This window comes from Bubalus kerabau, chromosome 10 (assembly GCF_029407905.1).
Source record: "Bubalus kerabau isolate K-KA32 ecotype Philippines breed swamp buffalo chromosome 10, PCC_UOA_SB_1v2, whole genome shotgun sequence".
Classification (NCBI taxonomy): Eukaryota; Metazoa; Chordata; class Mammalia; order Artiodactyla; family Bovidae; genus Bubalus; species Bubalus kerabau.
Genome location: NC_073633.1, coordinates 50,213,119 through 50,274,066, shown reverse-complemented (window position 1 = coordinate 50,274,066; position 60,948 = coordinate 50,213,119). Strand labels below are relative to the sequence as shown.

Sequence of the window (60,948 nt, the reverse complement as noted above, 5' to 3'; positions counted from 1 at the left end):
TTATGCCAAAATCACCTTTGAAAGTCGCAGAAGGTTATAGACAGACATTGCTCTTTGTGGCTCCGTTTCTCACCTAACACACAAGGGAGCATACTCTTGAAGGCTTTTGCCTGCACTCCAGAATTTTTAGGTTTCCAAGTGACCACGTGTAGCTGGGTGAGCAATGAAGGGGCGAGAGATCACTTACAGGGTGAAACCAGAGGTCGAGAGAAAGCCGCTGGGACTCAGGGCCCATCTCAGCGTGTTCTGGAACCACACTGGGTGTGTTGGGAGATCAGCCTAGTCACCTATGCAGTAACTGCTTCTATCCACTCCCAGAATCAGGACCCAGGGAAGAGAGGGCAGGCTGGCTTTCAGACGCAGCCAGAGATTTGTGAGAAACCCTGCCCCTTGGCTCTCAGGCCAGGAAATGCCTGGCGGAAGGCGAGGCAGTTGAAAGCTCTCGGACGAGGGCCAGCTAGCAAGGGGCAGGGCAGCCCAGGGTGTGGGGTTCCGGGCCCAGGGAGAACATTATTTTAGACCCACAGGAAAAATAAAAGTCGTGGTTCCCACCAACTGCCCGGCCCCTGGAATTGGGAATCACTAGCCACCCCCAGGCCTGTGAACACTTCCACCTCTCCCGCCCCACAGAGATGGCTCTATCCAGAGAGGAAGATGAGCCTGCAGCATGCACTGTTCCAGCACAGTCTCCATTTACAGGGCTTGCTTTTGCTTCTGGAGAAAAACTTTAGGAAAAAAAAAATGTCTTTTCAGTAAGTTTCCTGGTGACCCAGTGGTTAAGAATCTGCCTTGCAATGCAGAGGACACAGGTTTGATCCCTGATAAAGGAACTAAGCCTGCATGCCATATGCCAAAACCAAGATCCTGCGTGCCACAACTAAGACCCACTGCAGCCAAATAAATAAATAAACATATTCCTTCAAACGACCTTGTCTTCCCACCCACCCCACGAGCCACAATCTCTCTCCGAGCTCGGCTTCAGCCCCTCATGCTAGGAATTATACCCCAGTGGGAGCATGGACACCAGCGGCCACCACGCCGTAGGAGAGAGGAAGGGCGGAGAGAGTCGTCAGCTATCTGGAGTTCCACAAGGATGGGGAGAGAGGTCTGTGGAAGGCCAGCCTTCAGGGAAACCAGCTGAGGGGGTGGGTGTGAGGTGGAGAAGGGCAGCCAGGGTGGGAGCCCAGGCCCGCCAAGGACCGGCCCTGGGTCCTGGGCCCGGTGCCCATTCTCTGATCCTCCACATTGTTCAGCTACTTCCTCCCTGGAAGTAGTAAGCAAGCAGAGGGGGCCACGGGGTGTGTATGGTGGGGAGTGAATGGAGCAGGATGGAGCGTCCACTGGGGGAGGGGACCTCTGGTCCATTCCCACGACCAGCTGCCCTTCCGGCTGCCCTGGGGCTTTGTGGGAAAAGGTCTTGGAAGTGCTGGGACAGTGTGTGTGTGTGTGTGTGTGTGTGTGTGTGTGTGTTTTCATTTTTGTCTGATTGCCTTGCTTGGCTTCAGTCACAGGACAAAGCCCTTTGAGAAACAGTCACCAGTCTACATTCCCACTGGGCTGTGTCCAGGGAGAGGTGTAGGAGCCTGCCTCAGCGCCTGAGAGAAGAACCCTGGATGCCTGAGGTCCAACTCCCTGGGGAGTCTTGGCCTCTCATGAGTCCACATTGGCTGACTTCCTGGGTTTATGAGGATGCTTCTGGAACCTTCTACTAAGTTCCTAGCATCCTGGTAGAGCTCTGTTACTAGCTGGATGTTGGAAAGGAAGTGGGAACTGGACATGAAGAGTGAAGTCAACCATTTCCACAGCATCTCCGTAAGAAGCCCAGAATCCTTCATAACCACTTAGATCTTAGTGCCAAGTGGCTTGCCAAGAGATTATGTGACAGGCCAGTGCTCTGCCTTCAGGCAAGACTCCGTAAAGCACAGACTAGCAATCCACAGGCCAGGTCCAGCCTGCAGACACATTCCTTGTTTGGTAAACACAGCGCTTAAAAAGATTTCGAGACAGTGTTGGGAGATTTCACACCAAAACCTCCATTTTTGAAAAGGCCGCAGGTGTGACTAACTTTGTTGCCACATCCTCCCAAGATGGCCGTTCCTCCTGATCCCGTGACAAAACCGAAAGCCCTTAGCCTAGGTGCTGTATCAGGAAGAGACCTGCAGCACGGGCGCACGCATCCACGGGAACACATCTGAGAGATCCAGCCCCACACTGAAAACCAAGGTCACCTCTGGAGAGGTAGGAAGGGGACCAGAAATGGAGGAGATGGAACCAAGTTTATCCGTAAAGTTTTACTCTTGTACCAGGAGATTAAAACCTTGCAAGACTTGAGTGTAATTAAAATTAACAAGAAACCAAAATGCCTCAGCTATGAACTGCCAGTCTGACTTCAACTTACCTTCCCAGTTCATCTCCGATTACTCTCTTCCACTCAGTCTCCTGAGCACACCCTCTTCCTGCTTGTGTATCACTTCTCTCTTCTTCATACCCACAATGCCTTTCTCCTCCCCCACCCCTCTTCCTCAAAGCCAGCTCCAGTCCACCTTTCAAGGCGGTAGTCTTTCAATAATTTAACTTATGCACACTCTAAACAAAATTTTAAAGTATATACTCCACAATAAAGCTGGTTTGGGGGACTTTCCTGGTGGTCCATTGGCTAGGATTCCAGCTTCTCAAGGCAGTGGGCCTGGCTTTGATCCCTGGCCACAGAACTAGATCCCACATGCTGCAACTAAAGATTCCACATGCCGCAACCAAGACCTGGTGCCAAATAAATAACTAAATATTAAAAATAAAGCTGGTTGGGACTTACCTGGGGGCACAGTGGATGAGAATCTGCTTGTCAATGCAGGGGGGACACGGGTTCGATTCCTGGTCCAGGCAGATTCCACATGCTGCAGAACAACTAAGCCCATATGCCACAACTACTGAACCCACGTGCTCAAGAGTCTGTGTACCACAACTCTTGAGCCTGTGTTTTAGAGACTGGGAGCAGCAACTGCTGAAGCCTGAGTGCCCTAGAACCCACGCTTCTCACCAAGAGAAGCTCCAGCAATGAGAAGCCCACACACTGCAACTAGAGAGTAACTCCCTGGCTTGCTGCACTTAGAGAAAGCCCAAGTGCAGCAACAAAGACCCAGCACGGTCAAAGAGAAATAAAGACATACCCCCCTAAAAATAAATAAAGCTGTTTTTTAAAAATCAGGTATTCTCTTAAAATTTTTAAATAAGAAAAAAATGTTTGCCAACCAGCTTTAAATAGTTGCAAAGGTTTCTGGTATGTTGGAAATATTGACATTTAAAAATAAAACTTAAATGTATCCAGTAGAATCACAGTGATTTTATATCCATCATCAATCATTTGCAAAATACATAAGCAAACTCTTCTTTAACAGAGGAAAATTTATATCACTGCTTTTTCTCTTTGAACACATATTTTCTTTCCTCTTCCCCCTATATAATGCTGTCCTAATAGAATATATAGTTTATGCTTGAAAATCTCTTATTGATCATCAAACCATACTTCTCTACATAAATATATATATATATAAATTAAAACAATAATGAATAAACAAATTGCAGTATATACATCCAAGGGTATATTTTTTAGTCATAAAAAGAGTTCACTCTTTTTCTCACTCATGTACTGATACATGCTGCAAGCATTATGCTAACTGGATGAATCTCAAAAACATTAAGTGTAAGAAGCCAAGCACGAAGGGTCACATTATTATACAATTCAATCCATAGGAAATGTTCAGGAGAGATAAATGCATAGAGACAGAGCACAGATTATTGCCAGCAGCTGAGCAGAAGGAACGGGGTGGCTGTTTAGTGGGTATGAGGTTTTTCTTTGGAGTGAGGGAAACACTTTGGAACAAGACAGAGGTAGTGATTGCATAATATTGTGGATATACTAAATGCCATTGAATTGTTCATTTTAAAATGATTACTTTCAAGGACTTCCCTGGCAGTCCAGTGGCGAAGACTCCACCTTCCAATGCAGCAGGCCTGGGTTCCATCCCTGCTCAAACTAGGGTCCTACCTGTTGTGGGGTGCAGCCAAAAATTAAAAATATATAAAATAAAATGGTTACTTTTAGTTACATGAATTTTACTTCAATAAATTATGTTTTAGAAGCTTAAAAAATTAAATTTGTATCCTTTTCCTATTTTTGGTGTCCGTAAGTCTCTAGAGTCCAAAGTCTTCTTCTGGACTGACTTATTATTCACTGTCAAAACAACAAATATATATGCAAATGCTGATGAGGAATTATTAAACATTAGAAGTAAAATTTTATAGGAAATGCATCTCATATTGAGATCGATGTATACAAGCTGGAATGGAGAAGGAACTGGCAACCCACTCCAGTCTTCTTGCCTGGAGAATCCCAGGGACAGGGGAGCCTGGTGGGCTGCCGTCTATGGGGTCACACAGAGTTGGACATGACTGAAGTGACTTAGCAGCAGCAGCAACAACAGCATACAAGCTGGAATGAGACATTGATCCACACCAATTTAATTTCCGCATTTCATTTTTATAGATGCTAATGCCGAGAGTCATATTCACATAGATAAGGGTGCAAGAGTGGGAAGTTCTGCCAGAGCCCCTCAACACCACCTTATCATCCAGCAGGTGACAACTGAATTTGTTTCACCTCCTTCAACTGTTGAAAGCAAAATACTGCAAAATCTTTGATTTGCAAAAGGATTTATTGCCTAGTCATTTTGAGTCATTCACTTTCTCAATACTGAAATCAGTCTTTTGTTTGTTTTTATATTTTTACCCACACTGCGGCACATGAAACTTCCCTGATCAGGGATCAAACTTGCACCCCTCTGCAGTAGAAGCACAGAGTCTTAACCACTGGACCACCAGGGAAGTCCTGAAATCACTCTTTTAAATTGTTTCTTTATTTGGAACCCCAGAGAATTTTACACACCAAGCCAACATACCAAAATAAGATTTAGGATGGGCAGGAGATAAGTCCTTTATATAGTCCAGGCTGAGTTATCCTGTAGGAACAAGTAACCTCAAAATCTCAGTTCCTTAAACCAGCAAAGGTTCTCTTCTCCTCCACCCCAACCCCCAACTCACAATACATGTCCATCGCAGGCCAGTTGGAGGTTCTGATTCGTGCCATCCTCACTCAGGCATCCAGACTCCACCATCTGAAATGTCATCGGTCACCATGGCAGAGAGAAGGTAAGAAGAAGAATCACACACTGACTCTTAAATGTGTCCACCCAGAAAAGACTCACTTTTGCTCCTGTTTCACTGGCCGGAGCAAGTCACACAGCAATACCTAACTTCTAAAAGATGGGGAAGGACCTGGAAGGAGGAGAACTGGAAAGCAGGTGAACGGCACCAGGACCACCAGACCTTCCTTCTGTGAAGTGGGAGTCAAGCATCGTGGAAAGGAAGCGAGGAGAGGCATTCTCAGGTGTGGAACAGTACTTCTTCACAGTGTTTTCTGGAGACGGATCCCCTTCAACACAACCCTGCCGCCTACCCTTAGAAAAGGCTTTCTGTATCTCTAGGGGTACAGATGCCCAAGCTTGAAGACCACTGCTGTCCTGGCAAAGCTCCCCTACCTTTTATGTGCAGGGACCTCTCTCTGAGCTCCTTCTGTTCTGGAATAGCTGTTTGGAAGCTTCTAGGAATGAGTTACCTTTGATTCATGTGTATCATGTTTTCCTAACAAGCTGTAGTCTCTCAGAATGGGAATGATATCTTCAAGTTTTTAAATCCCTTAGGTTACCTCTCAAGGATGCTCAGAAAATATGAGTTCTGCTTGTTGGTTGAATTGGTCACTTTCTCGGTATGCTTCAGTCTCCTCATCTGTGAAACTGGAATTGCAAGGCTTGCCTTTATGATTACAATTAAGGTGACAGGAAATCTGTCCACTCTCCTTTATTTAACAAGGATCAGCATCTTGACACTGCACATCTGAAAAGCTGTATGTGATCATGAGCCACTGAGGGCTCTTGAGAAGCTCTGGGGAAAGCAGGTTTGGGCAGATCAATTTGACATCAGTGATTGATGGGTGGTTGGGGTACATGGGAAACAGTTTGGGTCAAGGGCTAAGGGCAGGAGGTCCAGGTAGAATGTTTCCCCAGTGATACAGAGGTGAGACAATAGCACCCACTGGGAGATGAGGCAGGGAATGGTGAGCTACACTGCATCCTCAGGAACGACCACAGATGCCTTCCTGAACACCTACATCTGGATTCAAGACAGATCGGCAACCTTGGCAGAAATCCTCACTCCCGGCCAAAACCAATTGCTTCCTGCACCCTGCCTCTGCCCCCTGGTGGCCTCTGGAGACATTGCGGATAGAGTGTCAAAACAAAGCTGAATGCTTCTAGTTCCCCACAGGGAGACTCGAGATTGATGTGGTACAGGGAAAGATGACCCAAGTTGCTTCTGTAGTTAAAAAAAAAAAAGAAAGAAAAAATGGAACAAGGGAGGGATAGGAAGGGGCCTCAGATACCTCGGTAACTGAGAACTTGGGGGCAGTTCACAAAGTGAAAACCAGAAGCAACCTTAGATTTGCCAACCGACAGCATATGGACCTTGGTTTAGCCTGCACAACAGTTTTAAATTTTGGATAGTTGCCAACACCCAGAATCGTGGATTTTCACATTAAAATCTTAATGTCCAGTTTCTCTTGAAAAATCAAAACATCAGGTCACATGGGGCCTCCACCCAGCTGACCAGCTGACCGGAGCTGAGGAGAAGCCCGGGCCCCTTTAGTGCAGCGTGAGTTCTCCTGCCGTCCAGTCCCCCGGGCTGCCTCCCCCAGTCCCATCACCCCTGGCTGAGAGCTTACGACTCCTAAGGCGGGCACATCATCAAGGAGAACAAGGTCAAAACATATCAGCACAGAAGCCAACCAGTCATCTAGTGCTTGATTTGCCTTCTGAACATCCCCACCAAGCACTGTCCAGCAAGCATATGCTTGAAGACCTTCAGGCACAAAAAGAGTCATGGCCCTTATGGCAGCTCACAGCACCTTCAGATCGCTCCGACTGCTTTCACAGCGTGGGAACCTCGGTCAAGTGTGCATTCCCATGAGGACACATGTCCAGAGAGAAGAGACTTGCCTGCTGTGTGTCCCAGAAGGGAAGGAACCAGTTAGCAGGCTTGCGTTATGTACCACCAGGTGCCCTAGACTATGCTGGTGAGTGAGGATGGCATGATCTATGCCTTACAGAAACAACCCATCTGGGCAGGGGCCAGCTAAGTCCACATAGATGAGATCAATGCTTGGTAGTGCTGATAAGACTGACATCTGGGTCAGGTGCACTGAAAGTGCTCAGTTGCATCTGACTCTTTGTGACCCCATGGACTATAGTCTGCCAGGTTCTTCTGTCCATGGAAATTTCCAGGCAAGTATACTGGAGTGGGTTGCCATTTACTTCTCCGAATTTTGCTTATATGGCTAATTGCTTACATGGGTCTTGCCAATGACAAAATAACAAAGCTTGATAAGTTCATCCATGCCCTGTGAACTTTGTACACTGAAGGGGAACCATCCAAATAAGAGCTCCCAGGGAGGTCAAGCCTGGCCACTCCAGAGGGTGAAAAGTAAAATATGTAAGCTCTGAAGATATCAACTGTGGTTTTTAAACTCTATGTCATTCCTGGCTTATTACTATGGACATACTGGGATTTCAATCAGTGAGATGAAAAAGGAGGCAGGTAACTGACTGGATTGTCTATGAAACCATGAGTCAGGACACCTGAGTTTTATGTTCGCTCTGCATAACTGAATGCACTTGGGCACATCTCTTTGCCTCTGATGGCTGAGGCTTCTCCATCTGTGAACTAAGTCCGGGTGAATCCAGTTTCTCGGGACCTCATATTCACTTCTAGCTCCAGTGCCAGAGCAGGGACTGGCCACCTATAACATAAACCAGGTTCCAATGGAGTAGGGGCTCCATACACGTCTGCAACTGACTACCAACTCTGCCTCTGAGAGCACTGGGCAGAAAAGAGGCTCCCAGGCCGCCCAGAGCAAATGGACCCTGAATTTTTTTCCCAGGCAGAGTTCCTCCTGAAAGACCAAAAGTAAAAAACATCTGTGAGGCATGTGACCATTTTTGACCACAAGAGGGCACCCCAGACTCACTCCACGCACCCAGCACCTGGAAAGAGACAGGCCAACAGTGTAGTTCTCTTCAGTGAGCTTAAGTCTTACCTTGGGTATGGCCAGGGCCAAGACAAGATGCCTGACATGTAGACACAGGTGGACATAGGACAAGGGAGCAGTGAAGAATGCAGGGGTGGCAGGACCCGCAAGGGGCCAAAGAGAGAGAAAGGGACTTGCTACGGTCATAGAGTGCCTAGACCTGGAGTGATTCTCACCAAGGCCCCCACCCCCTTGAGGATGAATGCAGTACTCAGTTTCATAGGGAAAAACCTCTCCCTGTGAGCATCTCAGAGTCTGCACATGTCTTGACTTGAGGGCACAGTGAAGAAGGGGCCAGAAGTCAGACTGTGTTGAGTCTTGAATGCCTGACTCCGGCCATCTATCTACCTATAGGCTCTAGAAGACCAGGAAAGAAAGCTCTTTGAAATCATGAAAGTGTATTTTGGCATGATTCATCTGGTGGCTGTAAACAGAAAGATAGATAGATAGATATATCTCCATGCAATGTATAAGCAAAACATATTTGGGAGTATGGTCTTTGGGGAAAATCCTAGCAATGACCATTGCTCTTTGTTCCCCTTTTATGGTGCTTCTGCCTCCATCCTTCTAATCTAGTTTCCAGCAGATATACCCTGTTGGTTCCAGGAAGAAGAACCCAGGGCTAGAGAAGCAGGCACATTTGAGACACCTCTACGGTGAGAGCCCACGTTCACCAGAGGACGGAATCTGAGTGTCTTGCTCTGGAAGCCAAGAGGGGTGACCTTGGGGTGGAAAATGGGGCATCTCCCTCCATGCCTACCTCTTAAGTCTCCCATGTAGCTGTTCTGAGAAGCCAAGCACAGAACCACACCACTGCAGGCTCGCAGGAGGGTCTGTACTCATGCAGGGAGGAAGCAATGGGACAGCGTGGGGGCAGGAGAGGGCACCAGCCATTTGAAACCACTGACTCCTAAATCTCCCCCTTCCTGGTTACCCCTCATTTCAGTTCCTCCACAGTTCAGGGCCTCAGACCCCAGGCTGGACCCTGAGAACGGTGACTGTACCTTATCCTCCACCTCAGCCCCAAACACAGGCTCCAGAGAGCAGATGCTCAGTATTTGCCCAAGGGAAGGATGAATGGGTGGAGGCGTGATACTTTCCCAGGGGTGACAAGAATCCCAGAGTTCAGTGCCTCGCCCTGGCACTCACTGCCAAATGTGACTTTAACACCTCTCCAAACTTGAACTTCCTATTCATGAAATGGAGATAGCTGTTCCCTAGACTACGTCCCAAAGACAGGAGTGGTGGCTAAGCCTGTGAACTTTGGTCCCCTTATCCTCATGTGGTTACATTCTTGAAAACAACAAACTCAAGCACTTCATCATTAGTAAGAACTCCTTCAGGCAGCGCTGAGGATACAGTCACTCACAGACCCTAATGAGATACTCAGACACAGGTGGTTGATATTGACACATGAATAATCCTGCTCTGGCCAAACTAGGAAACAAGTCCACTTTAAGAGATTTCTGAGGATGAACTGGGAGATTGGGATTGACACACCCTACCATGTATAAAACATAACTACTGAGAACCAACTATAGAGCATGGGAAACTCTACTCAATGCTCTGTGGTGACCTAAATGGGAATGAAATCCAAAAAAGAGGGGAGATATATATATATATATATATATATATATATATATATATCTGATTCACTTTGCTGTATAGCAGAAACTAAAGCAACACAACACTGTAAAGCAACCACACTCCCATAAATATTAATTAAAAAAGAGCTTTTCTCACCCTTATCCAGTCAACCTTTTTTCCCTCCCACACACCCTAATGGTTGTAGCCTTTGTTTTTCTCTTGTTGGTTGATTTCTTAGCCAAGTTACTAGAGAGGCTTGGGGAATGGCTGGCCCTTCTAACTGCTCAAGTAGGGCTTCTCTGGTCCCCATGACGCCCCTCCAGAGTGCCCCAGGAGTGCTGGCCTTCATGGGATCCCTATGACCCAGAAACCCCAGAATCATTTAACTGTGGATGGTAATACCAGAAAACCAGGGTCTTGAGCCTTCTGCCTGCTGTTGGACCTTCTTAACTTTGGTTTCCATAAGTGCAAAAAATAGGTAATAGTGCCTTTCTTGCTTCGGAGAAGGCAATGGCAGCCCACTCCAGTACTCTTGCCTGGAAAATCCCATGGACGGAGGAGCCTGGTAGGCTGCAGTCCATGGGGTTGAGAAGAGTCGGACACAACTGAGTGACTTCACTTTCACTTTTCACTTTCATGCACTGGAGAAGGAAATGGCAACCCACTCCAGTGTTCTTGCCTGGAGAATCCCAGGGACGGGGGAGCCTGGTGGACTGCCGTCTATGGGGTCGCACAGTCAGACACAACTGAAGCGACTCAGCAGCAGCCTTTCTTGCTTATCTCATAGGGCTTCTGAGAATCACCAGATATAGCATATGCAAACATGTTTTGTAAACTATAAAGTTGTATATAAATGTATTACTATTACTTTCTGCTGCTGCTGCTGCTGTTGTCAGAGCTCTGAAATCCTACATGATTTGATCAAAAGGCTAAAGTCAGATCCAAAAGTGCCTAAGTGCCAACAGCTAGCTCTGGGCGCTTGTAGATGGTTTCCATGGCTCCTGGGTCCCTGCCCTCTCCTTCCTCCACCTCTCCTCCCAGCAGGGGAAGGGTTAAACACCTTTCAAGGATTTAATACACCGTTAGAAAAAGAACCAAGGAGAGTATAAATTAGCATCAACTCAATTTCATTTCTGGTTAAGGATGAAAGAAAGAGGAACCTGTGTTCTTTGAAGATGACTGCAGTGAGTATGTATGGACTACCTCCCCTGGAAGAGGCCCGTTCCTGCACTTTCATGGACTCCCACAGCAGCCCTGTGAGAGAAGGGCACAGATTTGCAAAGAAATAAGACATTTGGAGAGGAAAGATGGGCTCTCACGGAACTATACAGCCATTCTTTAGTTCTTAGACTCCTCCTACTGGGTTGCGTCGCATTTTCTCTACCACGCACAGAGGTACAGTCTTGGTTCTTGCATGCCCAGATGGGTCTTGCAGACCCAATGACTCTGTCCTCCAGGTTAAGAGGCCAGAGAGACTGCATGGGCTAGACTGAAGCTAGTCACTGGGGGCCCTCTTTTTGTCCCCTGATCAGGGAGCAGCACGCAGGAATCTAGGGAGAGGTCAGGCCGGAGTGTAGCTGGTAGGGGACATGAGCTCTAATCCTGATTGAAACTGCAGAGGAGGCCGCCAAGCCCACGGCCATCCTGCACCTGCTGCCCCTCTACCCGGGGGTTAGAGAGCATGTGTGCGGTTCTAGAACAGCCATGCGGGGCAACGGACTGGGAATCAGGAGACATGGGTGGAGGACACCTTGGCCACCGTCTTCCTGACCTTAGACCAAATTTCGTCACCTCTCTGTGCTTCGATTTCCTCATCTGTAAAATGGGAGAGGGGACTGGATCAGAGTCTCCATGCTGAATTCTGATTCTGATGGGGAAGAGCCCTTCTGATGGTCTGCTCTAAGGTCAAGAAGACAAAAATGGCCCAAGGGCACCTGACCTCACTCACTGACTTCCTTCAGACCCCTGCTGGGGCTCCCGCTCACTCACTCGAGAGCCCAACCAGAAGCTAGAGGGTGAGGGGGCCCGTGGATGTTGTCCACGCTGCCCAGAGGGTGTGGGTGGGCTGTGTGACAAGCGAGGAGATCCAGGGCAAACAGGAGCTCAGGCCCCTTTCTGGTCAGCTCTGGGAATGCTGCCAGGGCACTGCCCAGCCTCTTTCCTTACAAGGGTGCACTCTCAGCTCCTATGGCCCCTCTTCTTTCCTGAGGGAGCACTTCAGGGAGGAAGGTCTGCTGTCCCGGAGGCAGCCCACCCCAGTGGAGGCCCTGTGGATGGACAGAAGTGGGAGAGGATGCAGCCAGGTAGAGAGGTTTTTGCTCTCTCCACCTGACACTATGCGGTAAAGTCTTTGCTCGCTTCCAGGGTCCCCTTCTGGCACTCTCCCTAAATCCTGCCCTGAAAGCTTTGCCCTGTTTCTCAGGGATATCTGTGTTTTGCCAGGGAGCTCCTGGAGATCACAAAGCCTGGATTCCGGACCTCTGCAAATGAGGCAACGCAGGCGTGACGGGCGGAACAGAGGGAAGGGATGAGGGTCAGAGCCTGAGCTCCCCGACATTTACCTGCACGGACTCCCCTGGAAGCTCAGTGTCAGGGCTTGGGAACCTGCTTACCTGTGAAGGCTCCAAGAGAAGCAACATCCTTAAAAACACTGGCCAGGTAGCAGCACCCAATGACCCAGCTGGGGTGACGAGCCTTGCCCCCAGCCCAGGAAGTACAGAGCTGGCTTCGGGCCAGGGCCTCAACAAGCATCCACTTGCCGCCAGCCTCGTCCATGTGAAGCAGTATGGAAGGCATTGCGCTTATGAAGGCGGCCTCCTCCGCCATGGGGGAGATTTCAGTGCTGATAGGAAGGGACCTCTGAGTAAAATAGGCCTGGTTATTCCAAAGCCTAAAATCCTTCCAGAAAGGAAAGAAGTATTTCAAGTAACTAGATGAGCTGGAAAGGAAGAAGGTGCTTTCTAAATGAGGAGTCAGGACCTGGCCACTGCTGACCTCAGCTTACTGTGTCCTTGTCTGGAAGCCCTGACACCTCCACGCTAGGTCCAAACGTGACTGTCCACTGAGGCCTCTCGGCAAAGGCCTCACCCTGAAAAAGGCCCCCATCCAGCTGGAGAGCCCCTCCTGGGATGGCCTCAGGGCCTCCCTCCCCCCTCCTGTCAGACGCGGGCCCTGCTCAGTAGGGCCCTGCTCAGTAAAGCGTGAAGGAGGCCCCCCAGGGAAGCCGCAGGAACAGGGGCCTTTAAATTATGAAACAGCTTTCTTAGCCCCTCTCAGAAAGGCCCAGGTGCCCCAGCTAAATAATTCACTACCTCAGGAAGACCCGGTGGCTCCTGCCACAGCTGAAGTAGGTCAGGCATCGGTCTGGCCCCCGATGGGGGCTGTGGGCCTCTGTGCTGCTTCCCCAACCAGCACTAGGAGGGGTGCCAGGCTGGGAAGGCCTTGCTTGCTTGGCAAGTGCGGAGCCGGTCCAAACACTGCAGAGGAGTCCAGGTAAGAGAAGCGTCAAACCCCCTCCTCTTGCTGGCGTGAACACAGCCACCAACCCCCTCTCCTCCCAGAGCCTCCCTCCGGAGCCCAGACAACCCACTCACCCAGCACCCAGCTTCTTAGAGGGCCAGGGCCTGGCCAGGATCCATATCCCTCACAGCACCTGGGGGGCAGCCTCCCTTCACATGCAGGTACCAGCTAGGCCTGCACATGTCACCCGAGAGCCTTTCACAGCAGGCAGACTCATCAGCAGGACACCTTAGATACAGGCAGCTCAGTGCAGGCCTGGGATTCAGGAGAGCAGGTGAGGCAGGAGTGGAGAGGGACACCAGGGGCACCCTGGTGACCAGGTGAGGAGCTGACCAGGGCCAGCCACAGCCACTGCAGCTTCGCTTGAGCAAGGCTGGAAGGAAGCCCAGCAGGAGCGGGGCTCTGGGGCCTCCTCTCCTGCCCTCCCCTTCCAGGCTCAGCCTTCAGTCAGGCTGGGAAGGGTGCGGGGGTGGAGGAAAGGGTCAGGAGATGAGGGCAGGGGATGGAGACGTTAAGGACAAACAGCTATCAGATCAGTGCTCCCACCCTCCAGAAGGAAAGAACTTCAAACCACCATTTCACAGATGAGGAAACTGAGGCCCCGAACTGCAAAAGGGAAGGATCAGGGTTGGCTGCTGGCACCCTGACAGGATCCAGTGCAGCCCGGGGTCTAAGCACCTCACCATTTCCCTGACCTCTGTACCCACACCCAGCAAGAACCCGGCTCAGGAATGGAGCTGCAGCTGGGAGCCTGCAGGGTGGGTGGGCTTAACCCTTCCAGGCCCAACTCCCCGGTTCTCTGCTTCTCTAGCACAGGGACATGACACACACCAAGGACACTCCCGCAGGAGCCCAACCTCTGAAATGAAACCACAGTCCTCTACGCAAGGGCTGAAAAGGCCATGGACTTAGGCCAGCCCGAAGACACCACTGGAAACAACGAAGGTCCCATCTGGGTGCTTAAACTGGGTGCAGGGAGTCTCCGCCCCCATCCTCAGACAAGAAAGCGAAGAATGAATTAAACACAGGCTGGGCTGATAGGCCCCTGCTGCATGACCCCTGGTGGGTCACTTCCTTGGCAGACTCAACTCACACACAAGAGGGCAGGAGGGAAAGGCCGTGTGAACCGAGGCCCAGGCCTGCCTTGCCTCCTCCCCTGAGTCCCCAGCACCTGTCCTCTGGCTGCGCCCAGCGATGGCCGTCTACAACCCAAGGAAGCACAGGTCGGAGAGCAGTTACTTTGGATGATTTCTTTTTATTTTGCGTTTCATATATTATCCAGTTTCACATTCTCACAGGATCAGCAATTACAACAGCCACCTCGTCTCCCAAGTCTGAAAACGGCAAGACGGCCACGGCCGCGGCCAAAGGCAAAGCACTAATGTGCTCACGAAACAAAAAATTGCACAATTTTTCCTTCATTTTTCTTAAACTAATGGCTGACGCTAAGGCTCACTGCTGGAGAACGGAAACCCTTTTCTTCTTCATGCCTCAAACGAAAACGTTAAACTTATCTGACAAGGCGGACAAGGTCTCTTCAATAATTAATTGCACACACACACGAAAAAATCCTTTATGTTGCATAAATATTTTGTTACACAGGGTACAAAAATACTTTCACTTTTTTGGTTGGTTTCAAAGTTTGGAAAGAATGAGGAGCCATGGCAGGGGTGGGGTGTACCAGGGAGAGGTAAGCGAAACGGGTAGAGAAAGGATTTTCTTAATGGTTGTTGGCCCATCTGAGGAGGAGGAAACAGAGGACCCTAATTTGAAATGACCAGGAAAATGCTCTATCTTGGCTGGGTGGTCCTTCCTGTTCAGCCTGGAAGTGAGTGGGGTGGTGGTGGTGGTGGTGGTGGTGGGATGCCAGCCGCCGGGCGGAACTGGCTGCGGGGCTTGGTCCTCACTGAAGCCGGGTGGGTGCAGGGCAGGGGTGTGGGGAGAGGGACCTGGAATGATGAGCTGTTAGTGGCCAGGCCTTGTTGCCATGGTGACACAATGTGAGAACAAACTGTACACTCACATATACACAAGTTTAAGTGTCTTAATTCATGCCAGAAAACATGCAAAATTAAACGCCTCGTGTCTCTGGAGGTGGGGCTACGGAAGCAGATTTGGACTGGAGGTCGGGCCTTGCTCAGTTCCCAGGGAGGCCTCCCCGCTGGGCCTGGGGGTCCCAGCGAGAAGACCCCTGAATCCGGCCGTGAGGCCTTGGAGTGGGGCTGTGGGGCAGGACAGGGCTAAAGAGGAAGAGAGGAAGGAAAACAGTCCACTGAGTCAGGCTTAAAATTCACAGTCTTTGGAGGGCAGCAGCAGCAGCTCTGCAGGGCCACCTGGGGGCGGGGGGGGGGCGCTAAGGGCGGCTTCCTCCCCCGTGGGTGGGGGCCTCGAGCTGTGGTGACAAGACCTGGAGGGAGGGGGGAGAGAGGGGGCTGTGAGCAGAGGTGGGAGATTGGAGCAGGACCCAGGCCCGCCCCCTTGCAAGGAGGCTGCCAGGTGGAGGGTAGAGGGTGGCAGGGTTGGGGGAGTGGGGAAAGCCAGCCAGAGTGCCCCCGGTGCAAGCTCAGGTCGGGTGAGCACCAGCGAGGCCCCAGGAGCCACGGCCCTGCAGGAGGCCGGGCTCTGGGAGGCTCTCTGTCCTGGTCTCAGAGCCCGCACTTACTGAAGAACTAACAGAACTGCCGATATTTCCATCCTGGCTGGGTGGTATCAGAGGAAGGGTACCAGCGCACCTGTAAGAGAAGCCAAGGTTAGGAGCTAGCTGAGCAGTGCCTTCGCTCAACGGGGGAGCCCGAGAAACGGCCTTCCGTGCCCCTGTCTGAGTCCTGGTGCCATCTCTGAGGGCGGAGGCAGGCCAGTTACTCACCGCCGGGTGTCAGTTTCCTCATCCCCAAAATGGGAGAGTGCCTTCTGACCTGCCTCTTCTACAGGCTGGAGGTTCAAAGGAGAGGACGGTTACAAAGGTGTTCACGCTCCTCCACTGAGGCCGGCAGAAGTGGGAGGAGGCCTGGCAGCCGGCAGCGGGTGGTGGGCATGTGGGCCCCAGTCTGCCCATCCCCGTTAACCAGGAAGGAGAGTGTGGGACTGCTAACATCAAGGAAGGGACCTAACACATTTTCTCTCAACTTCTTTGAGCCTCAGTGTCCTCACAGCTCCAGAACAGACATGATTCAGTCACAGGGTGTGACTGAACTTCAGTACAGTCTGGGAAACAGTGGAGGACAGGGAGGCCTGGCGTGTTGCAGTCCATGCGGTTGCGAAGAGTCGGATGCCACTGAGTGACTGAACAACAACGAAGTCACAGGGTGTCCACAAGGATGAGGTAAGACAGAATACAAAAACTCGTTAGAAGCCCAAGTCCATGTGGCCTCCAAGGGGTAGGCCTCCCAGATGTTGGTCCTGGCCTTGTAGGAGTCAAGGAAGCCACAGTCACACTTCCACACCCACCCCCACCCCTCCTGTCCCCTACATTATTATTGTTGCTTAGCCGCTCAGTTGTGTCCAACTCTTGTGACCCCATGGACTACAGCCCACCAGGACCCTCTGTTTATGGGATTTCCCAGGCAAGAATACTGGAGTGGGTTGCCATTTCCTTCTCTAGTGGATATTCCACATCCAGGGACTGAACCCTCATCTCCTGCACCAGCAGGTGAGTTCTTTACCACTGCGCCACCAGGGAAGCCCATGCCCCTCCGTTATAAGACTCCAAACCCACCAGCTGAGCCTCCCAGGAGGGGCCTGGCAGCGACCTCAACCCTGGACTTGCCAGAAGGCCCCACAGAGCAGTGGCCCCAAAGTGGGATTCCCAGAGACAGGCCAGGAAATGACACGCAGTCCCTTTTCCAAGGGCCGGGAGTCTGGATCGTGAGCTGTGATGGGGGCCAAGCCAAGATCGCGGGGAGGCTGCCTGCCCCAGTCACAGACAGCACGTTTGCCCCTGGCTGCCTGGGAGGGTGGGGGCAGGGCATGACAGGGCCCCGAGTCAGGGGTGGGGGGCGGAGAGCTCAGAGAAGGGAGCCAGGCTTCTCTTAGGAAAGAGAGGGAGGGCTCAGGAGAGCCCTCGATGAGGCAACCGAGTGGCAGCTGGGCACAGAGACAACCCTCGCGAAACTGCAGTCGGACCCGGCACCCGCTCGGCTGCCGGGAGTCCCCGCCACTGCAAGCAAAGACATCAAGCGACGCCAGGCTATCTGGCGGCTAAGAACTTGCCCCTGTGCCCCCTCAGAACTCCAGGTGCTGTTCACTACAGCTCAGGACCACTCCGTGCTCAGCAGGAAGTCGGCGCTGTTTCCTCTGAGATGCCAGGTCACTTGGCACTTGGCACATCTGGGTCCCGGGCCACCTGTCCAAGGCCGGAGGACACTCTGGGCTCCCAGGATGGGGCACCACTGTTGTTGACACACGGCCGACCCCGACCTGCCAGGATCAGGATTAGGACCCGCATCACATGGACAGGGTCAAGAGCCTCGTGGAGGCATCCAGCCTCAGAGGCAACCTTATTTTCTCTCCTGTCTTTTAAACATCTGGAAGCACTTCCCTCCCTTCCTGGCTGACAGCTGAGTGGGAGGAAGCCTTTCCTCCCCTTTGCTGAGCTACGGGCTGCCCTCCCAGCTGGAAGCCCAGCTGGACACCAGAGCTAATTCCCCAAGAGAGGGGCGACGAGGAAACCAGCACCGCTGCCACGGGACGAGCCTGCAGCCAGTCCAGCTCGGGGAAGCCCTAGTGGGCCCAGACCACTGCCCTTCACCCAGCCTCAGGCTGGAGCGGCCCCTCATCAAGGAAGTGCAAGGCAGGCTGGGTGCCCTGCAGGGCTGGAGCAGGGAGAGCGTCAGATAAGAGTGGGAGGGACCCTGGAGGCCTCCAACCCAGCCTCCTCCCCCAGCGGCTGCTAAGGGGCCCCTGCAGCAAGCCTGCCTCATCCGGCCCAGCCCTCTTCACTAGGTGCTGCACCCCGCACTGCAGAGCCTGAGACAGCTGCCACCTCCTTGGGGAGGAAGTAGAGGAAAACCCTCATTTCTGAGCTCGGGATGGTCATGCCACTGAAGTGGACAGAATGTCCTTGAAGCACTGTGCTTCCACTTTCCTCAGATGCCTGGGAGAGGCTGGTGGTCCAGGTCCCTCAAGAAGCACGGTCCCTTCTGGCCCCAGCTCAGGCTCAGGGGTCAAGCCAGCTCAGCAGGGAGCGAGCGGCCGGTCCCCTCTCAGGGCCTCCAGTAATTCACAGGGCGGGCTTGGGAGGCCTAAGTGGCCATCCCACAGGGACAGGCCATGGACATCCAGAATGCCTACAGCTCCAAGAAGAGCAGCAACCAAACAAAGGAATTGGGGGTACACACTCAGTCCCCCCTCAAACCTGGGACTGACGGAGAAGATACACAAAAAGGTGGGCAAATGGATGAATCCACATGAGAAGAAATAGGAACAGCCAACAGATACAGGAGCCTCGCTCACCACAAAGTCCAATTTGGGGACTTCCCTGGTGGTCCAGTGGTTAAGACTCCAAGCGCCCACTGCAGGGGGCATGGGTTCGATCCATGGTTGGGGACGTAAGATCCCGCATGCCGTGTGGTGCAGCCAAATTGAACAGTACCCAGTCTTAACCCAGACTGGCAAGTCTACATTTTGACCTTGTGATAGTTTTAGGAAATTTATGATAAGGAAAACAAGCAGGACAGGTGCCCAGAGAGGTGTGAACAAGGGCATCCATGGCAGCACAGCCTATCAGGGCAAAAAAAAAGTGTAAACAGCCTCAGCCTCAGTTACCTGCCATCTACAGGGAGCTAGACACACTTATACGCTGGCAGGACAGCCAGAATGTAGATTAGACTTACTGACATGGAAGCATGCCCCGACACCTTAGTTCTAAAATGATTAAATATGTAATTTGTGTGAAAGGTTCATACCCATGGATTTACTTATACTCCTGTGTCCAACCACCTACGAAGTCTAAGGACTAAAAGTGCTGATATTCTGGGGAGCAGCAAAGGGAAAAGAGAAAAAGCCCTATCTATTTCTCATCATGAATGCAGACCTCTAACAGCTTAATGCTTAGGCACTCGGCACATGCCAGATGCTGTTCGTAGCGGTTTCCACGCACTAAGTTCACTTAATCCTCAGAAAAGCCCTCTGAAGTTGATGCTATTATCATCTCCATTATACAGATAAGAAAAGAAAGGCAGGGGGGTTTGTCTAAGTCATCGGTAAGTGGCTGGGCCAGTGTAAGGGGGGGTGGCGGGAGAAGGGCCACAGTGAAAGATCCATATCCTCAGGTTGAAATGGAAAAAGAGGTCCAGGCTGGGAGGGCCCTGGTACGCATGGAGACATGCAGAACCCTGCTTCTAGGCCAACATCTTCATGTGCCCGACGCTAGCGTGCACCTGCCACCCATACCCTCTGAAAGGAGATGTTTCTATCAAGACGATCAGAAGGTCCAACAAGACAGCCTCATTCATGCCAATACAGATTCAGGCCTGAACCATCTAGCTCATCCCCTTTCTTTCTGCAGGTCTTGTCCTCACAACTACACGAGGACCCCATTCAGTTTCGCTCGGGCTGAGCTACTGGCAAAGGGCATGAGGTCAGGATGTACGTGCTGGGGTACAGAATGGAAGGACCAGTGCTCATCCCCTTTTGTCTAGTGGCTGCTGCTGCCTCTCCAAGTCACCTCCTTACCCCCAGGGACAGAAAAACGCAGGCTACTGATCCTCTGAGTTCAGAGTAACCTCCTTAGTGTCCACTTCCTTCATGCAGGCATTTGCAACCTCCACCTCTGGGGCAGCACTGTCGGGGGGCAGAGAGGGGGCTCTTGGAAGTTAAAGAGGAAGTGCTACTACTTAGAAAATGCTTTTAGGGACTTCCCTGGTGGTCCAGTGGTTAAGAATCTGCCTCCCTATGCAGGGGGAGACGGGTTCAATCCCTGACTGGGGAACTAAGATCTGACATGCTGTGGGGCAACTAAGCCCGCAAGCCACAAACCATGGAGCCAGCCCATGGGCTCTGGAGACCCAATGCAGTGAACGTAGGCCCAGTGCAGCCAGGAAGGGAGGGAGGGAGAGAGGAAGGAGGAAGAAAACACTTTCAGGCCTTTCACTGCATTTGGTCCTAACAGTGTGTTTTACTGTCCAGGACACGGCTGTCCAGAGAACTCAGGTTGCGGGCCTGAACTAGTCACCACCTGATCCAATCACTGATCGTCAGGCTCCTCCTGAAAAAAGCCACCATCCTTTGAGGTGGGCTTCATCCCATTCCCAGGGAGGCCAAGGTGACAGGAGCTCAGGCACAAAGAGTCCTCTGGCCTCAGAGGTGACCTGGGGGGAATTAGACAATACTGATGTTAAATGTGTGCTTAGTTGCTCAGTCATGTCCAGCTCTTTGTCACCCCATGGACTGTGGCCCCCCAGGTTCCTCTCTTCACGGAATTCTCTAGGCAAGAATACTAGAGTGGGTAGCCATTCCCTTCTCCAGGGGATCTTCCTGACCCAGGGATCAAACCAAGGTCTCCTGCTTTGCAGGCAGATTCTTTACCACCTGAGCCACCAGGAATGTTAAATAATAACCATCAGCACTCCCTCTATGCTTATAGGCTACCAACCATCCTATAAAGGAGCTAAGGCTATCATCATTTCACAAAGAAATGAAGACACAGAGAGGTCAAGAAAATTGCACAAGGTCACACAGGTGTTGAAAGAGAGCCAGGGCTTAGACGGAGGCGGCCACAGGGTATGGGGAGGGAGGGAGGAGGCTGGAAAGGCAGACAGGAGGCGGGCACACAGTCCTGCTGTACAGAAACTTAGGAACAGGGAGCAGCACGCTACTCCTATCCAGCTGGGGCACCACCCTGAAAAGGGCAGCCACATCGCTCCTGAATAATCCGACATCCTGACTGTCCTGGCTCCCAGACTCTGCCTCATGTGGTCATGGCCTAGCATCTCATAGCAGATAGGGGCAGAAGCTCTCCACCCAATCTGGTCCTGCCCTCTCGTTTTACAGATGAGGACCATATGGAGGCGCAGAGGTGAAGTCACCTGCCGAAGATCAGGTGGCCAACTAGTGGCAAAGCTGGGATCAGAGGTCTCATGGGGCCCCTGCAGTTAACTGCCCCCCAACCCCACTGCTTGGTGGGGCGCACCATCTACCTTCTGCACTCCACCAGGTCAGAGAGGACTGTGTTCACTCACGGCTCTGTGCCCACCACAGTGCTGGTCTGCGGTCAATCCCCAAACAGTGCCCAGGAGAGGAAGAGCCTTGCCACCTCCCTGCCTAGATCAATTTTCCAGTGTCTGTGGTACACAGCTGGGGAGACTGCCAAGTGCAGCCACGTGTCTGCTCTCATTCAACCCAAGCAGCCGTGGCCAGGGGACTCTTTGAAGGGTAGCATCCAGAGAATCTGAGCCCTCCACCTTGGGGCTGGGTGAATCCTTCAAAGGCCTGGGATGGGACACACACTTGGCCTTCCCGTGAGCAGACCCCCAAATCCTCCCATTTCAGCTTCCAGTTTCTGCAAACCCTTCGTCCTGGCTTCTCATATCCTGAACTGCTCTGTCTCCTTCCACTGCCCTGGTCAAGTGACCTGTGTTCCCCACCTCTCAATAGCCAAGCTGCTCTTCCCGAGCCTCAGCTAGCTCACTTCGCTGATGAGAGGCCCAGGTGTGCTCGCCACTCACCCCAGCCCTCCTGTGCTGCCTGGTGGTGCCCTGTCACTGTGGCACCTAGGCATGGCTGAGAGCTGACCACCTGGGGTGGTAGCCAGCATGGCACTGGGCAAACATAGAGCCCTCCCAGCCCAGCTGTACCCCCCACCCCCAGAAGCGCTGGCTGCGTCTTCTGCCCAGCCTAGAGAGTTTCCAGGCTCAGTGAACACAAGAGCAAACAACCGAAGGGCACCTCGGAGGTTCCAGGTGCAATTCTAGCCCCTCACATGTCTTAACACTTAATTCTCACAGCAACCTGAGGCAGATAATACTATTCTTATTTTTCCAGATGAGTAAGAAAAAACAAAAAAATCCAGACAAATCTTTCAGAGCCTTCTGGAGTTCATGAAGACAGGAGGAGGCAGAGGTAAGCGGTCTGGGCCCAGTCACCACACTCCTCACCACAGGCACAATGGGCACAGCCTGCCCACAGGCGTCTAGTGGACCTACGGCGGCTCTCACACACTCCATGTTAGCAGCGTAGCCTGAACGTGGCCTCACAGCTTATCCTCTCCTCCCCCTGTCACATCCCAAACCCCAAAGGTACTGTCAAGCAAGAAGCAGTGCTGTGCCAGCTCTGAGGAGCTGGGCGGTCCATGGCCAGGTGGGAATGGAGCCTGGCCAGCTCAGAGCCTTCCTTCTCCCCCATCCTGCTTGTCCTATCCAGGCTTACCTGAGCATGCAGGGCGGCGGCGGCAGCGGTGGTGGCTGGGTAGGTGAACGCAGTATGTGAGATGGCTGGGGTGAGCTCTGTAGTGTACAGAGGGTAGGGGGCCCAGGCCTCTGGGGATGCGGGGATCAGAGCGGCCCCCATCAGGTCATCTGCAGCGGAGACAAGATCCCCCATCATCAGAATGCTGGCTCCCCCTCGCACCACCCCATTCCGAGCAGAGAAGGGGACCCAATGCTATCATTGAACATGAGGTCCCTTCTCAGCTCCCCCAAAGGACCCCAAGACTTTAGGAAAGAAACTATAGTAACTTGGCCAGGCTTGGCAAGCATCCTGTCTGCTTCAAGAAGCCCTCGGATGGGCTCGTCTCAACCAAGAGGATCAGCGCGGGCTGCAAGGAAGCTGGGCAGAACCAATAGCTCAGGAGCTCAAGCTAAGGTGCAGCAAAGGCTGTGGGGGTAGAAGGAAGCCTGGGACCCATGGGCATGAGTAATGGTGGGTGCAAGAAGCTCCTGGAAAAAGGGGCGAGCATCCACTCCCGCAGGGGTGCCTTCTGCATGCAGCTTCATCCACAAGGGCCCCCAGCTCTGCCAGGCAGAAAGCAGCAGATGGCCGCTGAGTGCCACTCACAGGGGTCCCGTGCAATGAAGTGTGCTCCAAGGGTGGGGTGAGCATTGGTGGGATTTGGTGTAGCCATTAGCTTGTTCTTGGCCATCTTGGTGTTGGCTTTGGCAAACTCTAGCCTCAGGGTCTGCGGGTTCTCAGGATCAAAGCGAATACCCTGTGAGAAGAGGAGGAAGGGAGAGGCTTTACTCTGTGGGACCCGGACTGTCCACTGCACACCTCATGATCTATCCTGAAAGACTCAGCCACACAGAGGCCAAGACAGAGGACACGCTGGTTGGGCCTTGGAAGGAGTGGCATTTGGCACAGATGGTAAAGCCAGAGATTCTGCCCCAGGATGGCTGGGGAAGGTACGTCTGCAGGCCCTTTCCTTAGGTGTGGAGTGGAGGAAGGTTTGCAGAAGACACAACAGAAACCCCACTGTCTAGAAGTCTGCGGGTTGGAGAAAGGCCTGTTCTCCGTCTACTCACGTTCAATGCGTTCTTGGCTGCTTCTGCTCCTGCCCGGCTGTCAAAGATCACAAAACCAACAGGCTAGTAGGAAAAAGAGAGAACACCCTTGCATCGCTCCCAAGACTCCATCTCCCCCTTAAGCATACAAAACATATATATATATATATATATAAAATTCTTGTCCATATCCTCCTGATGTTCAACAGGAAGAACAGTGAAAGGTTCTTGGGCACCAAAACCCTCCCACCCAGGTACCACTTTCTGGGAAATGATGCCAATAGAGCGCTATCCCACTGCATGAAACATCACCCACTCTTTTGCTGTAGTTGTTTAATGCACGCAGGTAATTAAGTGCTAGTGTTTTGTCCAGCAAGGAAGGGAACACTGATGTATCAAGGGCATGGGAAGGATCCAGGTTCAATCAAGGGGCAACAGGTTCAAAACTTCTCCAACTTCATTCTGCCAAAGTTCAGTCCAGACCACAAACGGCCCCTAAAGACTCTGGACCCCAGAACTCCTGGCACTAGGAGCCAGGGCACAGCCACCGCCTCCATGGTCCTCAGCCTCCAGCCCCACTATAGTTTCTCAAGGGCCAGAGAGTGGGGACCAGGAGCTGACCGGTAAGGAGAGGGAACCTGTCTACTTTTTCATCCTTTTACAAAGGAGGCTACTTTTTCATCAGCCCAGGACAGGACCAGGATGACAGGGGACAGGTCTCAGCTGCTAGATGCTTCATGACCAGCTTAGGTCCAAGCTCAGCAGTTGGTCGGGGCTTGGAAGAAGAAAAATCTTGGAGAGAAATTACCTGTCTTGACGTGAGCTTGATCAGGGACCCTTCATACCCCTGCAGAGAGAGGTGATCAATAACAGGGAAGGTCAGATGCCTCTGTTGTGCTACCCCAGCCACCCTGCAGCCCCACCTTTCCCCAGCTCACTCTCTTCTCCCCCTCAAAGGAGACCCACCCAGATCTCCACCCCCCAACTGAGCGCCCTCAGCCCTCGAGTCCCACATCACATGGCCTAGCACATGGGATGGGCATCACACGGCAGCATTCATCCTTTCGTGCAGGAATTCCCCTTTGCTCCATTAGCCTGTCATCTGGAAGCTCAAACCTCCCCTTTTTAAGTTTTCTTATCCGCAAATGGAAAATGCCATGCTGAATCTCAAAGATTCCTTATATGGCAAAGTCTACTGAGGTTCTACGGTCTCCACTTTACAGATGAGAAAACAGAGGCTCAGAGGGGCTCAGCAATTGACAAAAAGCCACATGTGAGTCAGCCGAACCGGGGCAGAGAGCCAGGTCTGCGGTCACGATTTCTAATAGTTCTGCTGCCCAGCTCGGGTCTGGACTCATTCCTGATGCTTCTCCTCCATCCGAGGCTCTGCCCATGGGTGGCTGGGTCCAGACTCACTTTGAACGGCCTGAAGAGCAGGTAGAGTTCTCTGGGTTTAATATCCACAGGCAGCCCACTGACGAACAGTGTCCGGACCTGGGGAAGAGACCACGGTGGTGAGGACCAGGCTTACAGGAGAAACAAAGATGACGCCTCCTACTTCAGGAAACGAACTGGAATCCTTCCAGGGTTGAAGGAAGAATTCAGGATTTCCTGAGACTCCTTTAGAGGTTGGGGCAAATGAGCACCCAGAGTTTGACAGCACTTAACCTTTCAGAACCCTTTCTGGACCCTCCCCTCTCTCTGGTTTCATCCTGCAGGCGTCACAACAAGCACGAGCCGAGCACCTTTGTGCAGACTGTCCACTGCCAAACAGCCCCAAGGACAGCCCTGTTTAACAAGAGCACAGACCAAGGACCCCTCCGAAGCTTGAAGAAAGCTATAGTCTCTGACCTCCAAGAAAAGCAAAGGTAGAATCATACATATTTTTCAGAAGATGCCATGGAACCCTGGGGGAGAGAGGCTCTGTCTGGTTTGATAGGGAGGCAAAGAAGTAAACTCTATGCCCTGGAGTGATTTCATCAGAGGGCCCAGCACTTTCATATCCATCTCTTCCTGCTTTCTAAGCCAGATGTAGGCTCTTCAGTGGCCGGGCATGTGTTGTGTTCTTGCTTCTCTGCCCAGCTCTCTGTTGGGTGCTGGTACTAAATGTTTACTGAATAAGGAACTTAGGGAAGGAGTCAGAGATGGAACAATGATGCTGGGCTTTGAAGAATGAGTAGGATCTTGCCAGCTTCTAGTGAGGCAGAGGATGGTGTAAGTTTCAAGCCTTGCCTTCAACAAAGTTACAAGCTGTAGGTGAAGCTGGGTCTCGACACCAGGTGCCCATCTCGTGACTCAGGTTTGGCAAACCTGACCTCCTGAATGGTGGGTGAAGTCCAGGAGAGGACTGGTGGGAAAACTTTCTTAATTCACCTCTGCTGGTTCAATGCAGCCAGCAAGACCAGATCAGCCAATTATTATTACAAGGGAGGGAGATCTTCCAGAGTGTAGATTCATTAAAAACATCTTGAAACTGTGCTTTCCTGAGTAATGGAAAATCTGAAAGAGCAGAGCTTCCCAATACACTTGACTCCTGTTTTGTTTTTGGCTGCATAGCTTTCAGGACCTTAGTTCCCTGAGCAGGGATCGAACCCTTGCCCTCAGTAGTGAAATCTCAGAGTTCTAACCGTTGAACAGCCAGGGAATTCCCTCAACTCATGTTCCAAGTTGCATCTCATACCACTAAGCCAAAAGTAAGTCTTCAACTCATCACTGACAACTAAGAACAAGTTCACATGCCTGATGGCTCAGATGGTAAAGAATCCGCCTGCAATGCAGGAGACCCAAGTTTGATCCCTGGGTCAGGAAGATCCTCTGGAGAAGGAAATGGCAACCCACTCCAGTATTCTTGCCTGGGAAATCCCATGGACAGAGAAGCCAGTCGGGCTACAGTCCATGGGGTTGCAAAGAGTAAAACACAGCTGAACAACTAACACTTTCACATGCCTCAACCTACCCGTCACGTGGTTTATTCTTGAAAGCCTTTTAGTGTACCACATCCCCCTCCAGAGGCACCAAAGAACTTCCGTGCTCTGATGATGGCCTGCGAGATGAACCCAGGCAATAGCCTTTCTGGAGACAATGGCGTAAACCAGGAGCCCAGGGCAGTCAGGCAAAGTTACACCCAACACACACATTCTCTCTCTCCAATGACACACATGTCAACAACAGAGTCAGGAATGGCAAAGGAAACCAGCCCCACCACTGCTCAGAACCAGTGGCCCCACCCCCACCCCCACAGGACTGGCTCATGGAACAGGTGAAGGACAGCTTCTTCTCTCACATGAGTTTCTGCCAAGAAGCAAACTGAGCAGAATCCCCTGCTAGTTAGGACACCCCGTCCCCTTCAGTGATGCTTTCCCTCGCCACACACACTTCTGCTTCTGGGTTGGGGGTGAGGCTTCCCTATGTCTCACAGCCCTTGGCCGCTGTGTCCCTGCACACACAGCTCCTGAGCACCGCCCTGTTCCAGAAACATCTGGGAGAGACCAGACAGCCCAGGCTCCAGGAGGGTCCGATCAAGCTCCTGGACTCCAGAGGGTAGCTGTCCCGACACCCCTCTGCCCTGTGATGAAAGGCCTCTCATTCACATGTAAACCCCCAAACAGAAGTGTCTCTCTCAGGTCATGCAGCTTGTTTTTTTAAAGGCAGAAGGACTCAAAACCCAGGTCTCCCTCCCAACTGCCCACCCAGGCTGGTAGAGACGATGCTTGTTTTGGGGTGCCACGCTGGAAAGCCCAGCCTACACCCCAGAGAATGGACAGTGCACAAGCCCGTCAGGGCCCTGTTCCCTCCTCTCAGGATGATGGGACGTACTTTGGGTCAAAGACACAGAACCAGAACTGCCTCGCAGCAGAAACCTCTGCCTCAGTTCTCCCCAGGGGCCACCCATCTCACCCCGGCTAATTTTAAATCCTTCTTCCAATGGCTCCTTTCTGGCCAGATTTCCCCAGAGGCCCCCTAAAATAGAAAGTTCTCAGCACAAAGTTTCCTGCTTGAGGAAGCAGATGGGAGTGAGTACGGGGGATCTTTCCCTCGTTCCCAGCTCAGACCCTGGTTTCCATCCTTCTCTGGGCTACACGACTCTTTTCTTCTGCTTCTCATCTTTTAGGTTCTAGAGGCTACAACACAGGTCCCATCCTATCCTGGGCCATCATCCCTTAGGAAGCAAGCCCAGGTCGAAGCCTCTATGGGTTATGTGGTGGGCCCCCATCTGCCAGTTCACAGACCCTTCGCTGGGAGGCTAACCTGAATGCTCTCCTTGGTTCTTACTTGACCCTGGACACCCCAGCAAATAACGTGCCCTCTGTCTGTCCCCTTTTGCAGACATGGAAACTGAGGCCCCAGAAAGGGCTCATGAAAGCTTGGAGCAGAGCTGGGTAAGAGCCAGGAAACCCCGATTCAGCCATCCGTGCCTTTCATCTGGCTGTGGGGAAGAGGGAGCCATGGCTGGGCAGCCTCGTTAGCCCCAAGGATGGGTCAGGTGCTGCCATGCATCCTTTCAGTAGCCAGGCCCTTCCCTGGGTGCCTGTTTAGGATGACGGTAAAGTTTCAGTGACAAGAAGCATGAGCTTAGCAGGCTAGCCAGTCACATGTTGAGACAACAGAGTTTCCAGAGCCCACCTACCCGCTGTGCTGCTTCAACTGCATCAGGTCCTGCCCCAGCCCACTGACCCCAGGTCCCAACAAAGACCCACATAGACCCACTGCTCGGCAGCTGCTCACGCTGCCCCACAGCCCACCCCTTCCTCATTCCTTAACTAAAGGGCATCCACCCTTCAGGTCCCTCTATTTCCTCACTCCATTTTCCTTCAAGTCTTATGAAGGCTCTTAAAGACCCCCTGGGTCTTTTACTGGTCCTACCAGTCTGCACTCACCTGGATTCCAAAACCCATAGGCAGGAGACAAGTCTCAAAACTTTCCTATCCTCCAAGATGTCTAGAGCCAGGTTCAACACCGGAGACCTCCCTCATCTCTACACCCCTCGGTCCCTCCAAAGAAGGGACTCAGAGCCACAGACAAACGTGGCCGAGCATAGCAGACTGCTGCCGTAAATGGGAAAGGCTTTAGTTAGTGAGACCAGGGTTTGCATCCCAGCTTTATGCTTGGCTTGGTGAACCTGCTCCATCTCTCTGAATCTCAGTTTCCTTATCTGTGCAACACAGATATCATCTACCTTCCATGATGACGAGCACACTTTACTCTATGCCCAGCATACAGGAGAGGCTGAACAACATCCATGTTCACTTAGGGCTCCTGTAATCTCAGCATTTACCTGCACAAAAACCTCACCTATCAGGTACCGCAGGCCATTTAGTTATAAGCCTAAGGAGGCTGGGGGGCTTCCCTGGTGGCTCAGTGATAAAGAATCCACCTACCAATGCCGGAGACGTGGGTACAATGCCTAGGTCCAGAAGATCCCCTGGAGAAGGAAATGGCAACCCACTCCAATATTCTTGCCTGGAGAATCCCATGGACAGAGGAGCCTGGCAAGCTACAGTCCATAGAGTTGCAAAAGAGAAGGAAACGACTTAGCAACTCAACAACAGTGAGGCTGGCTCAGGCCCAGATCAGACTGGGGCTAGGAATGTACAGGAGACGACCTTAGGCAGTCGCCGGATTCTTTAGTGCTCCTCTTCCCCAGGGAGCTCATGTCCCAGGTGGGAGGCACCGTGGAGATCAGCTAGTTCAACCTCATTTTATAGATGAAGAAACTGAGGCTCAGAACAGGAAGCTGACAAGGCAATCTAATGACACAGTCAGGATCCTTAGGTTTCGCAGGGACAGACGCATGCGGTTACTTCTGTAAGGTCTGGTCAACAGTCCTGCGTCTCAGGCCAGCGCTGGTGACCACTGCTCCATGCCAATCACTAGCACCAGCCTCACAACAATAGGACACAACACTCAGCAAAGAGTCAAGCACAGACAAGGAGTCAGGGACCAACTGCCATTGATACAAGATGGACAGATTAACCAAAGAACCCATGGCCTATTCCACAAGGCTTTCCAGGTGGCTCAGATGGTGCAAGAATCCGCCTGCAATGCGGGAGGCCTGGGTTCAATTGGGAAGATCCCCTGGAGGAGAGCGAGTCAACCCACTCCAGTATTCCTGCCTGGAGAATCCCATGAACAGAGCAGTCTGGTGGGCCACAGTCCATGGGGTCACAAAGAGTCTGACACGACTAAGTGACCAACACTTTCAACACAAAAATGTTTTAGGGTAATTGGAGGAAGTGTAAGGGGTTGCTCACACAATCCCAGGCTGCTGGAAGGCACCAGTCTTGTTTACCTGGGCCCTTCTCCTTCCATACACTCACCCTCTCCAAAAGCATTCACACAAGCCAAGAGAATACCTCTCTTGCCACGAAACATGGAAAGCAACCATGGTCCTGTTGAAATGGTCACTTTCATGGCAAGTACCAGCAGATCATGCTGGACCACAGCCTCATCCTTGGCACAGTTAGAAGGCAAGTTTGGAACAGGGTGGAGAAGGTAGTGTCTGGGAAGGGGTAGAGAAAAGATAGGAAATCCTTTGCAATCCCCTGGTAGCCTAGTGGTTACAACTTGGTGCCTTTACGGCTGTGGGCCAGGATTAGAACCCTGGTAAGGAACTAAAGATCCCACAACCTTCATGGCTCAGCCAAAAAAAGAAAAGATGAGGAATCTTTAGAGGCCAGTGAAAGAACACACATGTTGAGGAACCTGCTGGAAGCATAAAATTCAACCCAGACAAGGAATTTGGCCAGAGAGGTGTCCCCACACAGGACCATCACAGACACAGTGTACGGCTTTCATGATGGTCAGCAGCAGACTCACTGGAGGCCCCAGCCAGCACCAGGCCTGTCTAAAGCAACAGGCTGCCCTTCGGCACAACGGTGTCCCCAGCCAGCATGGCACGGGGGCTCCTGAGGCTGCTCACTCAAGCAAGCCCTACTGCCTATCTTGCCCTCAGGCTGCCGGGAGCCAGGGAGTCCAGCCCACAGGTTATCGCTGGTGGGCAGACTTCCTGGGCTCGGCTCGGTCTTCACTGTGGTCCTGGGCCCTTTTCCTCCAGCTAGAGCCAGACCTCGGGTGCATGGAGCTCCCAACGACCTCTGGCCTGCTCCTCCCTCCTCCCATGCTCTGGGGAGGGGCGGAGGAAGGCACAGGAAGTGGTGGCCTCCACCCTCAGCCTTACTTTTTTTTAAAAAAATATTTATCCTTATCTTGGCTGCACTGGGTCTTAGTTTGCGGCGTGCAGGATCTTCATTTCCTCATGCAGGATTTTTTTGTGGGGGGCACAGACTCTCCAGTTGTGGTGGGTGGCCTCCAGAGTGCCCAGGCTCAATAGCTGTGACATGCAGGCTTAGATCCTCTGAAGCCTGTGGGATCTTAGTCCCCCAGCCAGGGATTGAACCCACATCCTCTATATTCCAAGGTGGATTCTTAACCATTTGACCACCAGGGAATTCCCCCTCAGCCTTTTTTTTCTTTGTTTAGACTGTGCTGGGTCTCTGTTACCATGCATGGGCTTTCTCTAGTTGCAGCAAGTGGTGTCTACTCTCTAGTCGCAGTGCACAGGCTTCCCCGGTGGTGGCTTCCGTTGTGGAGCACCAGCTCCAGGGCGCACAGGCCGCAGTGGTTGTGGTACATGACTCAGGTGCTCTGTGGCATGTGTAATCTTCCTGGACCAGGGATCAAACCTGCGTCCCCTGCCTTGGCAGGTGGATTCTTATCCCCTGGACTACCAGGGAGCCATATCAGACTTATTTTAAGGCACATACAGGGCCCAGACCGCATGCAGGGGCCTTGCAGGAGGAAAACCAGAGGAAAGCCCCCATGTGGGATAGGATGGGGGTGTGGGGTCCGCAAGGCTACTCCCCAAAGTACTCCCTCCCTAGTGGGGGGGAGCCCACACGCAGTCAGCCCAGGCTGGGGCCTGGCTGCTCCACCTTCACTCACAGCATAAACACTCAACTTCCCAGGTAAGGGCAGCAGCAGGATGCTGTGGCTGAGAGGATGGGCTCTGTATGCACCAGTTTCTTTCGTTGGGTCTCAGCTGTAGCATGTGGGTTCCTCTCTAGTTTCGGTCTGCAGGCTTAGTTGCCCCACAGCTTGTGGGATTTTAGTTCCCTGACCAGGGATCAAACTCGTATCCCCTGCTTTGGAAGGCAGATTCTTAACCCCTGGACCACCAGGGAAATCCCCACCGGCTTTTACAAGAGATGAAAGGGGTAAACATTGCTGTCAAAACAGTCGTTCATCCTTGGATATTAAACCCCCTTATCCTTCAACTCCAAAAGACAACACAGCCTCCTTCTAAACCCCAGCCTTATATTGTCCAAGACAGCACCCTGGGCTCCGGGGACCCCGTTTGGGGTCCAGATCTTAGTCCACAAAGGATGCTGAGGTAGAAAATACTAGGGCCACCCCCATCCTTCCCCCACCCAATAAATCCCAGTGGTCCACCAGGAACACTACTCACTGAAGAGACCTCATGAACTCGTGCCTTCTAGGCAAATCTCTGCCTCACAAGGCTACGAAACTTGACTCTGGGCAATAGAAACATCACACCAAAGAGATAAAAGATGTTCTTTGAAAACTGATTCCTTGTAGCAATCCTTTAGCAACTCTGATAGTTAGAATCCAGTCCGGAAAAGGAACTGTTTCAACTGTCCACTCCATCAAAACATCTTGCTAGCTTTGAACCCTGCCTGCTTGCTGCTTAGCACAGGGAGCCCTCCTGGTGTCATCTGGATGGAAAACACCACTTACAGAAGTGGGTGGGGGAGGAGGGAAATCCAAACAGGGGAAAAACAAGCCTCTCAAAAGCCCCTCCCACATCCTTCCCCAACTCCCAGCCCTCTCCAGCAACCCAAATGCAGAATATCTGAGCTGGAAGAAACCTTATTTTTAGCTGAGGTTCAGGGAGTTGCTCCAAGTTACTGAGCGCGTCAGAAGTACCCCAGTGTCCCCGGGTGCCCAGCTAACAAGTCAAGGCTCTTTGGCAGACGTTGATCTCACACCACCAACCCACTCAGACCCCATTGGGGGTCAGCCTTAGGTGTCCAGAACAAATGACCTTCAGCGTCTGAGCTAAGAGGGCAGAGGGATGACTGGGGGAGCACGGGGGTTCCACTGGAGGACCCATGGTTAGTCTTGAACAGTGAATTATATAGGGAAGTCAAAGGCAAGACTGACAGACTGCCAGCTCTCGGCAGCTGAGCGGAAGCAGCCGTGTACAGTGGGAAGGGGCTAGGAGTAGAGCAGGGCCCCTCACAGCCTCAGAAGACCCGAGAACAAACAGAAGCCCAGGACACCTCATTCCGGTGTCTCACTACCGCCCCTGCCAGCCAGATCACGGGAGTTTATGAGCTTCAGACCGCATTACATAAAGCTTGCGGTTTTCCTGCTGCAAAGTCCACTGCCCATCATCACGCCCAGGTCAGCTCTGCCTTCTCCAAGGGGAAAAGAACCATTGAGAACCAAGACACAGGACTCAGGCTCAGCTTCCTGCTCTGCCAACAGAGCTGACACCGAAACAAAAGAAAAAGTGCCTCAAGCCAACTATCAAAGAGCCTGATTGAAGTCCCAGCCCTGCGGCCAGGCAAGTGGCTTCAAGACCTTCAGCACTGCCTCAGCAATAGAGAGGAAGGGTGGGCTAGACGCAGGGCCCTTCACGCTCTGACCTTCTAAGAAACCAGGCAAGGGGGAGAATGTGATGGAGTCTCTGAGTGATGCTCGGGCACTGTCCTCCATGGGCTCAAAGCTCCTACGCCTTCCTTTTTGCCCACAAGACGGCAAGGAAAGCAGGAAAGAAGGGGACAGAGGTTGTGAGGGTGAGAAAGCAGGATGCTGGAAGCCAGGCCCTGGGGGTTTCAGAGGGGTCTCTCTGCTGGGGCAATATTGCAGCTGCCAGATGGAAACCTCAGAGCAGGCACCGTACCCCTGCAGGGATCTCAGGGGCCTGGGCCTTTTCTTCTGTATACATGTGTAGGGGGTGGGGTGGGGCTTGGTTCTGCCTGGGTCCTGTGCTTAGCCTTGGCACTGGTAGGTCACTCTTACCCCTCCCAGGGGAAATAAGTCCCTCTCAGTGGGGCCACTTGACGAGAGGTGGATGGAATGTGGTGACATGGCCCGCAGACCCAGGACTTATAAGGGCTGAACAAGGACACAGGGAAAAGAGCAAGCAGATACAGCCAGACAGCAGAGCAAACAGATACAAACACACACGCTCCCAGAACCCCAGGGCCTCCCGTGTCCTCCAAGGAGCTCTGGGCTGCTCAGCTCCCAGCTAGGACATTGCCCGGCTTCCCTCCAGCAGGCCCCACCTGGGACACCTCCAAAGTCACCACAGTCCGACCTGGTGGGGTCCAGGTTTGGGAGCTGTTCCACAGTGCTGTGCCTTCCTCTGACAATTCCGGCCCCAAATCACACGAATCAGGGCCTGACTCTAAGGCCCTACTTTGGGCAGCACTTTGTAATTTCCACTTCTTTCACACCTACCATGGGAGTGTGAGCCTGAAAGGCCTCTGATGTAACAGGCAGAGTGATACAGGCCCATTTTACAGATGAGGAAACCAGCTCAGGAATTAGGTGCCTGGCCAGCCATTGGCCGAGCTGGGGGTCAAGTCCAAGTTGCCTGGGAAGTTAAGGAGGGAGGAACTAAGACAGCCAAAATAAAGCTTTGGACCTTATAGTCCAAGCTATTTCTAGCCCCAAGAATGGAAGGCCCCGCGTCGTGGGAACACACCTGGTCACAGCTGCTGTGAGCCCTATTCTACACCTCATTAGGGAACCCAACCAAGTAGCATGAACTGCGCTATGCAGACTCCGTGCTCCCAGGCTGGCTGGAGGGAGGGGCTGGGCCTGCTTTCCATCTGGTTCCAGACAAGCCAGAGGACCATGCTTTCAGAGGCAACTCAGAAAGACAGGCTCACAGGGCCTCCAGCACCAAGCTTCCAGGCATGGCTCCCTTCCCCTCTGTGCCATCCACCCACCCTGTCCCTCCTCCTGCTGTGTGGTCAGCCAATACCCGTCTACTGCCTGACCCTGTAGCTGGCAAAGGTTTCAGGTATCACCACCGCTACACACCACCCCACAGATTCAAGGAGTTGTCCTAGGGGAATCCCATGCCCTTCCCTTAGGTCCAAAATCAGTACCTCCAACCCTTAAACCATGTAACATTAATCCACTGAACATGGCACCATGAACCCAGAGCGCTGAGCCCTTCACATCTGTACACCACCTGACTGAGGCAGATGAAGTCTGATGAGTTTCCTAAAGGGATGCTCCTGTTGGGTGAGGGTCTCTGTTCAGGGATAGAAACGCTTCTAGAACCTGTATTCTAGTTTGGAATAGAATGCTGCCCTGTCTCCAACACAGTAGGACCCCTCCATCCTAAGTCGTGCCCATATATAGCTACAGCTACACATGAGAACAGGCATCAGTCTGGGTGGAAGTTCTTCACAGCTGTGATAGCAACAAAAGTTCCCCAAACTGGTTTCAGGTCCTATTCCAAAAACTTCTCCAGATCTTTCCCAATTAAAACCCCAAACTCAAAACAAACAAACAAATCACTCACTTGGGAAGAGGGAGGGTGGCTAACCATAGAGAGGAGGAAGAGACTCCAGGACACTCATGGCATGGCATGGTTCAGGTCAGGCCCTGCCCTTTCTCCTTGAGGGTGCCAGGCTTGGTCAGAACTATACAGGCAGCTGTGATGACTTCACAGTCAACGGCCTGTCCTCAGTCGGCTCTAAATGGCTGTAAATGACAGATGGGCCAAGGCAGACCCTCCCAGGACTACACCCAGCCCCTGCTATACTCTGGAGGCACCCAACATGGATGGATCCACCAGCAGACTCTTCAGGAATGGAGGACTCAACGATCCTGCCACCTGTCTAGCCTTGATACACCTCACAGGTAACCTTATTCTTTCCATCCAAGAATGGAATAGGGAAAGAAGCTGAAACCGGGGAGGTCATGCTGGTCCCTGGGCAGGCAGTAGACAGGGTTCGGCATAGGAAGCTCTGTGGGCTGTCTGCAGTTCCCACCTCACAGCAGCATGGTTTCTCAAGTATAGCAGATGGACTCTGCCCCAGGTCCTCACACTGTGCCTGGGGTGTGAGGTCCCCTCTGAGGTAGCCACGGTTAGGGGATGGCAGAGAAACTGACAACTTACCAAATGTTGCTGCTGCCCCAAATCAATGGCTGAGCAGAGGCTGGGGGCCACCAGGTGCAGCCAGAACCCACCACTCTAGTTGAGCTCTCGGAGATGGGTGGCCTTGGGCCAGGAGCTCAGCCCTCAGGGCAGGTGGGAGGACCCCTCTCCTCTACCTCTAGGACTCTCCGGAGAACCAGTGTGATAAATGGGTGGAAATAAAGCAAGCTGAGTGCTGACGAATTGATATTTTCAAACTGTGGCACTGGAGAAGACTCCTGAGACTCCCTTGGACAGCAAGGAGATCAAACCAGTCAATCCTAAAGGAGATTAACCCTGAATATTCATTGGAAGGACTGATGCTGAAGCTGAAGTGCCAATACTTTGACCACCTGATGCAAAGAGCCAACTCACGGGAAAAACACCCTGATGTCAGGAAAGATTGAGGGCAGGAGGAGAAGGAGACGACAGAGGATGAGACGGCTGGATGGCATCACCAACTCAATGGACATGAGTTTCAGCAAACTCCGGGAGATAGTAAAGGACAGGGGAGCCTGGCGTGCTGCAGTCCATGGGGTCGCAAGTTGGACACAGCTTAGTGACTGAACGACAACAAACGGGTGGAGAGCAAGAGAGCAGAACAGTACATCCCGCGGTTCCTGTCCTGTCTCCACTTACAATGCTGGCCAGCCTCCTCTGCCCTGCTCCACCCCAGAAATGGAGATGAGAAATCGGAATGTCCAAACATCGAATGACACTTAGAAGCTAGTTCTTATTGCGGCCGGCCACTTACGGCGACCCAAGAGAAAGGCCTCCCAAATGAAAGGCAGTCACTTTAGAGTTACCTGAAGTACCTTTTTTTTTTTTAAGTTAAGATGCCCAAAGCAACAGGGAATCAAGGGGTTGGGAGGTGAAGGCGGTCAGCCCCAGCACAGGCTACAAGGGGGATGTACTGTCTGTAGAGAATTCACCTGATCTGGTTTTTATCACCACACAATAACAATTCTAAACATCATCTGTGATAAACTGCTCCTCCCGCAGGGGCTGACAGCTCCCACCACCCACTGTCAGGATGCGACCAACTCAAAGAGACCTAGTCTGGAGCCAGCCCTGGGCTTCTATTTGGGACCCTGTCATCACCTAAAGCTCAGCCCTAAAGAGCCTGAGATGGAGATCCTCTCCCCTCTCCAACCTCAAGCCTCATCCAAACCCCCAACATAAAACAGAAGAGCCAGCAGAGTGTGTTAAGATCAAACTCTGGGTTCAAATCCCAACTTAACCATTTACAAGCTACATGAAAGCTATTTAACCTGTGTCTTGGCTTCCTCATTTATAACATGGTAATAAAATAAGTACGTCACAGTGCTGTTATGAGAGTGAAATGAGTTAAAATGGTCAAATGCTCAAAACAACACCTGTTATAAAAACTAGATATGGGTTCAGTACTGCAAATAGTTCAGTCTCTCCATTAGGTTATCTGAACAGAGGAGACACATCCCAGCAATCCCCAGGGCAGAGGGGAGTTTGATCCACCAGAACCTGTCTGGATTGACCTGCTTGAGTCCTGTTTCCAGGTAAAAGCCCAGAAGCATAGATGCTTCCCTCCCCTTATCCCCTAGAAAGTCTTCAGACAGAGCACCAAGATGTCCCAGATCCTGGCAAATATTTTTGATGGCAGAGAAAAGAAAGGGGGCAGTGTCCAAATCACACACTGGACCCTAAAATTCCTTTGCTTATTTGAGAGCTAACCTTGACCCATCCTGCCAGAGGCTAAGGACCAAGCTGGTTCTTCAGAGACCCCTAGAGGACACACGATGGACCCTGGGGTACCAGACCTGCAGGAAGCAATTTTGACCCAACGGGGATGGAGAACACAGAGGGGCCAAGACCCTTAGGTCAAGCTGCAGCTCCCTTAGCCACCATTAACCCTGCCTTTCTATAACTTACTGTTAAGCTGGCTTAAAACTTTAACTTTTAGAAACTTGAACATCACCCTACCCCAAGATTCCAAATACCCCCCCTCCTCATAGGGGGTTCTCAGTAAGTAATTACTGTAACTTAATACTACCTTGTATTATCAAAGTGAAGTCTCCGTTTTCAAAATAGAATATACTTTCAAACCAAATATATCTTTCCCCAGAAACACTGTAACTATCCAGCCATCCCTCAAGAATCACTAAGCCAAGACAATGCTTGGGTCTGGGTCTGGGCAGCATCAGAGGCAAGCCCAACCTGAGCTGTGTTCTTGTGTGGAGTTACATCCTCACCTCCTGGAGCTCAGGCACCAGCCAAGACACACCCGGGAGAGAGTATAGCCTCTAGATTGAAAGGGACACTTGGATTTTCTAACCCATCTCCTTCCCAAGTGACAGAAAAATGTCGATTTCCTCCCAGGCCTGCATGATATCAGGTTGTTCATAATGTGGCCCCCAGCATCACTTCAACGTAACAAATTCCCCATAGTCACCCAAATAAGTCACGTGGTTCCACAGTCTACCCCTACTTTTATATGCACTATTCCCTCTTATTGGACTGCCTCTATCATTCTTCCAGGTCTAACAACCACCTGCTCAGCCACATCTTCCTTGCTTTCCTAGGTTTACCTTAGCTAATATCCAATAGCCAACTGGGAAGAGCCAGCCTAGGTCAGCCGTGAGAGGAACCACCTCTGCTAAGGTGGATTTCTCCAATGGTGGCTCTTGGGGGTTGCAGAACTGCCTACCTAGGGGGCATGTAAGCTGAAGAGAATATGTCCAGTTCTGCTCAAACCACCAATCTAAGATGGAACCCTGGGTGAACAGTTTTTGGCCGGAGAAAAGAGGCCGACTCTCGTGCTTACGTGACCAGAGCAGATGTGGGGCTCCAAGAGACCACTGCAGCCCTTGGTTTTAGATCTCTGTAGTAACAAGAGCCCATGCTCCCTCCCCTCCCCAGCACCACTGCACTGATTCCCTGAAGCACTACAGGGCTGTAGCCCACCTCTGCCGACAAAGAGAGAAATTCCACTTCTTGACAGTTCTGCCCTCTCTCTCAGAAAAGCTACTTAGAAAAAAAGTGACCAATAAGTACCTCAAATGATTTCTCCAAGATTTTAGACTGCCCACATGGTTCACCCTTCCCATTTCAAAGGAGTGAGTCTGAGGGTCTCAGGCAGGGTAAAATCCTTGCTGAAGTCAACCCTCCAGCAGAAGTGGTTCTGGGTCCATGTCCAGCTTCACAGAAGATGGACAATTTCAGTAGAGACCCCACAAGCACAGAGTAACCCTGTCACCCTCTCCCAACTCTTAGGGGAGACTCTAAACAACCAGGTAAGGTCAGGATGGGATCCTCAAAGCCAAGAGCCTGTCATCATCAAAGTCCAAGACAGACAAGGCCTTCAGGAGCCAAAAGAACCCCAGCCCACACCACACTCGGGTACAGATATCAGACCCTCTGGTGTAGTGAGGGGTTATATATTTCGCCTTTCCTTCCCCACAGAAAGCGGGATCTAGACCTAGATTCTCAAGATGTCATGCTATTGGTGGACTGGGGCTGGCACCAGGCCTCTGAATTGCTAAGAGTGTGACCCTCCCTCCACCCCTCCCACAGTAAGGAGCCCAGCCCAGCCAGTGCCGCCATTCTGCACCAAACCTGTAGCACGGAGGCCGGCACCACTGGATGGGAGGCAGGCGGCATCGCCAACCCCCACCAGAGGCTCTGCGGTTTCTCCCCCAGACCAAAGGGAAGGGAGCTCAGCGTGGATAACTGGCCCTTGGTTTCCTGGGCAAGAGCATGCCGGACATGGCAGGAAGGGTCTCCTGGCCCTAGAGTGACACAGCAGAGGCCCCTCCAGAGAGAGAAAGAGCAGGGAAGCCAGCCTCCTTTCCACAACAGTTTTGTCTCCGCCGGCCAAGCTTCTGGTCTCCATTCAATAATAGCCTTAAGGCTATATCCACACACCCACCCCTCCACCCCGAATACACACAGCTTCCCGGTTTTGCCACATCCAATTAACCACCCAGCTGCTGGTGATTCCACGAAGCCTTCAGACACCCTCCTCCTAGCACATGGCCGGTGAACATTCCTTGTAGAATCCCACCGGGGCCAGCTTTGGTGTCCTGGCTTGGTTGCCAGGGCAAAATCCGACAGAGGAGAACCAGAGACTTAGAGTCTTTAGGCATCTCCTTCTCAAATCAGTCAGTTGACATCTTTGCCAAAGCTTAGGCTCTGGGGCCGTGAAGAAAGCCCGTCTATCCCGCCATGAGTACAACTCTAGTGAACCAAGGTGCCGCGCAGCCGGCCCAGGCCTCCAAGGTCACGAGGAGGGGTCAGGGTGGAAAGTGCAAGGGAGTGAGGGTGCTGCCCGCCCGCCGTGCTAATCCCGCTCAGTTTCTCTCAGCAGAGGCGGGAGTCCCGGCCATGCGGGAGGAGCGCCTCGGAAGAGGACAGCGAGCCGGGCGGAGCGCGGAGAACGAGGGACGCGCGGGCAGCTGGCGCGGGGCGGGCGCGGCGCAGCTCGCCCACCGCTGGACGCTCGGACGGCGGCCGGCGCGCTACCCGCCTCTAGCCCGGGAGGGCGGGGAGACAATGCCCGCCCGGCGGGGTAGTCCAGGCCGCACGCCCCCGCCCGCCGGACACGGGCTGCTCCTCCCCGGCCGAAGGGCAGCGGCGGGAAGGCGCCGGGAGCCACTGCCAGACCGCGCGGGGGGCCGCGCGCGCCCCGTCCCCCGCCCCCCTCCGCGTGCACTTCACCGGACCGGTCCCGGGGGCGCAGACCCACCTCCTCCTCCAGGGTACCGCCAGAGCCCGTGCCCGCGCCGGTGCCGGTGCCCGCGCCGGTGCTGTGCTCGCCGTCCGGCTTCAGGTTGCTCATGGTGCGGGGGGTGGGGTGGGGCGGGGGTGGCGAGGGGAAGGGAGCGCTGAGGGCTAGCGCGGCGCCCGGCCCCGGCGAGGAGGTGGGGAGGGGCGCGGTGAGCAGTGCGCTCCGGGGGTGCGGGGCGGGGTGGCGGTGAGAGGGGCAGCCGCCGCGTCGGGTTGGGGGGTCACATCAAGTTTGGCGGGTGCGGGAGGCGGGGAGGGGGTGCGGCGTGGGGAGACACCGGGAACCGGAGCGGAGCCGGAGCGGCCGCCGCCTCCGCCTTTTCAATGCGACCGGCGAGTGCGCCCGCGGCGGCGGCGGCGGCGGCGGCTGGGCGGGGGGCGGGCGCCGGGGGAGGGGGCGGGCGCCGGGAGGCGGCGGGGGGCGGGGGCCGGGGGCCGGAACCGGCCTCAGCTGGGGCCCGGCCAGCCCCCTCCCCCGCCCTCGCCGCGGTCTCCGAGGGAACGCGCAGCCAATCCCCGCCGCGCGCTGCGGGCTCGCCCCGGCCCGGGCTGCGGCGCGCCAGTCTCCGGCGGGGCTTTTCCCCCTCTCTCCTTCGTCCTTTCTCTCCCTCTCCCTTTCCCCTTTCCCGTTTCCACCACGAGTTTTTAAACTTGGATGAACTCACCCAGCGAACTTTCTTAAAGGGACCGCGCGCACCGCGCCGTCCCAGCCCGCCGGAGGTGGGACTGGGTGCCAAGCTCCCCGCGCTCCCTCGTCCCCTCGTCATCTTCACTCCGGCGGCCCCACGCGAGGGGGCGCCCGAGGCGGGACTCCAGGGTCGTCCGCTTCAGGAAGGAGTCTCCGCTTTGAACTCTGACCTGGGGTTATGGGTGTCCGGCGCGCTTTCACCTCTCCCCCAGCCCCCCCAGCCAGCCAGCCAGCCCCCGTCCACCCTCTCCTTCCTCCCTCCCAGTGTCGGACTTGTGGAGGGCCAGGTTCTGGGGCTCATGGCCAAGGCGGGGCTGATACCTGGGCTTCGGCCCGGGCTAGGCGCAGTCTGCTGCGTGACCTTGAGGAAATCACTTCCCCTCTCTGGCCTCAGGCTTCCAGCCCAGAGGGTGGGACTTAAATCTCAAACTCCCCTCCCGCCGGCAGTCACAGACTAGGACTCTGGGCTGGGAGACGAGTCTCCGGGATCCAAACGGTTATTAGCCGCTGGAGGCGGCGGGGGATCGGTACCTCGAAGGACCGAAAAGGTTTCATTCGTGCGCCCCGCCCCCAGCTTTAGGGTTCTCGCCTCCCTCGGCTTAAATACCACTCAACACACACAGGAAATGGCAACCCACTCCAGTGTTCTTGCCTGGAGAATCCCAGGGATGGGGGAGCCTGGGCTGCCGTCTGTGGGGTCGCACAGAGTCGGACACGACTGAAGTGACTTAGCAGCAGCTTAGCAGCAACACATACACACCCGTCACACACAAACACACGCTCACACATCTTTCCCCCCTCCTCCTCTTCAGAGCCCGAGGCTTGGGCACGGCTGCGGTGACTTCCCCCTCCGCGGGTCTCAAGGGCGCGGCCCTCGGTTGGGTTTTCCTTCAGACTTTTGGAAACCTGCGCCGACCACTGCCGGCCCCTGACGCCAGCTTGTGAAAACCCGAGCCCACATCAGGCTGCGCTGGAGCCCCTCGGAGCTGCTTCAGGACTGGGCTCCTCCCCACCGCCCCTGTCCCCACCTCGAGCTCTGGGGCATCCCGGCCAGAGGCTCGGTCGAGACTGGAAAACGCTCTGCCAGGAGAGGAGGGAAGTCCTGCGGGACCCCGCCCAGAATCAGGCGTCTCCAGGAGTGATCTGTCACCTTGCACCTGGTGCCTGTTCAGACTTTCCCTGCCAAACCTCGTAGTGGCACCAGTATTTTAAGGCTGGAAGCGACACACCGCGTCGGTGGAGTGGGAAAAGCTACTTTTGCAGTCATGAACCAGTTAGGATCCCAGACCTGGGACAAGTGACTCAGCCCTTCAGAGCCTCTATGTGCCTACTTCTAAATAGAGCCGGCAGTATCCTGTGGGAGGACGGAGTATGGAAGTATGCAGTGTTTAATCTCCCCAACAAATTATAATCTTTCCTAACCTGCCATTTCACAGATGAGTACTATAAATTGAGGTCTATAGATAAGCAATGTCTTTCCCAATGATATTCATTTAGTAGGTAATTGTTGAGCAACCACTCCCTGCTGTGGCAAGGCGAGGTGGACCCACCCTGGTTTCCCACCACCTCCACTGCCAACACATTGTTCAGGTCCTAGTATGAGGGAGACTGGGGCTTCCCGGGTGACGCTAGTGGCAAAGAATCCACCCGCCAATACAGACTTTCTTCGATCCCTGGGTTGGAAAGATCCCCTGGAGGAGAAAATGACAACCCACTCCAATATTCTTGCCTGGAAAATTTCATGGGCAGAGGAGTCTGGCTGGCTACTGTCCATGGGGCTGCAAAGAGTTGGACACAACCAAACGGACTTAGCACGTAGGCAGGAGGGAAACTGCTTCCTATAGGAATCGGGCATTGCCAAGAGTGATGGAGCTTCACTTTACCCAGAGTTTTCTAGGTACATCCAGCCTCTGGCACCTCCAGACAGAACCAACCCGTGAACCCCCAGGTATTCGGACCATCCTTCATCCTTCAAACTGGAGACCATCCTGTCTCCAGTTTGGCCCTTTTCCCCAGCCTCTGCTCCTTTCCCTAGTGTAGATCTTCCCAGTAGGTATCTCTCCAACTTTGGCCCAGCAATGTTCTTCCTCCTTTACCGTCCCCTCCCGGCCCTCCCTCTATGTCGATCCAAGTCCTCCCTCCCCTTAAGATGTGGGGTCAGCCCTCCTTGTTCCAAGAGAGGGAGGCTGGCCCATTTTCAAAACTCTGGCATCCTCTAGAAGTTAGTTTGAATTTTTCAAAGAGGAAAGATTTCTCAACTTGTCCTTCAGGTCTACCTTTTATAGACAAAGAAGCTGAAATCCGAAGAGATGACAAATACTGCAGGATCCACAGTTGACCCCCATCACCGTATTTTTCCTAACATGAAGCTGATATTTATTGCTATTCTGATGATATAGCAATCCATGCTTATTGTTGAATAGCTGGAAGATTATAAAATAGTTTAGAGAATAATCTACCATGTAGAGAGCAAGATTATTAATATTTCCTCCTAGTCTTTTTGTCTGTGCATATTTAAAAAAACAAAATTGCCGAACAATTTAAATACTCCTTTTTTTTTTCTTAAATCTATCATGAACAGTTCTTTTTAAGTTCTTGAGTCATAAATTTTAATGATTGCTTAACCCCCATTAGATGTGCTGTAATTCAACATCTCTTGTTGTTAGGCATTTGCATTATTTTTTCTTTTTTGCCTTCATAAGAAACATCTTACATAAGGATGCTTAATGCCTCAGAAAGCTTCCTATATGTGACCAGCCCTAAGTACTTTGAAGGCATGCATTGTCTTATTCCTCCCTGTCCTCCCTGCCCCTCTCACCACGCTGCCCACCCACCCCCACCCCACTGCCATGCTGCACCAGGGCTGCTTCTGGAATCTTAGTTCCTCAACGAGGGATGGAACCCACACCCTCAGCAGTGAAAGCGCAGAGTCCTAACCACTGAACTGCCAAGGAATTTCCCTCTCTCTCCCCTTCACTACCCCAGAAATGGGAGAATATCTGACCCCAAAGGGAATTGGATATCATATAAATGCAAACGTCCCACCCAGGACAGCATGACTACCCATCCATGCTGACCTGGCATTGATACAAGTAGGGCTGGAGAGAGGAGAGTTTAGGGTGTAGAAATGGCAGATCACGTGGCAGGTAGAAACTTTCATCTGTCTCCCCTGACTGTAACCTAGTAACCCAACCTCTAGCTGCCTCTACAGGTTCTTCCCACCACCCCCAGTGCCAGGCTCCATGTCACCTCTGAGCTTCTCACAATTCTATTCCCTTTGCCTGGAACTACCTCCTTCCCAGACACCTACTCCCCTTCTAGAATGCTCTCAGAGCGCCTTCTCTATGTTCTCTTGAGCCGAGGAATGCCTTGTCTGGCAGTTCACCTGCCAGATGGGAAAATCTGACTCTGAACTGTGTCCACAAACCCTGCTGGTGAATACAGCCTTAGCCCTCTATCTCTGCAGCCCCCTAGCCTCCAGTAAAGAGCTTGGTCAGTGGCGGGCATTTGCAGATGTTCAGTGAGCGATTCCTGGGGCTTCTGGGTTATCTGGTGCCTGTGGCCCTTTCTCTTTGATTTCCTGTACATACATTATCCTTTGATGTTTTGTTCTTAGGGTAAGGAAAAGAGTCAAATGGTTTCACTCCTAAGAAATGCTGCCCTGGGACCCAGCATCCTAAGGGTGTGCCTAACTTACCTCAGGGCAGGTCTGCTTTCTAACCCCAGTTCCCCCACCGTCAAGAAAGTCTGAGCAACAGGAAGGCAGGTAGAGTGACATTGAGGCCCAAAGGCTAGTGTATATCTGAGGTGTATTTTCTTGGCACAGGAGAGTTAAGCTGCACTTAAGCGCAAGAGGTTTCAGGAAGGGAAGGGGGGCAGGCTGCTGGCATTTATAAAGTACCTACTCCTTCCTGCCCCAAGCAGGTAAATGCCTTCTCCTGAATAATTCTTGCTATCCTGGTAATAAATTAGAAAACAGGCTCAGGAGAATTAGGTAGGGGAACTTGCCTAGCTACTGGTGGACGGCATGGGTGGTGGGGAAAGCATGAAGCAGCCCTGTAGTGAGCTTATCTGCTGCTGCTGCTAAGTCGCTTCTGCTGCTGCTGCTGCTAAGTCGCTTCAGTCGTGTCCAACTCTGTGCGACCCCATAGACGGCAGCCCACCAGGCTCCCCTGTCCCTGGGATTCTCCAGGCAAGAACACTGGAGTGTGTTGCCATTTCCTTCTCCAATGCATGAAAGTGAAATGTGAAAGTGAAGTCGCTCAGTTGTGTCCGACTCTTCGCGACCCCATGGACTGTAGCCTACCAGGCTCCTCCACCCATGGGATTTTCCAGGCAAGAGTACTAGAGTAAGGTGCCATTGCCTCCCCTGTTGTGAGCTTATCAGTGCATCTCTAAAATGGGGATACTAGTGCACAACTCCAGAGATGTGTTATGTGAGACTTCATGGTAAGCTCCTAGTGATTGTGATTATTGCCTGTGGCCCTACTTCTAGTTTGAAGGTCAAGGTCCGAGTGGTAACAGGTCAAGATTAGAGACTGGGTCATTTTAGCCCAAAGTTCCTGAGCTGTCTCCTCTCCTCTTGCCCTCCTTACTCCAGGCCACATAGTTACAAAATTCCCAGGTTCAAATCCAAAGCGAACAGTATTTCCAAAACAGCTGTGCCAGACTCAAATCTGGGTTTGAGTTCAGGTGATTGTGGCAACCTGTGTGACCACAGGCAGGTAGTTTAATCTCTCTCAGGGTTTGTTTTTTAATAAAACTAGAGATGCCCTTCAGGTCCTCATAAGTTACCCAGGTTTTTGTAAGTATTTACTGAGATCCTGGCTCTCAGAATTCTTAGATGTCCTCAAAGCTCTAGGGCAGTGACTTCCCTGGTGGTCCAGTGGCTAAGACTCCGTGCTCCCAAAGCAGGGGGCCTGGGTTCAATGCCTGCTCAGGGAACTAGATCCCATATGTGGCAACCAAGTGTTTGCATGCCGCAACTAAAGATCCTGCATGCCACAAATAAGACCTGGCACAGCCAAATAAATATAAATACATAAATATTTTTAAAAAGAAGATCTAGGGCCACAGAAGGGTTGATTATAAAATCAGCAAAGGAATAGAACCATGAACTTCACTTCAGTCTTCCCAAAAGGCAGTGTCTCCTCGTCAATGCCCCTTCCCCAAAGATATTATTTCTTCTGTCTCCACATGGCTGAAAATTAGGGGAAGACTCTCTGTCAGAGATGGTGTCTTTTTGCATCTTTGAATCTTCTGTGCCTGGCTCAAGTTCAGTAAATAGTATTGAATGAATGAAAGGCTTGGGTTTCCATGGGAAGAGCTCTGAAAGAAGTATTTTTATATTCACATGTCAGTGACTGCATTTCCCTTCTCCCAATGTGGGAGAACGGAGAAGGCGATGGCACCCCACTCCAGTACTCTTGCCTGGAAAATCCCATGGATGGAGGAGCCTGGTAGGCTGCAGTCCATGGGGTCACTAAGAGTCGGACACGACTGAGCGACTTCACTTTCACTTTTCACTTTCATGCATTGGTGAAGGAAATGGCAACCCACTCCAGTGTTCTTGCCTGGAGAATCCCAGGGACGGGGGAGCCTGGTGGGCTGCCGTCTATGGGGTCGCACAGAGTCGGACACGACTGAAGCGACTTAGCAGCAGCAGCAGCAGCAATGTGGGAGAAGGAATGGGATACTAGGAAGCTGAAATGGAAGCAGAAGATTTAAAACCAATGATCAGAAACCCAAAAAAGGGTGTTTGGCAGGCCAGAGGTTTCTGGCCTGGACTCTGGGGGCTCCCAACTTATACCTCCCTCTCAGCATTCAAAACACCTGCCCCACTGCCACTTCCTACCCCACCACTGGGCCAGTGGCCTTTGCAGATGGGGAAATAGAAGTTCAGCAGCTGAAATCAACTCACTTGAGGTCATAGACAAAGTCCTGAGTTCATTTCACATGTTTTATTGAATTTTACACACAGGTGGCTTGAAAATTTTCTAAGAAAAAATAAAACTAATCAAAGATCTTTTTGAACTGAGTCCTCAAATGATCTTTTATTCCCCAGAAAGTCTATGTGGTTTTTTTTGTTTTTTTATTTTAATGAATTTTAAGTTCATTAAAATAAAATTAAATGATTTTATGGCAACGATTAAATGGCACTTGCTAAACTTTTACTGGTTTTGAGTCCTTCCCAGGGAGCCAAAGGTCATCGAGAATTGCTCTCTGGTCTGTTTCCCTGCCTGAGTTGTTGGCCTCGTAGAGCCTGGGAAATGAGACGGCCCTTCAGACCAGAGAGACTGCACAATTGCCAGGCATGCGCGGTAAGCTGGCCCCACTGGGCAGAGTTTCCAAGAAAGACCCAGGGGCTGAAAGTAGGAACGGTTGCACTTAACCAGGGTCCAGTGGGGCAAATGGCAATGTCTTGGTGATCAGGTCTCTCTATGGAGTCGGGTAGAGCAGGACAACGAGAGAAGATGGACTGGCTGTACCCTCACCGCTGAAGGTGGCAGCCAGGCTCCTGTGGTCTCCATCTTGGCAGTCTCCTTTGCCTTCGAAAAGCTTATTGCTCTAAAGAAGGCAGGGTGTAGGTACGGTCACTCTGTAAGGCATTAGGGGTTTAAGAAGGCAGCTTGGGGTGAGGGCAAGGCCTAACCCACAAGAGCGCTTCCTCCGAGATGGGCATTAGGGCATGTAGATCACAGACTCGGTGTTAGAAGGGGCCCTAGAGGTCAATCCAAGCCAGTGGACCTCACACTTGGCTGCAGACCAGAATCACCTTTTGAAAAAGACGGATTCCTAGGGCCCATCTGAAAACAACTACATCCACATCTCTGGAGGCGTACCTTGGGAATCTCCTTGGACCCCAACAGCTAGAACCCCAGTACCAGAATCCAACCCCCTGCCTCAGACACAGAAGCCAATCCAGCCTCTGCCTGAATTTGGGGGAGAGGCAACTCCACCCCTACCAGAAGCTGCTCATTCCACTGCTGCAACCCCAGCTCTACTTGTAGCTGTATTTGTATCAGATAATGATTAGTGATAATTAACATTTGTTCAATACTTGGCCAATGACCTCTTGGCACAGACGCTAAGTTTCTATATTCTAGGCTGAGACAGGCCTGGATTTAAACTTGGTTCACCTTGTTTTTGTAAATTTGGGTAAAATGACTAAGGACTCTGAGCCTCAATTTCCTCATCTGTGAAATGGGGATACCTTGTGTGGAATCACACTACAGTGTTTAACACAGTGTTTGGCATATGTCCTGTCAGTTAAACGTTTAAATTGTTGGGGGCTTCTCTGGTGGCTCAGCGCTGAAGAATCAGCCTGCCGGTGCAGGAGACAGAGGTTCGATCCCTGGTCTGGGAAGATCCCACATGCTGCAACTGCTGAAGCCCACTCGTTCTAGAACCTGTGCGCCACAACAAGAGAAGCCACTGCAACAAGAAGCCCGAGCCCCACAGCTAGAATGTAGCCCTTGCTTGCCGCAACTAGAGATAAAGCCCAAGGAGCAACAAAGACCCAGCACAGCCATAAATAAATAGAGTTTAAGTTGTTGGAATTCCCTGGTGGTCAAGTGGTCAGGACTCCATGCTACCAGTTCAAGGGATCCAGGTTTGATCCCTGGTGAGGGAACTAAGATCCCACATGCCACATGGTATGACCAAAAAAAAAATTTAAGTTGTTCCTCCATTTAAACCCAAATCAGTCCACACTGTGTCTCCACCCAGCTCCTCCTAGCATTTGGCCCTGGGCTCCAAAGCTCCATAGAGCAAGCCATGCTCCCTGCCCTGTCCTTACAGACAGCAGGCCTCTTTCCCAGCATCTGATTCTGGTTCCTGTACCCTCACACCCTGGCTAGCCCCTTTTCTGGACTGTGTGGCATTAGGGATGGTGAAATATTATGGAACGAGGACTCTCCTCAGCAAGTCCAGGCCTCCAGGAGTACCTTGAGCATGTGGGGAACCAGAGAAATTTATGTGAAAAACACTCCAGAGAACACACCCTACTAGTATAAAGCTGCCAACCTAGGCTGCCAACCATGTGCCAGGCACAGGGCTGAGCATAATACACTCCTGAGTTCATTCACCTCTCATAGCTGGCTGAGGAGATGACTTTTCCTTATTTTACCTTTGAGATGCAGAGAGATTAACTAACCTGTACAACAATGCACAGCTGTAACTGACAGGACTGGGGTTTGGACCCAGGACTCCCTAATTCAACTCCTAGAACTAGAATGGAACAGAGGAGTTGAACCTGAATTGAGGGCCAAGTCCAAAATGCAGTGTTCTTCCAGGAGTTATCTAGATGGATACTTACTAATTTCTTATCTAACCATAAGCCCTTACATTTATTGTATACTTTTTTACTTTTCCATGAATGTCCACCTTCATTTTTTTTTTCTTTTTCTTGGGAAGAGATGATATTTACACATGATATTCCTAGTTTAAAATTCACAAGGTGCAAAATAATTTTTTATACTCAAAATAACTCCTTCTTTATTAGAGTATAGTTGATTTACAATGTTGTGTTAGTTTCTGATGTACAGCAAAGTGAGTCAGCTAATCATACCGTATACCACTCTCCTAGTTTTTTCTTTTTTTTTTTTTGACCATGCTGAGTGGCATGCAGGATCTTAGTTTCCCAAATAGGGATCAAACCCATGTCCCTTGCTGTGGAAGCACCAAGTCCTTACCACTGAACCACCAGGAAGGTCCCCTTGCCACTTTCAGATTCTATTTCCAGATAGGTCATTACAGAGTATTGAATAGAATTCCCTGTGCTATTCAGCATGTTCTTATTAGTTATCTATTCTATATATAGGCTCCCCCGGTGGCTTAGCAGTCAAGAATCTGCCTGCAATGCAGGAGACAGGAGTTCAATCCCTGAGTCAGGAAGATCCCCTGGAGCAGGAAATGGCAACCCACTCCAGTGTTCTTGCCTGGGAAATCCCATGGACAGAGGAGCCTGGCAGGCTACAGTCCGTGCGGTAGCAAAAGAATCAGACATGGCTTAGTGACCAAACAACAACTATGTATAGTAGTATGTGTATGTCAATCCCAATCTACCAATTTATCCCTCCCTCCAGTGCAAAAGAACAATGAAAACAATTTGCAGTTCTTAAAAAAGTTAAGCATGGGACTTCCCTGGTGGTCCAGTGGTTAAGAATCCACCTGACAATGCAGGGGACACAGGTTCAGGAAAACTTGTGTGCAGCAACAAAGACCAGTGCCACCAAAATTAAATAAAAATTAAATAAATAAAATGTAAGGATTAAAAAAAAAATTAAGCATGGAACTACCATACGACCCGGCAATTCCACACCTGGATATGTACCCAAAAAGAGCTGAAAACAAGAATTCACACAAAAACCTATATATGACTGTTCATAACAGCACTATTCGCATGAGCCAAAAATGGGAACCTGAATGTCCATCCACAGATGAATGGATAAAGAAAAAGTGCTACATCCATACAATGGAATATAAAAATCCACAGACAATAGGGACATGGATAAACCGCAAAAAACACACGAAGTGAAAAAAGCCAGACATAAACGTTCAGGTATTATTTGATTCCCATCTTTATGAAATACCCAGAATAGGCAAATCCTTGGAGACAGAAAGCAGGCTTGTGGTTACCAGGAAAGAGATGGAAAGTGACTGCTACTGGGTACAGGGGTTTCTTTCTGGGGTGATGAAAATGTTGTGGAATTAGATCCAGGTGATGGTTGAACAACAGTGGGAATATACTGAATTGTATACTTTTAAATGCTTAAAATGACTCATGTTATGTGAATTTTACCTCAATTTTATAAAAAGAATATTGAACATTAACCCCCAACCCCATCCCTTAGCAACTGGTACAAGTTCCAGAGATGTTCCGATCATTTATAAACATTTGTGTGTTCAGGTTTTCATATAAATGGTAGCACCCTGTATGTATTGTCCTGTACCTTGTTTCTTTCACTTGGCAGAGATCTTGGAGATTATTCAACGTCAGCACTTAGCAGACTTTCTGTGTTGTATTTAACGGCCCTGTATTGTTCCGTGTTGTAGACGTACCCTGATATGTCAAGCCTGTCCACTTCTGGTGGACGTTGATTAATATTTAAATTTATTTTGGCTGCGCTGGGTCTTCATTGCTGCATGCAGGCTTTCTCTAGTTGCGGCAAGCAGGGGCTACTTTCTGGTTGTGGTGCGCAGGTTTCTCAAGGTGGTGGCTTCTCTCGTTGCAGAGCACAGGCTCTAGGGCACATGGCCTTCGTTAGTTGCATCTTGCAGGCTCTAGAGTGCAGGTTCAGTAGTTGTGCCACATGGGCTTAGTTGCAGCACAGCTTTTGGGGTCTTAGTTTTCCAACCAGGGATCAGACCTGTACCCCCTGCGTTGGCAGGTGGATTCTTAACCACTGGACCACCAAGGAAATCCTGATGGACATTTAGATTGTTTCCAGTCTTCCGCTGTTTTAAACAAGGTGGCTGTGAACTGCCTTGTACATGGGTCATTTCACACATGCCTTTATCTGTGGAGAAATTCCTACAGGTGGAATTGCTAGGTCAAAGACTATGTACATTTTAATTTTTCCTTGCATACTTGTTACACAAATTTCTGACAACTCTGAACCTTATTGGTTAAAAAATGAAAGAAGCCCTCTCCTTAACTCCAAACCCATGCCCCTGGTGGAGCTACTCCTTCTTCTTTGTCTGCCTCCCTTTTGCTGGCACTTCCTCCCTGGCCCTGGGGTGCAGCTCTCAGAGCCACCCCTGCTTGCCTGATCCTGGGTCTCCCCTCCTCCTCCTGCCCCACCTCTTCCCTCTCTCATCCCTTAGTAGAGACTTCCCCACCAGTGCCCAGAGCCTAGGCTGGGATTGAGGTTCATAGTCAAATATAACCTATGAAAGTGAAAAGTGTTAGTCTCTCAGTTGTGTGTGACTCTTTGTGACCCCATGGACTGTAGCCTGCCAGGCTCCTCTGTCCATGGGATTCTCCAGGGAAGAATACTAGAGTGGGTTGCCATTTTCTTCTCCAGGGAATCTGCCTGACCCAGGGATCAAACCTAGGTCTCCTGAATGGCAGGCAGATTCTTTACCGTCTGAGCCACCAAGGAAGCCCCAAATATAACCTATTCCCCACCAAACCTACCAATGGCAGGCCCCTGGCAAATGCTTTCAAATCATGGAATGTTCAAACCAAAAGGTTAGGGCCTTCTCATCCAACCCTCACATTCTACCTTACATAGTTTTACTCAGGAGGCAACTGAGAAAAGTATTTCACATGGTGGTAAGAGCCCTGTAAGGATAAACAGTGACTTGGGTCCAAGATTTTTTTTTCAATATTTATTTACTTGGCTGCGTCAGGTCTTGGTTGCTACACACATGATCTTCGTTGTGGCCTGTGGACTCTCTAGTTGTGGTTCTCAGTAGGTGTGGGCCAGGGGCTTAGTTGTTCTTCTGCATGTGGGATCTTCCTAGACCAGGGATCGAACCCTTGTCCCTTGCATTGCAAGGCAGATTCCTAACCACTGGACCACCAGGGAAGCCCTGGGTCCAGGAGTCTCGATTGGGTGGTGATATCTGAGTTGGGACCTGAATGATAGGAAAGAGCCAGGTAAAGCATCACATGCAAAGGTCCTAAGGTAGAAAGAAGATTTGTGTATTTGACAGACAAGAAAAAGGCCAGTGTCTGGAGCAAATGAGGTGGTAAACGTGCCCAGGGCTAATCACTTAGGACCCTGAAGACTGAGAGAAGTCATTTTGCAATGCCATACGGTCAGCTTATATGGTAAAGAGTTGGTAAAGAATCTGCCTGCAATGCAGCAGACCCAGGTTTGATTCCTGGGTCAGGAAGATCCACTGGAGAAGGAAATGGCAACCCACTTCACTATTCTTGCCTGGAGAACCCCACAGACAGAGGAGCCTGGTGGGCTACAGTCCATGGAGTCCCAAAGAGTTGGGCATGATTGAGCAACTGAGCACATGGTTTTAAGAGCCTTAAGTATATTAACACTTTTATAATGAGAGGCTCAACAAATCATTGTTTTGTATCTCATTTTGAGTCTTGGATGCCCTTTAAGTCTCAGCTGGTATCTCTGGATGTCTGCTCCAGAAATTTACACACACTCAGACACAGAGTTGTACACGCAGTTAGTGGGTGATTAAGGACCGGCAATGGCAACCCACTCCAGTACTCTTGCCTGGAAAATCCCATGGACAGAGGAGCCTGGTGGGCTGCAGTCCCTGGGGTCACTAAGAGTCGGACATGACTGAGCAACTTCACTTTCACTTTTCACTTTCATGCATTGGAGAAGGAAATGGCAACCCACTCCAGTGTTCTTGCCTGGAGAATCCTAGGGATGGGGGAGCCTGGTGGGCTGCCGGCTATGGGGTTGCACAGAGTCGGACACGACTGAAGCGACTTAGCAAAGGACCTCTGAGACCTTTTTAGGCCTCTGGATGGATAATTCCTAAGGCCTCTTCTGCCTCAGATAGTGACCAGTTAGGGGAGGGCTCTGAGAGGTGGAGTGGGGACCAGGGACTTCTGGGGGTGGACAGCACAGTCTGGGACAGTGGTCAAGGGGCTGGCTGATGAGAGGCCACACAGTCTCTCTGCGGTCATCTGTAGTGTGAGCTCTAGATGGTTGTCTACCTGCCACCGCCACCCCCCCCACCCAAATATGGCCCACTTGGCCCCTGGATGAGTTCCTTCCCAAAGTCAATGGCAAGAAAAGCCTAGCTTGGTGCAGAACCTTGGAGGAGACCCCCTAAGTCCAACTCCTGGTGGCAGTGGTGGGTCGAGCACAACTCTGTGCCTCCAGTGTAAAACAAACACATTGGATTAGCATCATTCTTTCCAACTGTAGACATTTCTAAGCATCTACTGCATACCAAAGACCGCATTGGAAAGTTGTGAACCACTATGTTGTACACCTGGAAATTATGTAATGTTATACATCAACTAAACTTAAAAAAAAATAATAAAATGCATTGTACCCCACCAGTGATGAAACAGCCTCAAGTACAAAGAGCGACTCTTGCTCCCCTTTGTGGGAGCAAGAGGCCACTTGCAGCCTTCAGCCGGGTCAGCTGGGAAGGCCCCGGACTCCCTGGATGCCCAGCACTGCAGCTGGACCCTGACGACGGGTAGTTGTGGGCATTCCTGGCAGAGCGCTAGGCTTCTCTGTCCATGGGATTCTCCAGGCAAGAACAGTGAAGTGGGTTGCCATTTTCTTCTCCAGTGGGTCTTCCTGATCCAAGGATCGAATCTGGGTCTCCTGCATTGCAGGCAGATTCTTTACCACTCTTGACCACATAAGCTGACCTTATGGCATTGCAGAATGACTTCACTCTGTCTCCAGGGCCCTAAATGATTAGCCCTGGGCACCTTTGCCACCTCATTTGCTCCAGTCACACTGGCCTTCACTGGCAGATTCTTTACCATCTGAGCCAAAAGGGAATCCCAGAGGGAAGGACATGGGTGTGGAAAACTCAGCATGTGCAGGGCCTGGAGTGTCAGGTGACCAGAGAAGACCTCAGGAGCAAAGAAAGGCGAATTGGGTCCACAAGTGGTTGAGGCCCTGCCTGGTGGAGCTAGACCAAGGGCCATCAGGAGGTGATGATAGCAGGGCTTTAGGGGTGGAGAAAGGACCAAGTACTGGGCCTCCCTGAGCTTTGTGGGAGGGAGATGGTGGGGGCAATGACACAGGGGGCCTAGGCAGAGAACACCTGTGGCAGGACACAGAAGAAAGTCAGATGTGGTAGGATGTTTGTCTCTCAGGCATTTGGAAATGGGAGGCTGGAGCAGGGACGAGATTAGGGAAGACTGCCCACAGTGAATGGCAGGCAGTGGCCACCTTCTCAGAGGGGAGATGTCAGTAGGTGATTTCAAAAGTGAGTGTGGGAGTCTCCATAGCTCCCTCCCACCCCAGACAGTCTCTAGGAGCCTCACAAAGTGCATTAGCATGTGAAAGACTCAGAAAGCAGGCGGTTTAGCTCCATTCTACCCTCTTCCCCTGTCAGTAAAGAATCTGCCTGCATTGTAGGAGACCAGGGTTGATCCCTGGGTTGAGAAGATCATCTGAAGAAGGAAACGGCAACCCACTCCAGTACTCTTGCCTGGGAAATCCCATGCACGTAGGAGGCTAGTGGGCTACAGTCCATAGGGTCACCAACAGTCAGACACGACCGAAGTGGCTTAGCACAGCACATACACACCCACTGTGTGGGGGTCTGGGGGCTCACTGAGGCTCACACATGGACTTCCTGGAAGAACATTCCAGACAAATACATAAACTTAAGCAGGCATCAAAAAGATTTAACCATCTGTCAAAGTTAAGTAATTATGTATTTATGTGTCTGTTTGTTTATCAGTGTTTTGAAGTAAATTAGCTTCAGTTCAAGGCTAGATGGAGTAAATGTGGTTGGGCCTGAGCCTGTCCATCTCTACCAGAACCATCTCCCTTTACAACATTTTAGCTCATGAGGTTGGAACGACTGTCTATCTTCCAGATGGGGAAGCTGCAGTTCAGAGAGGCTCAGAAACTGTCCTAAGATCATGGAGCAAGAAAGTGGGGAAGCCAGGGCTGGGCTGGAACCCAAGAGTCTCTCACCTCAGATTCCTTGCTCTTCACCTTCAGGCCTTACAAACCTGGCAATTAAACTTAACTCTTGAAAACTTGATAAGGGACTTCCCTGGTGGTCCAGTGGGTAAGAATCCGCCTTGTAAAGCAGGGGAGAAAAAGTGAAAGTGTTAGTTGTTCAGTTGTGTTAGACTTTTTGCAGCCCCATGGATTGGGGCCTGGAGTTAAAAAGAGTTGGACAGGACTGAGCACACATGCTCGTAAAGTGTGCAATTTGGTAAGCTTTGTCACAGGTATACATTTGTGAAACCATTATCACATTCAAGATAATGAACATATATCACCCACAGAGGTTTCCTTCCCCAACCCCTTCTTAAGTCTTTCAGCTCCTCCCAGACCCACACCCTAGGGAACCACTGAACTTCTTTCAGTCACTGTAGATTAGTTTGCATTTTCAGAATCTTATGTAAATGGAGTCATACAATGTATACACTTTTGTCTTCTTTCAGTCGGCATAATTACTTTGAGATTCATCCACATTGTTGTATAATTTAATAGATTCATTTTTGTTGCTGAGTAGTAATCAATTTCATGGCTGTATAACAATCCGTTTACCATTCACCTCTTGCTGAACATTTGGGTTGTTTCCATTTTTTCAGTTCAGTTCAGTTCAGTCGCTCAGTCGTGTCCGACTCTGCAACCCCATGAATCGCAGCACGCCAGGCCTCCCTGTCCATCACCAGCTCCCGGAGTTTACCCAGACTCATGTCCATCGAGTCAGTGATGCCATCCAGACATCTCATCCTCTGTCGTCTTTCTCCTCTTGCCCCCAATCCCTCCCAGCATCAGAGTCTTTTCCAATGAGTCAACTCTTCCCATGAGGTGGACAAAGTACTGGAGTTTCAGCTTTAGCATCATTCCTTCCAAAGAAATCCCAGGGCTGATCTCCTTCAGAATGGACTGGTTGGATCTCCTTGCAGTCCAAGGGACTCTCAAGAGTCTTCTCCAACACCACACTTCAAAAGCATCAATTCTTCGGTGCTCAGCCTTCTTCACAGTCCAACTCTCACATCCATACATGACCACTGGAAAAACCATAGCCTGGACTAGACGAACCTTTGTTGGCAAAGTAATGTCTCTGCTTTTGAATATGCTATCTAGGTTGGTCATAACTTTCCTTCCAAGGAGTAAGCGTCTTTTAATTTCATGGCTGCAGTCACCATCTGCAGTGATTTTGGAGCCCAAAAAAATAAAGTCTGACACTGTTTCCACTGTGTCCCCATCTGTTTCCCATGAAGTGATGGGACCGGATGCCATGATCTTCGTTTTCTGAATGTTGAGCTTTAAGCCAACTTTTTCACTCTCCACTTTCACTTTCATCAAGAGGCTTTTCAGTTCATCTTCACTTTCTGCCATAAGGGTGGTATCATCTGCATATCTGAGGTTATTGATATTTCTCCCGGCAATCTTGATTCCAGCTTGTGCTTCTTCCAGTCCAGCGTTTCTCATGATGTACTCTGCATAAAAGTTAAATAAGCAGAGTGACAATATACAGCCTTGACACACTCCTTTTCCTATTTGCAACCAGTCTGTTGTTCCATGTCCAGTTCTAACTGTTGCTTCCTGACCTGCATACAGATTTCTCAAGAGGCAGATCAGGTGGTCTGGTATTCCCATCTCTTGCAGAATTTTCCACAGTTTATTGTGATCCACACAGTCAAAGGTTTCGACATAGTCAATAAAGCAGAAATAGATATTTTTCTGGAACTCTCTTGCTTTTTCCATGATCCAGCGGATGTTGGCAATTTGATCTCTGGTTCCTCTGCCTTTTCTAAAACCAGCTTGAACATCAGGAAGTTCACGGTTCACATATTGCTGAAGCCTGGCTTGGAGAATTTTGAGCATTACTTTACTAGCGTGTGAGATGAGTGCAATTGTGCGGTAGTTTGAGCATTCTTTGGCATTGCCTTTCTTTGGGATTGGAATGAAAACGCACCTTTTCCAGTCCTGTGGCCACTGCTGAGTTTTCCAAATGTGCTGGCATATTGAGTACAGCACTTTCACAGCATCATCTTTCAGGATTTGAAATAGCTCCACTGGAATTCCATCACCTCCACTAGCTCTGTTCGTAGTGATGCTTTCTAAGGCCCACTTGACTTCACATTCCAGGATGTCTGGCTCTAGATGAGTGATCACACCATCTTGATTATCTGGGTCATGAAGATCTTTTTTGTACAGTTCTGTGTATTCTTGCCACCTCTTCTTAATATCTTCTGCTTCTGTTAGGTCCATACCATTTCTGTCCTTTATCGAGCCCATCTTTGCATGAAATGGTCCCTTGGTATCTCTAATTTTCTTGAAGAGAACTCTAGTCTTTCCCATTCTGTTGTTTTCCTCTATTTCTTTACATTGATCGCTGAAGAAGGCTTTCTTATCTCTTTTTGCTATTCTTTGGAACTCTGCATTCAGATGCTTATATCTTTCCTTTTCTCCTTTGCTTTTCACTTCTCTTCTTTTCATAGCTATTTGTAAGGCCTCCCCAGACAGCCATTTTGCTTTTTTGCATTTCTTTTCCATGGGGATGGTCTTGATCCCTGTCTCCTGTACAATGTCACGAACCTCATTCCATAGTTCATCAGGCACTCTATCTATCAGATCTAGGCCCTTAAATCTATTCCTCACTTCCACTGTATAATCATAAGAGATTTGATTTAGGTCATAACTGAATGGTCTAGTGGTTTTCCCTACTTTATTCAATTTAAGCCTGAATTTGGCAATAAGGAGTTCATGATCTGAGCCACAGTCAGCTCCTGGTCTTGTTTTTGCTGACTGTATAGAGCTTCTCCATCTTTGGCTGCAAAGAATAAAATCAATCTGATTTCGGTGTTGACCATCTGGTGATGTCCATGTGTAGAGTCTTCTCTTGTGTTGTTGGAAGAGGGTGTTTGTTATGACCAGTGCATTTTCTTGGCAAAACTCTATTAGTGTTTGCCCTGCTTCATTCCATATTCCAAGGCCAAATTTGTCTGTTACTCCAGGTGTTTCTTGACTTCCTACTTTTGCATTCCAGTCCCCTATAATGAAAAGGACATCTTTTTTGGGTGTTAGTTCTAAAAGGTCTTGTAGGTCTTCATAGAACCAACCGTTCAACATCAGCTTCTTCAGCGTTACTGGTTGGGGCATAGACTTGTATTACTGTGATATTGAATGGTTTGCCTTGAAAACGAATGGAGATCATTCTGTCGTTTTTGAGATTGCATCCAAGTACTGCATTTCGGACTCTTTTGTTGACCATAATGGCTACTCTATTTCTTCTGCATGTTTTGGCTGTTAACAAATAAAGCTGCTATGGGGGCTTCCCTAGTGGCTCAGTGGTAAAGAATCTGCCCAATGCAGGAGACATGGGTTCAGCCCATGATCCAGGAAGATCCTACCTGCCACCCGTGTCCCACAACTATTGAGCCTGTGCTGTAGAGCCTGGGAGCCCCAACTACTGAGCCTATGTGCCCCAGAGCTCATGCTCCAAAACAAAGCAGCCCACGCGATGAGAAGCCCGAGTACTGCAGCTAGAGAGTAGCTCCTGCTCGCCACAACTAGAGAAAAGCCCGAGTGGCAACGAAGACCCAGCAGAGCCAAAAATAAATAAATAAGAGAGTTACAAAAAATATGTTTTTAAAAGCTACTTTGAACTTTCAGATATGTCTCTATATGACTATGTGCTTTGATGTCTTTTACAGAAATACCTAGGAGTGGAATGGCTTGGTCATAGGATAGGTGGTCATATGGAAGTTATGTTATGCTTAACTTTTTGCAAAACTGCTAAACTGTTTTCTAAAGTGGTTACACTGTTTTACATTCCCATCAGTAGTGTATGGGAGGTTCAGTTACTTCACATCTTCAGCAAACACTTGTTTTCAGTCTTTATAATTTTAGAAATTCTAGTCAGTGTTCATAGTTTTAAGTTTTACCTTTAGATCTGTCATCTATTTTGAGTTGATTTTGGTATATACATGAGATATCAATCAAATTTCATTTTGTGTGTGTATGAAGGAACTAAATAAGCCTCTTGATGAAAGTGAAAGTGGAGAGTGAAAAAGTTGGCTTAAAGCTCAACATTCAGAAAATGAAGATCATGGCACCTGGTCCCATCACTTCATGGGAAATAGATGGGGAAACAGTGTCAGACTTTATTTTTTTGGGCTCCAAAATCACTGCAGATGGTGACTGCAGCCATGAAATTAAAAGACGCTTACTCCTTGGAAGGAAAGTTTTGTCCAACCTAGATAGCATATTCAAAAGCAGAAACATTACTTTGTCAACAAAGGTCCGTCTAGTCAAGGCTATGGTTTTTCCAGTGGTCATGTATGGATGTGAGAGTTGGACTGTGAAGAAGGCTGAGCACCGAAGAATTGATGCTTTTGAAGTGTGGTGTTGGAGAAGACTCTTGAGAGTCCCTTGGACTGCAAGGAGATCCAACCAGTCCATTCTGAAGGAGATCAGCCCTGGGATTTCTTTGGAAGGAATGATGCTAAAGCTGAAACTCCAGTACTTTGTCCACCTCATGGGAAGAGTTGACTCATTGGAAAAGACTCTGATGCTGGGAGGGATTGGGGGCAGGAGGAGAAGGGGACAACAGAGGATGAGATGTCTGGATGGCATCACTGACTCGATGGACGTGAGTCTGAGTGAACTCCGGGAGTTGGTGATGGACAGGGAGGCCTGGCGTGGGGTCGCAAAGAGTCGGACACGACTGAGCGACTCAACTGAACCTCATTTATGCAGATGACACCACCCTTATGGCAGACAGTGAAGAGGAATTAAAGAGCCTCTTGATGAAGGTGAAAGAGGTGAGTGAAAAAGCTGGCTTAAAACTCAGCATTAAAAAAACGAAGATCATGGCATCTGGTCCCATCATTTCATGGTGCACAGATGGGGAAACAATGGCAACAGTGACAGATTTTACTTTCTTGGGCTCCAAAATCACTGTGGACGGTGTCAGCAGCCATAACAAT

General features: G+C 51.0%; 1 protein-coding gene across 5 annotated transcripts; it reads right to left on the bottom strand.

Moving 5' to 3' along the window:
• Positions 1-3,430: 3,430 nt before the first annotated feature.
• On the bottom strand, positions 3,431-41,629 carry RBPMS2 (RNA binding protein, mRNA processing factor 2). 5 transcript variants are annotated; one of them, XM_055537655.1, is made up of 8 exons: positions 41,341-41,626; positions 25,150-25,227; positions 24,542-24,580; positions 23,755-23,817; positions 23,291-23,441; positions 22,664-22,812; positions 5,098-5,171; positions 3,431-4,045 (listed from the first exon to the last, which is right to left on the bottom strand). In XM_055537655.1, exons 1-8 carry the CDS (start codon positions 41,440-41,442, stop codon positions 4,042-4,044), a joined length of 660 nt encoding a protein of 219 aa, XP_055393630.1. In that variant the 5' UTR covers positions 41,443-41,626; the 3' UTR covers positions 3,431-4,041. The 5 variants fall into 5 exon arrangements, with proteins under 5 accessions (XP_055393630.1, XP_055393632.1, XP_055393633.1 ...); XM_055537657.1 differs by lacking the exons at positions 3,431-4,045; positions 5,098-5,171 and adding exons at positions 14,536-15,707; positions 15,963-16,032 and having other exon boundaries at positions 41,341-41,610; XM_055537658.1 differs by lacking the exons at positions 3,431-4,045; positions 5,098-5,171; positions 41,341-41,626 and adding exons at positions 14,536-15,707; positions 15,963-16,032; positions 40,635-40,997.
• Positions 41,630-60,948: the final 19,319 nt, after the last annotated feature.

What these genes read in the sequence shown, in the direction of transcription:
- RBPMS2 (XM_055537654.1), bottom strand. Translation starts at nt 41,442, where the DNA reads ATGACGAGGGGACGAGGGAGCGCGGGGAGCTTGGCACCCAGTCCCACC. An exon ending in TGCTCTTCAGGCCGTTCAAA is followed by an intron (nt 24,581 to 25,149) that starts GTGAGTCTGGAC and finishes CTCTCTCTGCAG; the next exon opens with GGGTATGAAGGGTCCCTGAT. An exon ending in TCAAGCTCACGTCAAGACAG is followed by an intron (nt 23,818 to 24,541) that starts GTAATTTCTCTC and finishes TTTTCCTACTAG; the next exon opens with CCTGTTGGTTTTGTGATCTT.